Genomic DNA, 60,948 nt, shown 5'->3' on the forward strand with positions numbered 1-60,948 from the left:
TGACTTCCCTGACAGTGCTTGCCTGCAGCCGCTGGCCCACATCCTGCTCCAGCTCCGTTACCATCTGGTCCAGCAGGTTGTTGTCATGGAGATTCCATCGGGCTCGGAGTTCAGCTGTGGCATCAGTTAGGTGAGCCATAAAGGCTTTCTCTATCTTCTTCAGCAGCTTGGACACCCAGATTGGGTCAGGGTCCAGAGTTCCCCTGTGGGCTATGGATGTGTTCGTCTCCCTGGTTTCTGAGCTGGCCTTGATGCAGGCTTGCTTGCCGCCCCTTACGTCCAATCCCGGCTCCGGCATGTGAGCACTTTGACGCTCACTAACCCTTGAGTTGCTCTCCTCAAAATGGCAAGGGGACTCTGTGGGTTCCTCTCTCCCATCTAGGGGCCACAGTCCCCCATCAGTTCCTACTTCATCTGTTGGCACTCTGGTGTCTTCTGGAGAACCTGCTCCATCTGGAGAGTTAGCTGCAAGCACTCCCTGGCTGCAGACCCTAGTCCCTTCTTCTGGAAGCCCTTCTCCGAGGACACTGTTTTCCTGTAGGCTTCCTCTTGCTCTCCCTTCTGTTTCTTCTAACTGTGCATCCCCTTCTGGCACCATGTTTTCGACTGACTGTTCTGGGGCACTGCCCCACGTCTGCTTCCTGCCTCCTTTGCCTGCCTCTTCCCCGCTGGTGGTACAAGCCCTCATCTGGGAGCCGGATGAGACTGTGGAAGGACTCACTATCTCTCGGTACCCCTGGTTCCTGGAATCAGGCCTTTGAGAGGGGATTTTCAAAGGCAAATCTATCTTCTCGGAAGCCAGGGTATTATCCATGACACAGGGCACGCTGCCCTCACCTGAGCCTCCAGAGCCACTGCTCACGTCCACGCCAGAGGAGGAGGTGGGCGTGAAGTCCTCAGTCCCCAGCAGAGCCTGGTGTGAGGTGAGCCTCCTGAGGCTGAAATCCAGCTGGCCCTGCCCAAGCTCACTCCCAGGCCACAGGGTCTGGGAGATGTTGAGCATCTCCTGGTACTTAGGGGACTCTTCAAGCCTCCGTTTGCCATCCAGAGGCCCCAGATCCTCATCAAAAAAATGGAGCTTGGCAAGGCAGGCAATGAGGGCCCCAGCCGAGCAGCTGAGTCTCTGGGCTACTGTGCTAGAGACTTCTGGTAGACTGCTGGGCCGGCCTGGCTTGGAGCCCAGCAGGGCCTTCATGATCTGTGTAGAGGCTGAGACCCTGGTGGGGAGTGCACACAGGCTCACACCACGCCCCACTGTGGTCCCTTCTCCTGTTCCAGCTTCTGCAGGAGCCTTGAGCCTTTCAACTGATGTTGCATCTGAATGCATATCACCTCCCAGTTTGCAGCACACAGAACCAGGTCCTGCAGGGACTCCTGCTGGCTCTGGGTGCTCATCAGTAACCCCTTCTAGCATCTGCTGTCTGGCCTGAGTCAGTTCCCCAAAGACCTTCAAAGAACAGCCATCACCCAGGTCCTCCTTGGGACCTTCTGGGCCCTCACTGGGCACCTCTATGGTCTCATCCGCCACCTCATATGTCATGAGTGCTGGCTTTTCTGGGATGTTGCCTAGCCACTCACGAACCACAGCATCTGGAGAGGAGTAAGGCAGAGCACTGGGCGTCACACCACCATCCCCTTCCTGTTCCTCAAGGCTTCCCCTGATGCCAAGGGGCATCCCCTGAAGAGTCCTCCTGGGCCCAGTGTAGCCATCGGCTCGACCGTGGTCACTGTGGGTGCTATTACTGCTTGCAGGCTCCCTCCTAGAACATATTTGATCCTGGGGTGGAGTTGGGCAGAAACAATTGTCCCCCAAGCAGGCCTCAGAGATGGAGGCCTGTGTCTGACTGTTGGGGACTGGGAGGGTAGAAGTCGGTGCAACCTGTAAGCAGCCGAAATCTTGGTAGGTTCTTGGATCTTCTGCCTCAGGCCATCTGTCCAGTACCACAGAGGATGAGAAAGGCTCAGGGGTGCTCCCTGCCTTGTCCCACAGGTAACCAACCTCTCCTCTGTGGACAAGTGTAGGAGTTGATGAGCGAGCCTGGCACTTGCTGTCCTCTGCTGGCTCTGCAGAGCGAGTGCTGGGATGATAAAAGCTGGACATACAGTCTGAGTCACTCACGGCGATGCTGGTGGCTTTGCTGGTGGCTTTGCTGGTGGCTTTGCTGGTGGCTTGTGGTTCCTGAAAATCAAGAGAGCTGGAGAATGGGGGTCTCAGACACTCGGAGGCCTGATTCCCAGCCCTGAGTGAGTTTGAAGGAAATTGTGGTGCCGGGCTTCCTGGGCAGGCTCGTTCTCTTTCCAGAGGCATTGTCATTTGCAAGGCTGTGTCCCCTGAGGACTGAGTGTCCCTGCAACAGTGACACTGCCTGGCATGGCCTTTCTGGGCCACTTGGTAAGGGATAGAGACACTAGGCAAGCACACAATACCAGCTGGCCTCTTCTGCTTTCTCTGCCTCCGCTGGGCTGGGGCACGGGCAGGAGCTGGGAGAGCATCTCTCTGTGTGTCCTGAGAGCCAGAATGGCGTGGAACCAGGGGCAGTCTCAGTACAGGATCACCCCCGACCTCCTGGCAGCTGGCGCTCTGTCTGTCCTTCTTTGTCTGAAGACCCGTGTGGTTCAAAGATAAGTGCCTCTGGGTGGGAATACAGGGGTTATCACCTCCAGTGGCTTGCCCCTGGGAAGCCATGACCCTTGCCTGGCTTGAGCCTCTGTGGAGCTGACCACCACCCTCACAAGACTCCTCACGAGACTCGGCACTGGCTGATGTATCAGAAAGGGCCTTGTCTATACTTTGGGTCTGAAGTCTCAAGCCACAGGGTCCGGTGTCCTCTAGGCAGGGGTCCTCACCAGATTCCAGCTCAGTCTCACTTCGGGAAGAAGCTGAGGAGACTGGATGCAAGGTGTCACTGCCTGTTTCAACTTCAGGAGTCCAAGGACAACAGGAGCCTGGCTGGACACTTCCAGGGTGCCTGGGAGTTGAGACTGGGCTGGCATTAGCCTTGTCATGTCCTTTCCTATCATTGGTTCCCTGTCTCCAGCATCTAGAGAGCTTAGCCAGACCCCATCTCCTACGAGGAGTTGGCCCCGTGCCCTCAGGGGCCGTCAGGGGATTCCTCCATATGTCATAGCTGGGCCGTGACTGCTGGCCCACATCAAAGGCTCCCTGGCATCCTCCATCATGGGGACCCAGTCCCTGTGCCCCAGGCTCTAAGACGCCCCAAGGGTAGCCCTCCTGTCTGCAACAGAGCCTGTCAGCCTCTCTCGGGTCCCGATCCTCTCCAGTGGCTGCTGTGAAGACACTGGCATGCCCCACCCTCTGGGACCACCTCAGGGTGTCCTCGCCCAGTAACTGGAAGCGGACTTTCATCTCCACAGACAGACTGCCGTCTTCATTCATGCAGACCTTCTTCTCCACATCATCAGCAGCCACCAAGGAACCAGGTGGGGCAGGTGTGTCCTGAGGGCACCTGTCCAAAGCAGGACCTGCCCAGGCTTGATGACCGGATGCTGGATGGTCACTGAGACCAGACCTCTCTGACATCAAGGAAAACTGCCGCAGCTTGCCGCCAGACCTGCCCCTTGAGTGTATGACACTCTGCTTGGCGTTTGGTCCCCAGCAGCCTGTCACACGGTGGAGCAAGAGAAAGAGAGAACAAGGCAGTGAGCTACTGGAGAGAACAGCAGCAGAAAGACAAGGGAGGAGCCATTCCTAGAAGGACCCTTGAGTAACACAGAAAGAAAGAACTGAGGCTGAATCCCACCCAAAGCCACCAATTCCCCGATACTTCTGGGTCTGAAACTGACTAGCATCGCTTCATTGTGCGGCCACGCACACAGCACTCACTGTGCACCGAGTTGCTACAAGAAGCTTCTTGCATAGAACATTTGCTGCGTAGTCACGCTGGCTGAATAGGCACCAGCACAACCAGGGTGTGGAGAGAGTGTGGCATGGCAGGTGGAGCCACACAGTGGGAATTCATTAATCTGGGACAGGAGGCAAACTCAGCCTGCTGCCTGTGATCTGACCATAAGCTGTAAACTGATATGGGGACCCCTGGTGACCCGTCTCCCTCACAATGGCCAGGCTCTTGGGCTGAAGAAAGATTTCTAGAAGAGATCTAAACATACAGCATCAGTTCCTAAGAGTCTAGCCTGCACCCCAGGTAGAAAACTAGCGTGGGTGCCTCATGGGATAGAAAGTAGCCTTAGAGAAGAATTGAGTTCCGACTGTTCCTCATCTCGTCTCCTGAGCTATGTGTGGCGGGATGCACAGCAGGACAGACCTCATGAACACATCTGGACAGGAGAAAGCATCAAGCAAGTCTGACAGCTCTTCCGGCATGGGCCTGACCATTGTCTTTGTATCACAGTTGCAGGTACTGTTGTTGGCCACTTTCTTAGTGGAGTCGCATGAAGAAGAGGCATTTGTTTAATCTCCAAACTCTTCAGTAGCTTAGCTGTAATTTTATTCTGCATTTGTGCACTGTGTCATTAAAATACCATATATTTTAATAGTGAAGGAAGCCCGGATGCTGGCCCAGTGTGGGCTTTTTGATGGATCTATCTATGTGTCTGGATAGATGGTCCATGGTTGTGGCATGTTTTAATCATTGTAACCTGCTGTAGAACACCACTGATGCCCAAGGCGGCCATGTCTCTGAAGGATTTAAATGTTCCACTCAACAGAGCTCAGAATCTCTATGATGACATGTCCACTGGGGATCGTAATGGTTCCTGTAGACCCACAAAATCTTAAACTCAAATTTCTCTGTGTTAAAATCTATGCTGTGCTCAGGTGCCCCCAGCAATGCTTTGCTCAGTTAAAGCAGATAGAAAGAGAAAGAAGCAAGAGAGACGCAGCATAGCTGGAATAGCAAGGAACTGGGCCAAAGCACCTTTCCCGTGGGGCTGGAACTGATAAGTACCAATCTTGTGGAGCCACTGTCCCATATGAAAGAAACTGGGAAGCCCCAAAACCCACTCACCACGTTCACTCCTTGCGGTCACACCAGATACCATTCTGGTCCTGTTCCCTCTGTCATTTTCCGTCTCCAGACGTCTGAAGGCCTCGTTCCCAGCACATACCAGCAGGGAGGGGCCGTTCAGGAGTGTCTGCAGAGAGTCCACCTGGAGGAAGTTAGCACAGAGTTGGGAGCCTGGCCTCAGAGCCCCGCTGCTCCAGAAGGCCCAGGAAGGAAGCTCCATCTCCTCGACCCTTCTTGACTCTTGCAGGTACCGCTCTGGATTCCCACATCCCGTGCCTTTATGATTAGCCAGGGGCTGAGAACCCATGGCCTTCAAGATTTCTTTCTCTGTTCCCACCAGCTGAGAGTCTATGGCTATAGGTTACTCTAGATAGAAAAGATGTTGGGACCGTTAAGCTGCTTCCCTGAGCACATCCACCTTTTAGAACATGTTTTGTGAAGAGCTTGCAGCAGAGCATTCAAAGTCTCCGTTTGGAGATCTGATTCTTAGCCTTTTCGTTTGCCCAGGTGGAGTCCTCTCCAGATTTTGACAGCTTTCCAGCATAATTCAAACCAGTTGCCTCCACCTGAGTAAAATGAATGAGGGCAGAGCACAGCTCTCCCAGGGAGCCCCTTTAGCCTCAATTTCTACTCTTTCCTTAGACCCGCCAGCAGGACATGTTTCTGCCTACTCCTACTGCCTACTCCTGGCTCAGGGCCATCCTCCAGTAGATAGGACTTTATTTCTTAGAATATTTCCCTGACCCCAGAGGTCCTGTCCACCTAAAGGCTCATGTTAGAGTTGGCATGAGTGGCAGTGTACAATATCAGGGGCCCTATAGAGCATGTTCTTCTGAATAATTTCAAATTAGAAGGGTGTGTTCAGGAACAAAGAGATACCCCACCACTGCCAAACACCATGAAACTATTAGAATGACCAGACCACAGAGCAATGACGGCATCAAATGCAAGAAGGCAGGACATCAGGACCTGTCACTCGTGGTCTGTTGGGAAGAAAAGTGGCTTCGCCAATCAGGAAGCCAGTTTCTTGCAGAACCAAGCATGTGAGGCAGCACTCGTGCTCCTTAGGATTTATCCAGAGGACACAGACCCTCCCCCAACCACACACAGCTGTGTTATACAACATGTCAGCCAGCCCAGCTCATTTAAAGGCCCTTTTGTTCTTTTCACCCTGAGGTAGATTTCTTCTATGAGTAGATCTCTATTCCATCTCCCAACCAGTGGTGAGGAGGCAGTGAAGCACCAGAGACTCTTGCCTTACAGACCTGCTCAGGGACCACGAAGGGCGTGGAGGGATGTTCAGCAGATTTTGGATTTGAAATGGAATAGAACTTGTTTTGGTTAAAGATGGTCCTCGTTACAGAAAGAACAATGGCTATGCAGTGGGCCACTCTCATAGGCATTCCACCTGAGAGTGGGGGACTCGGAAGGACCAGGGTTGGAAGGCTTCTGGCAAGGAACTCTAGATAAGCAGCTCTCACAGTCTTCCTGACAACTGGCTAGTGGGTGAAGACATACTCGTCATTGGTAAGTGGATTATCACATGGTCAGATTGTCCCCATCAGTGAATGTCAGGTTCTCTCTCACCAGCTACCCCAAGCCCACTCAGTCAGCTCATAAGCAGGAGCAGCAAAGGCAGTAGCATGAACTAGCAATACCAATACCACTCCTTCAGGCCCAGCTGGCCTGTGTCTTCTCAGAGGATGCTCCTGGGCAGACTAACACTGGACTAATGCTTGCAATTTGCATACCAGCAGGGATTCAACGGAACAGCTGGTGAGAAGCTAATCAAACTGAACCTCTCTGTTACTGCTGCTGTTCTGTAATGAGGGTATCTCTGTTGAAGCAGTTTGAATTCACTGGAATGGAATAGACTTTGTTTTGGTTAATGATGGTCCTTGTCCATCCTCTTTTCAGGATGACCATTGTAGACTTACAGAATACCTATTTATCACTGAGATAAGCCAGGAAGGTGGCTGACTTCAGAGCAGAAGATACGAGATATTGGGCTATCACCGAGAATCTACTGTGTATCTGGGTACGGTGGTGTACACTTTCAATCTAAGCGCTCAAGAGGCAGAGAAAGGTTCCTATCTATGAGTTCCACATCCTGGAACACACAAGTTCCAGGCCAGCCAGGATACATAGTGAGACCCTATTCCAAAACAAACAATAAGAAATCACTTTCTAGCCATACACTTTATCACCCACATAGTGTGGAATAGTGGGATGGATATTCTCTGGAAGATTCCATGTGGGAACCAGCTGGGAGGCACCCCTTTATGAGGATGTTACCCTATAGGATGTGATATGCATTTCCAAGGCAAGCGATGTGAGCTGCTGCCTTTGTGTGAACAGACAACTGGGGACGAGAGTCATTCATTCTCAGCAGAAGACAGACAGCGCGGAGATGGTGTGGTGAAAGTAAATATGACCTTTTTGCTTTTGTTTTGTTTCTTGAGACTAACCTAGAATTCTCAAGGTGTAGCCCAGGCTGGTCTTAAATGCATAATTCTCTTGCCTCCAGCTGCCGTGTGCTGGGATTACAGACACACAACACCACACCAGGTTAGCAAATACAGTTCTGACTATAGGAGGGCCCAGGGCTAAGCAGACACTGGCCCAGATTGTGGGGGATGAAATTAGATACGCCCAGCTCAGTTTCCCCCAAATGCCCACCTTTGACAAGAGACTCATGACCTATGGGACCTAGACAGGTAACAGTTGTACCCAGTAGCCTTTGCAGGTAGGGTTGGGTGAGGGCTGCATTCTTCCTCAGTTGGGTGCTCTTGATCAAGACAGAGAAGGAACATGTTTGGTAGACACCACCTCATCCTGTTTCTGGCTGGTGTTGCTCATGGTGTCACCATAAGCGTGAGAATCGGGTGAGGCAGCTGCGGTACCTATGACAGACTTAGTCCTTCCAGTGGCCCTGAGATATAGCTGTGCTTGTTGAGCACTGCTTCTCAAGCTTGGCTGTCAGCCCCATCAATGTGTTCTTGAACCCAATATTCACAGTGCTACCTGCAGGACGTGGTGAGCCATCTCTGTAGACTCAGCCCCGATCTCATTCTTTCTAGACCTGGCCACTAATGCCTTGCATTAAATCTCTTGGTGCTCAAGGTACCTTGGGTGATCCATTTTCTGCACTAAACTCAGATGGAAATGGCCTGTTGAAAGGACTGTACAACAAATGAGGAACATGTGCAAAACTCAGGGCCTGCTGTGTGCTAAGTACTTAGTAAATAGGGTTATGAGTAGGTGGCCGTGTGTGTGTGTGTGTGTGTGTGTGTGTGTGTGTGTGTGTGTGTGTGTGTGTGTGTATGAAGGCGTGACGCTCGTGCATGTGCAAGCTTGCATGTGTATACTTGTGTATGTGCATATGTGCTTATGTGTACCTGACTCAGGCTCTCATGCTGGCACAGCAAGCACTTGATCAACTGAGCCATTTCCCCAGGTCTGATGGTTGATGTTTGCTTAGCAGATTTGACCTCATGTCTCCACACTGTTCCTTCACCTTTAGTTAGCAGTGGACAATCAAGGCTGCCTTACTCGTCTGTCTATGTATTTTGACCCAGGGTCCAAAGGAAACACTTGCCCCACAGCCTACCTTCTTCCCATGGATCGTGTACACCTGCTTGACGGGAAAGCGCAGAAGCTCAGAGGCTTTGCGGAGGAAGGCTGCCAGGTTCCTGGTATTCTTGTGACTGAGAACCACTGTCTGCTGGCATCCAGGATCTCCGTTCTTTACCAGGGTCAGCCTTCTTGGGGCCATAGGATTTTTCCAGGAATAGGATGTTTCTGGAGCTTTGTGCCCACCTTGGGAAACCTGTGACCGCCCAGCAGGGGGGCTTTTTCTTTGAAGCCGGCCTGACTCTCTGGGAGTTTTAGGGGGCTTTCTATCAGAGCAGAGGTAGCAAGCCCCATCTTGCAACTGCTCCAGGGCACTGAGGCCATGCAAGCCCCGGGGTGTGGTGACAGAACGCACCCCAAAGGAAAGAGGCATGCGCTGAGACAGCTCATCCATTAGGGCGCTGAAGGTCTTGAAAGTGCGCTGGTGAACAGCCAGGCGAACCCCAGCAAACTGGGGGTCTCCTCGCTTGAGGAAGGTTATCTTCTTGGCTGGTGTCACCTCAGTAACAGAGGGAGTGTGAGCCACAGAGGGCAGGAGACACTGCCGGTGGCTTGGTGCAGGGTGGCTTGGTGCAGGGTGGCTTGGTGCAGCGTGGCTTGGGGCAGGAGCATCCCTCGTGTCTCCTGGGGTGCTGTTCATGATGTGGAGGCCCAGACAGCTATAACAGACAAAGGAAGAGAGGCTCAGATAGTAACTCACAGATTAGGACTACCTAGTGCCCTCCCTTCTTTATGGAGGTGCTTCCTGACACCCCAAATTAGCTCCATTCTGCTATATAAAGACAGTTTGATCCATCTGGGTTAAAAGGTAAAGATTTAGGACTGGGGAGATGTGAGTACCCACCCCACCTCCATCACTTTCTATCTACGTGACCCAGGAAGATGATGACTTAGAATGTCCGTAGAATTCGGCTTAGTCAGTCTGGATAGTGGTTATAGTAAGCAAATGAATTTATACATCTGAATTGCTTGACAGAGGGCAAGGGTCGAAAGTCTTTATTCTCTTCTCTAGCTGTTTTTCTTGCCTTCTTCTGCCAAGCTGGCCTCCCCAGAATGTCCTTATGCTTTCTCTTCTAAAAAATATAGGTAGAGAATAAGGATGGACATTCGGAGTTAGGAGGCTAGACATGGAGTCAGAGCTCTGGGCAGGAGGATTCCCTCTCCTGTGGTTTCCCCATGTGCCCGGGAGATCCCTGTCTCTCTGAACTCTGTTCCTCCAGCTGCCAGTCAGGTGGAAGGCGGGAATTCAAGCACGGATCCCAAACCCTCTAGGGACAGGGGATCAGACAAAGAGACTCGAAACCCTTGCCTATATAATGGAAAGCAGGACACATCACTTCATATCCTGTGTCTTCCTTACTAGACTAGTGTTTGATTTGGTATTAAAAATAAGTTTGGGGCTCAGCAAGGTGACTCTGTGGACAGAGAGTCTGCCGTGCCTAATGAGATGAGCTGAATTTGATCTCTGGGACCCACATGGTGCATAAAAACCTACTATTGTAAGCTCTTTGCTGACCTCCGTGGGTCACACACACACACACACACACACACACACACACACACACACACACACACAAACTAAAACGAAATGTTTAAAAAAAAAACAACTCCCTAAAAGCTATCCCTAACACCCTCTAAAGTCTTTTCAAGATGCTCGTGAGTGGATATCTTGGCTTGCTGCCACCAGCAGGGGAGACAGAGGCACAGACCTGTTCCCCACTGACCATTTCCACTCCCACTATCCATGGTGTGCAGTCCTGCTACCTCCTGTAGGACTCTTGCAAAACCTTCCATGTACCTCTCCTGTCCCAGGTACTCCTGTTTGTGGCAGCCAGGTTGCTCTGAAACCTGTCTTTTTCTTATGTTCCTAAGCCTTCCTGGGTTCCCTAGCATCTGCAGGGGGAAAAAAATGAAACAAACAAACAGACAAACAAACAAACAAAAACCCATGTGTCCCTTGTCTCTGCCTCTTCTCACAGAAATATTCTAAGGTTCTCCTGTCAGGTGGCCTTGCCCTCCTGTCCCCCACTGTGGCTGTCCTCTTTGTTGAGCCCTCTCTAATCCCCCTTTGTGGGAGCAACCACCATTGTTAGCATAGCTCCTCCCTCCTGGACCATGCCTTTCTCAGCCCATTCCACCTGGGAAGCAGAACTTGCACTCTCCAGGGCTCCAGACTTGTGCCTGGAAAATGACGTGGATGAATAACCCTGACCCTCATAGAGCTTCCTGCTGGGGAACCCTGACCCTGGTAGAGCTTCCTGCTTGGAGCTAGACCTGTCAGTTATCTAGGACCTGAGTCAATGGGGTTAGAGGATGATTTTTCACTCAGGAGTGCTCAGAGACATGATAGACACTCCTGATATCATGAGTGGCTCCCAAAGCCACCCATCCCCGTTGTCACTGCTCCTTATTTAGCCCCATTTGTTGGACAGAGAGGGACTTGTCTTTCTTTTTTAAAACCATGGGGCACAGAAGAGCCTTGTAATCTTCTCATCTCTGGACAGATGTATAATTAGCTCATGCAACCTCCTTCCTCCCCTCTAATCCCTTACAAGCTGCTCCCTTTAGCTCTCCAGACAATGCTACTACAGCTCCAGACAGTTATCCCCCGCACCCCCCTGTACCTATCCATAGGGGTCTATGTCTCTCTTGGTGTTTATTTTAACTTACAGCTACAGCCTTTGCTGACAAACCCAGGGATAAAGGAAGTGCCTTAGTGTCCCCAACAACTCCGTGCTCATGAGCATTATCATGTCTCTAGTACCAGCAAGTCCCTAGAATTGCCATGTCTACCGCAGTCGTCATGTCTACTATACCACACAATGTCACTATGCCCCAGAGGTTCACTCTATCCCAAATATGATCATGCCTTCAGTCGGCATGTTCTCTGGCGTCACTATGTCCCACAGCATCTCTGTGTCCTCCGATATAACCATGTCCCTGATACCATCACATCCCCAGCACCACTGTGTCCCTTGTTATCACCGTGTCCCCAGTGCCATCTTGTCTTCAGCACTGGTATCGCCCAATATCACCATGTCTTCTAGCATCCCCAGTAGATAGGACTCCTGCCCCTGGAACCCTGCTTGTGCACAGGAGGCCAGAGGAGACAATAGTGTCCTAGGAAAGGCAGAGGTCTCAGGCAAAGACTGCCCTGGCTCCTGCAGGCCCCAGGCAGAAGTGCAGCATCACAACCCAAGGGCCTGACAGCTCCATGATTCTGACATTCTTCTAGAATATAACTGTTCTTTAAACTAGAATTTCTGATCATTAAATAGGCTTCGTGACCTGCAGGATCCTAAGTCCCAAATCAGAGCCGGCAACTCCCAACAATTCTAGTAAATGTCCTGCACTGGTGTGTGACAGTGTTATGCAGGGTATGGCATAGACACACCTAGCAGCGCACATCTCCTCACACCATCCACACACAGGGACCCAATATGCCATTCACACACAGACACACTCAAACATACTTTTATGGACAAGCACACACATTACACATGTGTGCCCATATGCATACCTTAGAAGGAATCTCAGCTCCAGGAGAAGGAGCTGGAGGAGCAGACCTGTCCAGCTGGGGTCTATGAAGGGGACACCGTGGAAGGTATCACTGGAAGAGGTTTCACCAATCCTTGTCAACACAGTGAGGGAAGGTGCAAACGAGTGGAACTTACAGCCACACGAACAAAACAAGGAAGAGTCTCTGAAGAAATATTTTGAGTCCTTCAAGTCTCTCTGGTGTCACCTGGCTGTTTGTTCAGTCATAGTCATCAGAGATAACTGAACATCCTCTGTTCTAGTCTGTAAATTGGGTTACGGGAACACAAAGACTAAAATGCTGTGGCATCCATCTACAAGGCCTGCACACTCTTGTGTGTCCAGTAGACACACTATGATGAGTGGCTGTATAGCTTTTTTAGTCTTTGTGCTTCCCTAACCCAGTGTATAGCCCAAGACAGCAGATGTTGCGATATCCCAGGTGAATACAAGAATGAATGAATGAATGAATGAATGAATGAATGAATGAGTGACTGGGAGAAAACAGCAAGTTGTTTTGAATGGGAAGGACTCAAATGGTCCTTGAAAATGGACTGTTTAGTAACAAGAGCCGGAAACTCTTGCTTGATGAGTATGAGCTGGGGTAGATATCATGGGATGCAAGCCTTACATATGGTGTTGGCCAAGAGGAGGAGGGGAAGAGGGAGGAGGAAGGAGGAAGAGGAGGAGGAGGAAGAGGGAGGAGGAAGGAGGAGGGAGGAGGAGGAAGAGGAGGAGGAAGAGGAGGAGGAGGAGGAGGAAGAGGAGGAGGAGGAGGAGAGGAAGAGGAGGAGGAGGAAGAGAAGGAGGAGGAGGAGGAAGAGGAGGAGGAGGAGGAGGAAGAGGGGGAGGAGGGGGAGGAGGAGGAGGAGGAGGAGGAGGAGGAGGAGGAGGGGGAGGAGGAGGAGGAGGAGGAGGAGGAGGAGGAGGAGGAGGAGGAGGAGGAGGAGGAGGAGGAGGAAGAGGAGGAGGAGGAGGAGGAGGAGGAGGAGGAAGAGGAAGAGGAGGGGGAAGAGGAGGAAGAGGAGGAAGAGAGGAGAAGGAGGAGGAGGAAGAAGAGGAGGAGGGGAGAAGGAGGAGGAAGAGGAGGAGGAGAGGGGGGGGAAGAGGAAGGAGAGGGGGAGATAGAGGAGGAGGAGATGGGAGGAAGAGGAGGAGGAGGAGGAGGAAGGAGGAGGAGAAGAGGAGGAGGAGGAGGGAGAGGAGGAGGAGGAGACACCCACGTTTCAATGGACACAGAAGCTAGAGCTAGCTAGGAAAGAGCTTAGGCTGCAAGGTGGGTTAAAGCCCCTGTTAGATCTCCCAGGTAACTCATGCGCGCAGGTGTAAGTCCGTCTCCTACAGGCAGATCTGCACAGGTGAGGCAAAGGATCAGACACCGGCCAACACAGCATGGTGCGTCTTAATTTCCCATCCTTTCTTGGTCTTTATCCTCCCTGTAGCAGGAGCCTTGAGAAGTGTTGCCCTTTTTCATTAGCCAAGCTGAAGTTGGTCCAGCCAGGATACCCTATACCTGAACTATCTACATCACAGAGAAGGCCACTTTCCTGACATTTATGTTCACATGAAGGTCCAGGGGTGATGGATGGTAAAATTGTGGTTCCCGGTATCCTTGTTCTCCCAGTTAGTGGTCACATAGGTGTAACTAGTATGGAGCCCCTCCAGGAAAATGGCAGGGTCCCACAGGCAATGCGGAGTCCAGTTAATTATGGGGTGTAGGGGGCTCTTCCTCAGTTTTGTAAGCTCCTGGAGGCCCAAGGGGGTGGAGAGAGAGCCACCCGGGAGTCAGTGTCTTGCTGGAAATCTATAGTGAATGATCTTGGCAGCACAGTCTGTGTGGCCCCACCATCAGTGATGAAGTATTCCAGAGAAACCCAGGGCCAGAAGACACTGAGTCTGCCTGGAGGGGTGGGGTCAGGAAGGATGGAGAGGGCGGAAGGGTGCGGGGATTTCAGGGGAAGTGGACAGAAAGCAGAGGCTTCCAGTTTCGGGGGTGGGGTGGAGAGGAGAGGTGGATTGGAGAAAAACAGATTAAGGGAGAAAAAATAGAAACCACAGGAAATACTCAAAAAGGTAACAGGCCAATGGAGGAATTCCTGGTGGGAGGAAACAGTTTAGCTGGCTAGAGACGTGGACATGGGCTTAGCTCAGGGAGGGGCTGGAGGCCAGCGAACAACAAACAAGATAGATGGATTCAGGAACAGAGTAAATAGGACAAGGGAAATCATCAGGCAGAAACAAGAGACAGTGACCTCACTGCCAGAACTAAAGGGGGCAGACAGGAGAGAGGGACATTCTGGAGACCTTGAACAGCTGATGGGTTTACACACAGATGCTGGAAGCTGTAGGTAACAGGGCATTTGGCTCCCAGAGGCAGCAAGAGCTGTCACTCAGCAGGGAACTAAGTCCTTCTTGGGGTCCCCATTGCTTCAAGAGTCTAAAAAGGCGATAAGGGGCCATTTGATCATTTTAGCACAGCTTTCCAGTGTCTCAGCTCCACTATAGTTACAAGGAGATCGATATAATTTCATGATCCTCTAGGAAAGAAAGGGATAGAATTCTTGATGAGCTAGGATGTTGTGTTAACAACAAGCTGCATCCAAATTTCAGAGATTTTGAAATGTGTGTGTGGAATGTCTTTGTGTTGAAGGCTGACAGTGACCAAGTGCAGTGAACACATATCCCCTATGGAAGGTAGAACAGCGCAGCTCCTAACAAAGCAGTGTGGCGGAGGATCACTGAATCAACTGAAGAAACTGGCACAGAACCCAGAAATCCCACTTGTGTTATACCCAAAGCAACTGGAAGCAGGATCTAAAAGAGGTGTGTACAGCAATGTCCATAGAGGTCTATTCACCGGAGACAGAAACTGGAAACCCCCCACTGCCCACTCACAGATGGGTGGATAAGCACCACATGCTCTGTCCACAGAACGGAATTATTAGTGATCCTTGAAATTGCCATTCTGACACATTCTGTGACCTACATGAGCCCGGAGGAAGCTGTGCTAAGTGAAATAAGCCAGTCACGGTCAGATGAGAGCTGTGCGAGTCCACTTATAGCAGTGCCTGTGTGACTCCACTTATAACAGTGCTAGAAACAGAGGGTAGAATGAGGCCTACAGCCCTGGAGGAGATAAGGAATGAGGAGTTGAGATTTAATGGTATGAAGTTTCAGGTTGGAAAGCTAATAGGTTTCCACTGATGATGGTAGAAATGGCTTGCACAAGAACATAAATGGGCTTTATTCCACTGAACCAAGTAAGCACTTAAGAAGGTTCAATGGTAACTTTTCACTTTTGAATATTTTATAACAATTAAAAATTATAAAATGCAGGGCTGGAGAGATGGCTCAGCAGCTAAGAACACTGACTACTCTTCCAGAGGTTCTGAGTTCAAATTCCAGCAATCACATGGTGGCTCACAACCATTTATAATGGGATCTGATGCCTTCTTCTGGTGTGTCTGAATTGAATTTTTAAAAAAAAGAGATGCTCTACAGGTGGTGATGTCACATATCTATGATCCTAGAGCTTGGGAGACTATGAATTCAAGGCCATTTTGAGATACCAAGAAAGTCCCTGTACTTAAATAGCTAAAAATAAGTGGGACTTGTAGGATGGCCTAGTATGTAAGTGCTTGCCCTACAAGCTGAGTTCAATCCCTAGAACTCACAGTAGGAGAAAATTAACTCCCAAAAGTTGTCCTCTGACCTCAATACACGTTCTGTGGTAAACATGTGCTTCTATGCACTAATAACAAATACAACTTGAAAAACTTAAGTGGGCTTTTGGCTGGAGGGATGGCTCAGTGGTTAAGAGTACTTTGCTTTCCCAGAGGACTAGAGTGCAATTTAAAGCACCCACATCAGACACCTTACAGCTGCCTGTAACTTTAACTCCAGGGCATCTTTGGTTCCCCTCTGGCCTCTGAGGGCACCCAGACACAGATACATACACATAAATTAAATAAATCTTTAAAACAAAGGAATTGGATTAGGACTAGGATGAACTGCCTTTTAAGAAAGGCCACTCATGGGTTGGGGATTTAGCTCAGTGGTAGAGCGCTTGCCTAGCAAGTACAAGGCCCTGGGTTCGGTCCTCAGCTCCAAAAAAACAAAACAAAACAAAAACAAAAAAACCAAAAAAGAAAGGCCACTCATGCAGGATATCTCTCAAAGCCAAGCCAGTGAGAGTTCAGGGGAAGAAGACCAGGTCTATGTGGCAGAATGGGTGTTCCCCGACCGAGTTTTTAGCTCCTGGCAAAGTGACTGCATGAGAGCAGACATGGCATTCACAAACAGGAGCAACTGGTCACAAATGCTGATTGGCTCTTGTGCATCAGACATTGGCCAATCAGAAATGAGACACAGGGTGGAGGAACAGACACCTTTATCACCCAGGGAGGAAGAGAAAACTCCTGTACCTGGTCATCACCTTTGACACCTGAGGGACCTGCTGCTTCCTGACTCAGTTTGGCTCTGCCAGGAGCTTGGCTAGCAGCTGTTTGGTGCTTCTACGTTTCTATGACCTCAACCATAAGATGGGTGCTGAACTAAACGCCACTGGAGTATGCAGGAATTGTCTGGGAAAAGACCTGCACACAGTCTCCCTGAACCAGTCTGGAGAAATACCAAAGACAATAGTCCTGCATTTTCTTCTCAACTTCTGTCACAAGGATAGGGGAGCGTGTGTATTAAAACCCAACAACTTCCTTTGTTTCCTACAGATATTGCAGAGTTCAGCGTTCTGGCCCTCCAATTCCCACCTACAGATCCAGATCCCAAATCAGAGAAGGGAGCAGAGAGCAGAGGGGACAGTAGAGAAAGCTCGGGGCTGGCCAGGGGACCCAGTGGTGTATGATTTAGCCAGGAACGTGCTTAGTCTCCTTTTTCATCTCCAGCCACTAGGAAGAGGCTCCCAACTGTTGAGAAAGGAACATTCATGACAACTAAGGAAAGGACACCTAGGACAGGAAAAAGCCTGATACTGGCACAGGAAGGAGAATCCCTGGAAACTGCAGAAAAGCAAAACAAAGACCAGTGTCGGAACATCTTCCTGCCCTCCAGCCCGCCAGACTTGCCAATATTCTCTAGACAGCTTATCTGTGGGGGAAGCCGGCCACAGGCATGGCAGCTACTTAGGGGCTTAAAAGACAAGTGAGATGCACAGTCTGGTGTGAGCTCTTCAAAGGCAGGAAGTGAGACTGTGTGTGTCTGTGCCCTGGACTTGGCATACTGAAGTGTCTGACAAATGTGCATGGCGTAAATGATGCCAAGGGACCTGTACAGTGGGGAGTGCTGAGGTGAGGGGTGCAACCAGCAGAGAAAGCAGGGAGAGTAGAGATGGCATCTGATTATGGCCCACTGTGTGTATGAACAGCTGAAGAAAGAAATATCCTATAGCTGCCAGGATTGAGGGAGGCATGGAAGGTTGGGATGTCCATGACCATAGTGAGCATGTGCATACGCATGCACGTGTGCATGCACACATGCACACACATGCCCATGAGCTGTTCATAGCTGAGAAAGCAAGCCAAGGGCCTATGGGTCAGTGAATAGTTACAAGATGGAGCCGAGGGCATCATGACGAAAGCATCAATAGTAAGGAATAGGGGGAAGTTGGAGAGAACTGAATGGGTGGATTGGGGGGCAGTTAGCCCTGAGATAAGGGGCAGAACTGAACATTAACAACATCCATGGAAGTAGGGAGGCAGCTCAGGAAAGTATTTGCCTTGCAAGCATGAGGTTTAATTCTCAGAACCTATGCAAAAAGAAGAGACAGAGAGAGAGAGAGAGGAGAGAGAGAGACAGAGAGACAGAGAGGAGAGAGAGACAGAGAGAGACAGAGAGACAGAGACAGAGACAGAGAGACAGAGAGAGACAGAGAGACAGAGACACAGACAGAGACAGAGACAGAGACAGAGACAGAGAGACACAGATAGGGAGACAGAGAGTGTGCCAGTCTGGTATAATGTATAATGGTGTTCACTTGTAATTCCAGCACTGGAGAGGTAGAGACAGGGAGATCCTTGGGGCTCGCTGGCCAACCTAGTCTACTTGGTGAGTCTTGAGTGAGAGACACTGTCTCAAAAACCAAAGACAGATAAATGGGGACTGAGGAAAGGCTCTTGAGGTTGTCCTTTAGTCTCCACACACATACAAAGGCTTACAAAGACATTGTACATACACACAGAAGTAGGTAATGGACACACACTCCAGTGTGCACACACAGAACTTGGCAGGGCTTTAAAAGACATCAGAGTAGTCATCAAAACTCAGCAAAGCAGCATTGAGCACTGAAGCTTTCTTGAGCCTGGGCAGCTGCACCAGGAACCAACAACAGAGACCCCATCTATGACTTAGCACACACAGAAGTCTAGAAACAGGCTATGAACCTGGTGTTGAAACCTCTCCAGCCTGAAGGATAAGGAGAGATGGCCGGAGAACAATGCCAGGCCAGAGAATCAGCCCTAGGTGATGTTCCGGGCTATAGCATCTCCCAGTCACTCTCAGAAACATACAGGGCAGGGAAAGCCAGGAGTGAGGAGACAGCCGCCTCAGGCAAGCAACACATAAGGAGGCTGGAGGGGTCAGTCACTCATTACGAACAAGAGAAAGTAGGGAACAGGACAGCAAAAGTCGGTAATGCCCAGACTGATAAGGGCCTTTTTCAGAAAGTGACAGGGATTAGAGATCTCATGGCCACCATGTCTCAGGGACTATGGTCAGCAGGCACCTACGTCAAGAAGGAGCTATTGGCAGATCTGAGTCTCGTGCTCAGCATTCTTACTACTGGCATGAAACACTCAACCACCAACTCTGATAGAATCCCAGGAGGCTCTGAGAGGCATGGATGTGTCTGTTTCCTTGTGCCACAGGGCTTGGTCATATGTCCCAAATCACTGAGTTAAATGCATATTTGTCATGCAGAAAATAAAATACAGCTTTCAAAAGACAGTAGGTTGAGGCTAGGCAAGATGGCTCAGCCAAGGTGTTTGCCACACAATCGTAGGGACATGAGTTTGATCTCCAGAACCTGTACTAAGTCAGGTATGGTGGCACGGGCTTGTTATCTCAAAGAAACTGGAGAATCCCTGAGGCTTGGTGGCCAACCAGCCTATCAATTTGGTGAGTCCTTGGTTCCCATAAAAGAGCCTGTCTCAAAAATCAAGATGGGCCAGTGAGATGGCTCAGCAGGTCTTGTAGCTAAACCTGATGACTTGAGTTTGATCCCTGGACCTCACATTATACAGAGAGCTGTCTCTTTTAAGTTATCCTCTGACCTCCATATGTGTGCCATAGCATATATTCATACACTCATGTACACACACACATATGCATGTGTGCACATGTATACATACACATATAATAATCATGTATACACTAGACAAAAACAGTTCAAAACAATCGGGGCAAAAGAGCCATGATTGTAAGGCCTTAGCAGAAGCCATTAGTTAGCAACTAGGAGGTAGCTTCAGGTATTATGCAGCAGGAACTCAAGAACCCCAGGCTCAGGAAGCTTCCGGAGAGAGAGGTAATGCAGCTGGTGAGAGAGGCCAGCCTCCATGTCATAGGAGGCCCCAAGGCTGTTGAAGGTGTGGACTGCTAGACTCTACCTGCAAACATTGGGCTTTTATGTTTGGGGTAAGGCCCAAGCACTGGGATGCTACAATCTTTCAGTCTTTGCACTTTTCAGACAGAGCTAGAACTCACCGGGGTCATTCACTGGGCATAGCTGGGTGGCAATCATACGTTGCTCCATCATGACATTAGTTCCAGGGGCATCTGAGGCTCTAAAAGGGGGGCCAGCCCCCTGTCAGAACTTGGGAAGGAGCTTCAGCAGGGTAAGGTTGAAACCTGCCATCACCTCACTGAAATGAACTTGTTTGATGTGATGGCGGTGATAGCTGATCTGGGGGAGGTGGGCAGCCAACCACAGCTGGGCACCATGATAGCTTTGGAGCAAAGCATGGTGTTGCAAAATGGGGCTGGGAGCAAGACGCAGGTGCGGGTCTGTGCACACTTAGGCCTGTTATTTCAGCCTGTCCTGCTGTTCCTATGAGGCGAGGAGGCTGGGAAAACCCCTCAAACAGAAGAAACTAGTGGCTTGGCAAAGTGCCATGTTTTCCCCTGTGCCCTGCCTGGTCTTAAGTGGCAGAGGCTATGCCCGAGGCAGCTCTCAGATGGTAACACAGCTTCTTCCCTAGCCTGCTTCTGCACATTGTGGACAGCCATCCTGGTGTGTAACCAAGGACCATGGACCCCAATAGGTTCTGCACCCTGGGGACAATAATTTGACATCCAAACAGGAAGGGGGACCAGCCCGGAGCACTTGGAACGGTTCCATGGCGGCATAGCAAGTAACTCTGACACTGCTGTGGCCTCGGAGCAGAGAGCCTCATTTCCTCAAGAATGTTTTTGTCATTTTGTCATCATGCTTCTCACCGTGGTCGAGGTCGCCCTTGAGGCCACTAGAGGCCAAGTCCCGGTGAGGAAGGAAAGAGACAGAGGTGGGGCAGAGCCCAGGAGGAGACCAGGGTGAGGCCTGGGAGAGTCCAGTCTTCAGAGTCCCACCGTCAGTCTACCGAGTGACCCAAAGCAACCTGTAGCCTCCACAGGCAGCAGACACTGGGAAATATTCACCGTCCCTGCTTAGGGTCAGCTTGAAGTGGGTAATACTCTATGACACTTTGTTGGGGGTCGAGATAGCTCATCTAAAACATCTATTTCAGCCTCTTCTTACCTGGAAATGTGTGGAAGCAGTTTTCTGTCTTATATGGATACAGAAAAGGAAGGAGAAATAGTCTCTGTACCTGACATTTGCTGGGCAATTGCCCAACCATCAAGGCTCAGCCCCATCCCAGTATGAGGGTGGGTGGCATAATGTTTCCCAGGGGATAAGGTGTGACAGGAGGCACCTCTCACGTGCCAGTGCACTGACAATCACTGCTCCTCTCCAGTTAGACTCACTAGTCAGTAGCTACTCAGCCCCGTTAATGGATTTATACAGATGCTTCCACATATGTGTCCCTCCTCCATGTCCTTGTCTTCCTTATTCTCTCGGTGGCTTGTTTCTGCCTCTCTCGTCCCTAAGCTGGTCGATCCTGTACAGCTGTGGGCACATCTGGTTTAGGAGCGTCAGGAGGGATCCAAGAGTCCCCGGTACGTAGTGCAGTGCAGCACATTGTTGGTGCTTAGAAAGTGCTATTGAGTGAACGTATGAGCAAAAGGATAAACAGTCACTGGGCACAAGGGTCATGGGGTTTTCGGTCTGTGCTTGACCTGATACCCAATTCCTAGGGTGACTGTGAGGAGGTCAGATGGCCCTGACAGTATTTGAGGTCTGTGAGATTGATAGGCCCACCAGTCAGATCACTTCCTCCTGCCCACTTCTTGGGCTGGGACTGGGGTGGTTACTGCAAGGTAACCCAGTGCTGAGTGTCCCAAAGCTTCAATGGTCACTCTGGCAGCAAGAGTCAGCATCAAAGGTTAACTATCTGAATATCGTTTAGGGAGGAGACACAAGCAGAACGCTCAATGCTCTGAGTCCAAGCTGTCGCCTCCAGGGATGTGCCTAGGAGACACTGCCCGTGGGAAGCTTTGGCTACATACCTGTCTGGCAGGAGAGGAAATGACACCATTGGATCAGGAACCCCAGAGCTAAAGAATCCAAGGAACTTGAGCAGACAAAAGCTGTCAAGGACAAGGCTGTGGCTGGGCTCAAAAGGGAGCAGCAAAGACACTCTCCTTTCTTTCTGATCCCCTCCTGGTGTCTCCTATTGTTTAACTGCTATCAGAAGTAAGACAGAAAAAGAGCTAGAGAGATGATCCACAGAAGCTATGTCCCTAGCTCAAAGGACCAAAGGACATAGGGGTAAGTAGGCATTTAATAACCCCCAATGGTTTTTTTTTTTTTGTTTTGTTTTTTTGTTTTTTTTTTTTTTGCTATAACAAAATATCTGAAGCGGGGCACTTACCAAAAAAAAAATGTCTAACTCAACTGTTTTGGAACCTGGAAGTCTAAGATCAATTGTCCCCATTGGTTTAGCCTTAGGAGAGGGCCTTTGGTGCTTGGCTGCATCCTTTCTTAGCAGGTGGACTGGCATCATGGTGGGAGTGCATGAGAAAGGGAGTGGAAGCTATAGGCTTTCACAGAGGATCAGATCTTTTATAACAGTGTGCTCTTGAGGAAACTCAAGAGATCCCACGAGAAGTACATTGACCTCTCCCAATGGCAATACTTCCAGTGACCCAACTAGACAAGGCCACACCCGTCAAATGTTCTACCCACTTATTAATGTTATCCCATTGGTGTCCAGGTTTCCAACACACAGTGAGAAGCAAGGAGCCTGTGTGCCTCCCCTGATCTCTTCCCCTTTTGGTATAAAGCCACTAGGATTCATTCATATAGATTCTACCCGGTAACCTCCTTCTAGTCACTTCCCAAAGTCCCTCCACAACTAAATGACATTTTTACTCTCTTAGTGCCTCACAAGGGGGATTATACTTTGACACATGAAGCCTTAGGGGACACCCTGAAACCAAACTGCAATCATGTCACTCCAGGCTGATCTCTGGTCTTCTTCACCCAACTATGTCATCTTGTTTCTCCTAGTCACCTGTTGAATCCACTGCTTCTGTACTTTCTGGTTTTGTAGCTCTGAGGAGTCCACCATTGCAACCCCATGGTTGTAGACCTAATGCATTCGGTATTCTACTGCTGTTGGCTGTTTTGGGGTTGTATTGGCTTTGAGATCCAGTCTCCCTATGTACTCCAGATTGGCTTCAAACTCTTAATCCTCTTGCCTTTCAGGTGCTGGGCATATAGGCATGAGCCTCCATACCTGACCAAAATATCATCTTGAATGCTTGCCAAGTTCTGGACACCATCCGAAAGGTTGGAGAACTTCTCAAGGGAAGTGAGGTTCCTTGTTGCCCAGTGCTGCAGGTGCCATGATTTGAGAAATGAAAACCTTTGCTTTTAGCAACACCAGGAACTTCAGTCCTCTCTGCCCTTTGCTTTCCTTCCCTTGGGCTCAGTGCTGTTGAGATCAAGGAAGCAGGGAATAGAAATGATGGATGCCTATGGGGACGGGGAAGGACATGGGGCCTATGGGGAAGGCAGTAGGCAGGCAACTTTCCAATGGGTCTGGAATTAAAGTGAAATAATTATCACTTACCCCGAGAGCATGGGCAGTAAAGACTTGGGGTGAGATGTAACCTCAGCAGGAGTCAGCAGATACTGAAGATCCCTGGTCAGATCACAACCTTGATGGGTAAAAGCTGTGTGGAAGGGGGTTCTCCTTGTTCTGTTTGCTTCGTGTCCTCCATCCAGGAGGCTGCCAGCCTGGATCCCAAGGAGCACCAGGTGGAGTCAGAGTCAGTTCTAACCTGCTGTGGGCATTGGTCTCACTCCAACCTACCTAATCCCAGCTAAGAGGCAGACAGACCTCGAGCCCTGGGCAGTGGCTCAGACAACCTGTTCTGTCTTCTTCCCCCATTTACGTACAAGCTCTCTCTTGACCATTTGCCCTCAGCAAGATCCAGAAAGTGCTGAATGTGTGAGTAAGTTGCCTCACCTCCTTGGGCCTGTGATTTCTCTTCTTTACAATGAGTTATTGAGACTCAGAGATGCTATGACTCTATGACAGGAGCTGGGGGCTCCAAAATACCTGTCTTGTCTACCTGGAACAAGTAGTCTATATCTTTTCCATCATGAAGATGTTTACTTGAGAAGGAACAGGAGAAACAGATTTAAGCCTGGTCCTTTAACATCTCATCACTGCCCCTCAGCAGGGGCAATAATTTACATCCCTGGGCATGAATATGTCCTCTATAAAATGGACAGACACATAGACACATGCCCTAGAGGCTCTGTGTTCGTGATGGAACCCTTCCTGCACAATCATAGCAGTTACACCTCCTTCTCCCTCATTCCCTTCAGTCCTGTCTTAGGGGTGGTGTGTGTGGCTCAAGGAGCCTGCTTCACAGTGCCCCCTGGATGAAAGGCCTGGGCCACAGGAAAGCCTGTTGTTTCCACAGCTCGGGGCTTCCTCCCTTTGTCTCAGAGTTATAAACAAGCCCATTCCCAAAGCCACAGCTGATGATCCAGCTGCAAGCTGTTGTTAGGCAACACAGCAATAGAAAGTTCTCTTAGATAGGACGAGTTCAGCCTTGAGGCAGCCTGATGCTGGCTGGACAAGGGTCAAACTATCCACATAATCCCTTGACACAGCACATAAAGCCAGACCGGCCTTGGACCTCACTAATCTGAGACTGAGACACCGAGTATTCTGCAAGGAATGCTATTTATAGGATGTAAGGCGCTATCACCCATTGTCTAGCTGACCCAAAAGCAACTTGTCTAAATTGAGTCTTTGGGGGAAAATAACGTGAAGGATGGATAGCAGAGAGGTCAGGCCTGGGCTGGTAAAGGGCAGTCCAGCCTTCCTGGTTGCCGCAAAGGCCCTCCTTTTCTAGCAGAACCGTATACCCACAGTCCTCCAGGCTCAGCCTCATAGCCTCAGAGTGGCAGAGCACACCTATCCCAGACTCTCGTTGGTAGTCAGGCTGCATTCAGCTGTTGTTGACTGAACAACAAGCCAATTGAGCAACAGAGTTCATGATGCCTACTGTGTGGCTGTAATAAGCCCTACTGGCTCCTTTAAGCCCCTTTGACAGGCTATTTTTCACGTGGGAGAATAGGTTCCATAATAAAAGCTGGGCATGGGGCTTGGGTGGGAGGATGGCTTGGAGGAGAAAGTGCTTCCCACGCAAGCATGAGGACCTGAGTCCTCTAATGAAAAAAGTTCTGGGAGGCAGAGACAAGAAGATCCTTGGGCATCCATGGCTACCTAGTCTTGCTGAATCAGTGAGCTCCAGCTTCAGCTAGGACACTCAGTATCAACTTAGTATCAACTCACATATACATACACGCACACCCATCCACACACACAAGCATGCACATAAACCAGGTGAGTAGTGGCACATGACTATAATCTCAGTACTCAGAAGGCTGAGGCAGGGGTATCACAAGTTCAAGGACATCCTGGGTTACATGGGTCTCTCTCTCTCTCTCTCTCTCTCTCTCTCTCTCTCTCTCTCTCTCTCTCTCCTTCCCTCCCTCCCACTCTTTTCTCTCTTTTTCCCTCTCACTCCTTCTCTCCCTTCTCTTTATACATGTACATAGTATTATATAAATTATACACACACACACACACACACACAAATTTTAAGATGCCCCCATTTACGGTCAAATAACCTGCTGGAGATGGATTCTACATTCTTGTCAGTTACAGCTCAGTTGATCTTTACTACCAAGAAAGAGTTAATGTAGCAACTTGTGGCAACTTTTCTCCTACATAAGAGTTGATTTCCCTAAATTGGTGGAGGAGAGGAAAGGAAGGGAGGAAGTAGGAAGAGAGAGAGGAAAACCGCCTTAGGCTCCAGATCAAAGATGCTCTGAGATCCAAAAGGAAGCAGGGACTCAGAGGGTGGGGGGTTTTTGTGACTGCATCCTCTTGATAAGGAGCTGTATCTTGAGATGGCCTCTTCCTCCTGCAGACAGACCCCAGCTGGGTCCCCTTTGCCACCAGAACAGGCAATGGCACCAGCCCCAGGACCTAGTAGGTCCCAGAGGCAGCCCCAGGTGGAGGAAACATTTCTCAAGCCAGGGCATGAAAGAGCAATAGGAAATACCCTTGTTTACGCGTTGCCAGGCTGGATGTGTTGTTAGCTTGAGGTCCAGTTCACATCGCTGACGTGTATGAATGTGTGATATTAACTGAGGTCATCCACCCATGCCAGCAAGGGCACAGTTAATTCCATGCCATGTGTGCGCAGGCACTTATGAGTCCCATCCAGGCCCTGAGCCAATTTAGTTAGCTTTGCTGATGAAACATAGGAAACGACTTCCTAGGCAGCTGGGGACCTGAATCAGAGATTCTGTTTTGAAGCAAGAAAAAAAAAAGTTAAAGACTTTCAAAAATTCACACTTTGGCTCCCGTGTGTGTGTGTGTGTGTGTGTGTGTGTGTGTGTGTGTGTGTGTGTGTGTGTGTGTGTGTGTGTGTGTGTGTGTACCCTTATGTCTATGTGTGAGTGGGTGGTAGCTAGAAGGGCAGTAGGCAGAAGTTGTCTTCCTGGACTTCCTGGATTACTCTCTGCCTTATTTCCTGAAAGAGTCTCTCACTGCAGTAGAGTTCTCTGAGGCAGCCAGCCTAGCTGCCCAGGGAGCCCCAGAGATCTTCCTGTCCCCTTCTCCCCAGAGCTGGAATCACAGTTGCACCCTTACCACCCTCACCTTTGTTTTTGCTCTTCTTCTTGTTTTTGTTCTGTGGTTGCTAGGGACCCAAACTCCGGCCTGGACACTTACATAGCAAACACTGGGACAACTGAGCCATCTTCCCAGTCCCTTACCTTCTCGGTTTTTCTTTCTCATAAAATTTCTAGTTAAAGTGAGGGTCTGGGGGCTGAAGAGACGACTCAGGGATTAAGAGCACTGACTTTTCTTCCCAGGGGCCCTGGGTTCAGTTCCTGCCACCCAGAAGTTGGCTCACAGACACCTGTAATACTAGATCCAGGGAGTCTGATGGCCTCTCTTGAATTTCACCCCTCTGACTTCCTTTCTGGGTTTCCTTAGACACTACACATAGGTAGTGCACAGACATACATGCAGGAAGAAAACATGCATACACTATATCTATGTCTGTCTGTCTACCAGTAAAACTCTTTTTCTTTCTTTTCTTTCAGAGCTGGGGACCGAACCCAGGGCCTTGCTCTTGCTAGGCAAATGCTCTACCACTGAGCTAAATCCCCAACCCCCCTGTCTTCTATCTATCTAGATGGAGATAGATAAAGATAAGGATATGGACACGGACATGGATACGGATATATAGTGGAGTCATTGGACCCTGAGCTCAGTACCAGCAACAGAAGGCTATTCTTAAGCCCATTGGATCTAAGGCTGCTGGAGGTCCTGCCCCACTCCCTGACAGCCACTGTGTTGCTCCTGCTAGGGCTCCCACACACCCTAAACCTTGTATTCGTGACACTATCATCATGAGAAAGTTCTGGTCGCCAAGAAAGAGAATGAGAAGTGGCTAGAGATAAGGAGAGCTAGGAAGAGAGGGGATGCTCAGGGGTAGAGCAGGGATTCAGCAGATGCTGCCTAATATGTTATTTTCACAGTGTCCCCAGTGGTCGGGAATCTAATTACATCTTTTCTATGATATACTCAATAAAACAAGAAATAGGGAGCTGGGGAGATGCTTTAGTCAGTAAATTGCTCGCTGTATGAGCGTGCGGATCTGAGTTAAATACTGGCTCCCATGTGAAAATACCAGGAGTGGTGGCCAGTGCTAAGCTCAGCACTGGCAAGGCAGAGACTTGGATCACTGGGGTTCTCTGGCCAGCCAGCCTGGCTGAATTGACAAACTCCATGTTCAGTGAGAGACTGTCTCAAAATACAAGGTGCAGAGCAACTGAGGAAAGACAGCCCATGTTGACCTCTGGTCTTTACACAAATGTGTACATATGCATGCTTTTGACTATGGTAATTCTTTACGGGTTATTTAATTGTCTTATATATTTTAATTTTCCATGGGATAACATAGACTAATGTCTGGGCTAACCGCTCTCCCAATGCTTATTCTAGAGAAGTAAAACTTCGACTTCCCCGACAACCGCTGCACAGATGTTCATTGCAGTTTTAAAAAACCAGGAGGAGATCCAGGAGCTGGCTCAGCAGGTAAAGGTGCCTGCCATGAACATCTGGCAGCCAGAGTTAGGTCTCTTGAATGCATGTGAAGTTGGATAAAGAGAATCAACTCCACAAAACTGTCCTCTGGCCTCCACGTGTACACCATGGATGTGCACCCCCACACACATTGTGCACACAAACATGTATTCAAATACATAAATACATTTTGTTTGTTTTTGAATAAGATCTCATCCTGTAGCCCTGGAATTTTCCATGTGGTTCAGACTCACAGTGATCTTTCTGACAGTTAGGATCATAGGCCACCCCCTGGAAACAGCCAGATCCTCCAGAGGATGACTCTGAAAGCAAGGACAGGAGGTCCATGCAGAGCAATACAAGTCAGCAAGGGAAAAGAGCACGCCACACACTGATGTCCCTCACACAGACTCTGGAAGTCTCCTGTGGTCGCCAGGAACTAAGGCAACCTCAAAGGGAAGGGAGAGGGTTGGGCATGGCCCCTGAAGGGCACCTAGAGGCTTCCTGGGGTGATATGGTGACATCAGTGTCCCTAGCTTCACTGGATCAAGGAAGCATTCTGGCTGTGATACCACAAGCGGTGTGCTGCGGTGTGACCATGGTGGAGAGCTGGGTGCAACCATGAGCAGTTCGTCTGGGTTTTGTGTTATACCTGTATAAAGAAACAGCAATTATGTGAAATAAAAGCCACAATTCTTTAAAAGCAGAGTTTTAACAAAAACTCAAAAGATGACAGAGATCAAAATTATCCATTCTCTCCTGGTTTGCAAATTCACCAAAATCCCATATATGACCATCCATTAAGCATTTTCAGTTAATAAAACATTTCACCATTTTTTTTCCAGATGGCATGCACCAAGGAGTTTTTGGAATGGTTTCTAGAAAACCTCTTTTAAAGATTGCCTGCCCTCCTCCCCTTGCGTCTTGCTCCTTCCAAATACCTAGAAAATACACAGAACAGCTGAGACTCCAACTATCATTTTGTAACCACAAGGGAATCCAGTCTTAAAGATAAAGGACACAAGGAATTCCAATGCCAATGGCCTTAGAGATAACGTAGTGGTCTCGGACTGCCCCAGAACCACTGAGAGTTGATTTTACATGACATGCCTAGGGTTAGCCAGTCCTAATAGGTAATTATTTCTCTCTGCCCAAGTCCCCTTACCAGGCCCCGAGCATCTCCAGCCCCCACAGAGGGGTTAGTAATTGGTTGATTGAGTTTTAGGTGTGACTAAAAGTTAAGCAGTGAGTTTGAAGGACTGAAATGGCGAAGAAAGCCTGTGTTTATTCAACATAGATGCCCGTAGCTCAAGCAGATCAAAACTGGCTGGGAAGCCAGAAGTGGAGGGAAGTAAGACAGAACAGCATCCACACCAGATAAGGTTAGGAGAAGAAAATATTCCAAAAGTTTCTTAGAAAACTTTTTGGAGGGAAAGATAAGCAAAGGAGATGTTAGCTGCTTTTCTACAGAATTATCTCACGGGGGCCTCTTAGTGGCATTTTGGTAAGTAATAGTTTATTGTTTGTATTTATGTATTCAGGGGCAGGTACACACGAGAAGAGTGTATGTGCACTTGTGACGTGTGTGCATACCGAGGCCAGAGAATAATTGCAAGTGTTGTTCTTCAGGAATCTGTCACCTTAATTTTGAGACAGGATCTCTCACTGGGACCTGGGACTCTGATCAATCTACTGGCTGACCAGCGAGGCTCGGGGATCCTCCTGTCTCTGCTCAGCAGTACTGGGATTACAAGTAGATGCCACCACACTTGTCGTGTCTTGTTTTGGTTTGTTTTTGTTAACATGGGTTTGGGGGATCAAATTCAGGTCCTTGTTTGCAAGGCAAGCACTATACTAAATCGTCTCCCCAGCTTAGATAACTGAGTTTAAATTTTCAATTGAAAATATAAAATGGTGGCTGTTTGGTAGTGAGAGGTGTCATTAAAATGCTCAACTATCTTTGGGTTGGTTTGCACAGAATTCTCTGTATGTGTAGGAACCTTGAAGTAGCTTCTTCCAGCAAAAGGAAAGAAACAAACAGGGGCTTTCAGGAAGCAGAGCAGACCATGGCAAAACCACTGAATTTCAAAATGAAAAACAGCTCTCAGAAGGGCAGGAGAGGGGTTTGTCTCTTCTTAGATGCATGAAGGCTTTGGATCACACAAGCTGGGATACATTTTGATTTCTACCTCTTTGAGAGGCCTGGTGCACAGTCATGCTGCAGCACAGCCCTTCTTTCTGCTGCCCAGGATGGCCAGGATTCCACAAGTTACCTGAAGATTTGAGTCCAGTCACATAAGGAAGAGGGCATTGGTGGTCAAGAGGAAGATGAAAAGGGGAAGAAGAGGGGAATACAGATGAGAGGAAGAGAATAGGGGACAAAGGAGAAGAGAAGGAAGAGGAAAAGGAGAGGAGGAAGAGGGAGAGAGGAAAAGATGAAAAAGAAAGAAAGGAGAAGAGAGAAGGAGGAAGATGGCCCTGTCCTTTTCTCCTCTTTCACCAGGTACCGAAGATCCTTGGACGAGTTGGAATGAGGCCATGCCTGCCTGTATCATGAAAGAAGCTTCCAAGACAAGGTCCTGGTGCAGCCAACAACCTGATGTGGGAGCTAAAAAACTGTCTCTTCCTTGCCTGGGGCTTCACCAGCTCACCTTGCTTGGGCAGGTGATTGGTGCATAGCAAGCCATCCGAGCCGCAGCCATCCAAGCCATCCAAGCCATCCAGCGTTGATAGATCCATGGAAATTCAGGGGATGGAAGCAACCGGAATGTACGAGAAACTGATTCATAAGGCCAGAGCAATAAAACTGGGTGCAGCCTGTATTGTGCTGGCAGAGTGGCCAGGGGTGGGTGGAGCGAGATTGGGAGGTAGAAGGGAACAGAACTTTCCAATGTCTGTCAACAGGGGGGCATGTCGCCAGGGAGTGGCTTGGGATGTGAAAAGGCTTTTTCAGGTCCCTGAGAGCATGCATCCCAATTTTGCTTTGGGGGAAGTGTGCTCTGCTTCCTGTCCCTTTTATCTTGATGGGCCCAAGTTCCATCCAAGGAGCATGCAACCATCGCTATAGTTTACTGGGGAGTCCTGAGGCAAGGAAGCCTACAGAGAGCTCAGCAACCGGAGAGCCCACTTGGCTTGAGCTGTTTAACACATGCGCCTTTGTTAACAACACACCTAGCAGCTTAGGACCTCACCTACATCAAACTGTACACACACTCCTCTCCACACAGCTGTTGGGACACTCTGGCTTCTAGCCCGCCAGCAACCTTGAGTGACTCCTCATTTGTGGCCAGACACATCCTGAAAGTAGAGGTCATGAGACAATCCCCCAACACACACTGGTTTTGGGTCCATGTGCAGCAAAGCAAAATGTGTTCTCTGAGTGAACTTTAAGGGAGAATCCCCCATTTACCATCTTATGCCTATGTATGATTGGGCGTGCATATGATTAAAATCAGATGCATTATGGGAAAGGATATTCACAGTAAATAAAGGCTTGTATAACCCAAGCTTGTCAATCAAAAGAAAATCACCCACAATCTGCCCAAGCAACTTAACTCCTCTTCTTGGACCCATGAAAGGAAGCCCTGGACAATGACCGTGGTTCTTGAGCTGACGCTGGCTCTGGGCCCTCTGCTCTCTTGCAGTGTATCTAAGCTGTGCTTCCACTTTGTCTTGGAAAAAAAACCTCCCTGCTACATTGGTATTTGTATGTGCTTCTTCAGTTCCATATAGAAGAAGCTAAGAACCTGGAGAGCCCACGTTCAGATAGAGACCATTGTTAATATTCTTTCATTCTAATCTCCCCAGGATGGTGAGGCCTCAGGGACCTTGGGCCACAGTCTAGTATTTTGGTTCTTCTCCAAAGAATCTCCAGGGAGGAGCTGGATCAGTCAGGCTTAAGGAAACCATCGTGGAGGACACTGCTAAGTTGTTCTGCCATTTGAAGGCACAGATATGCCACGGGACACATAACTACAGGAAACTGTGACAGCTGAGATTGACCATCCAAGGGATACCACAGCACCAATAGATGGATCTCTGCATTGCTTAAGGAATATCCCATTGACCTTTGGATTCCACGCTCCCTGGCCCCCTTTGCTGCATCTGAAGTGGTCTGTGAAGATGGCACCTGGACTCACAGTCAAACAGGGTTTGTTAGCTGACTTGTCCGTTTCTAGTCCTAGGGATTTAGACAAGTGGCTATGGTGTAGGAATAGTTCTGCTTCTTGGAAAGTGTAGCAAACAATAAGGTGGTGATGCACAGAAGCCTACTGGAAGCCATTGGGTATAGGTCTTCCATCTTTTATAGGTATTCCATTGTTATTGTTTATAACATAAACATTGATGTTTTAGTCATCATTCTAGGATGTGAAAAGACACCATGAGCAAGGCAACTCTTACAAAATAGAACATCTAACTGGGGGCTTGATAACGGTTTTAGAAACCTCCATTGGTGTGGTAGAGAGCATGGCGGCAGGCAGACATGGTGCTGCAGAAGTAGGTGTAAGTTCTACGTCCTGATCTACAAGCAGGGAAAGAAGAGGGACTGGGTCTTCATGGGCTTTTAAAATCTTAAAACTGACCCCCAGTGACACACTTCCTCCAACAAGGTCACGCCTCCTAATCCTTCTCAAATAGTGCCACTCCCTAAGACGAAGCATTCAAATAGCTGAGCCCATTCTTGTTCATGGGAGCCCTTCTTATTCAAACCTCCACAATCTTCCCAAGGAACAGCCTTAGCCTGGGAGATTATTCCAACAGAGGGAGGCTGACCCTGAGTCTCCCCTTGCAGGGTAGTAAACATCCATCAACCATCCCCATGCATAGGCAGTTCCCAGGAGTTGCAAAGAACAGCACAGTGGCGTGGTTCTTTCTTCAGAAAACCCTGCAAAATTTGTTCCACTGTCCATGGACTCGCCATGATGGCCGGTTCCTCCCTTTGCTTCCCTGCTCATTGCCCTCCCTCTACAGAGCTATATGATAAAGACAGCTAAGAAGTTGTGGCCCTCTGAGCTTCTCCTCACTTGGCTGCCCAGAACCTGCCTGTATATAGCTGAGAGTTTGTGACTCTTGCTATACTCTGTGTGACTGCGTGGTTTGTGGATGTGCCATCTCTAGTCCCTGCCCCTGCCTCCTCACAGGGCTGCCTGTTCCTGTGCCCCTTAGGACCCTCTGATTCATTCACTGTGGAGTCACAAGGTCCTGAGGGAAGAAAACTGAAATCAGATCAGCTACATGCCTGGTCTTCTCAAACTACCAGCTATATACAGTCCGTTTTGGGCTGGGAAGATGACTTAGTGGGTAAAGTCCTCGCCCAGTAAGCATGACATGAATTCCATTCCTGGAACTTTAAATAAAACTGTGGAAGGCTGACTATTGTAATGTATACTCATAATCCCAGCCCTGGGGATGTAGAGACCGGAGGACCCAGGGGCTGAGCAGCCAGCCTAACCTACTTGGAAAGTCAAGTATAGCTAGCCAGACAGTGCTGGGTCTAAGAGATAGAATGCCTGTGGTGACACAGAAACACTCCTGGGCTTCCCCAGGTTCAGGACTCCACCAGAGAAACACCATAGCCAGTAAGTTCAGTAGGCTGTGTCCTACCCTGACCCACAGGGATTGGCCTGCCTCTCCAGCAAGACTACTTTACTGTGAGTTGCTGGTCTTGGCTGCCAGGGGGCTCAGCATTCTCATGAAAAGCAGCTTGTGAGAATCTGCCAAGTCCTTCACTGGCTGTGCTTCCTGAGCCGAGAAGAGCTTGAGATATATGGAATGATCCTGGAAATGCTGCGGAGGGCTGGAGGGCAGGTGGACAGGTGATCACCTCCCTCAGTCAGCCCTGCACCACTTTGTGCTTCCACAGAAGTCTTTTGGAGAGTCCTGTGGCTCATGGGTCTCTTTCCACCTAGGGACTGAATATGGAATAGCCCAAGCCACCATGCTATTACATTCCCCATATTTCAGGTCATGTGACAGAGACCTATCCAAATGAGAAGAGTCTAAGAAAACTTTTTCACCCATTAAAGGGATGCTAATACAGCACTCATCTCATCTTGCTTTTGGATGTTGTCCTGTTTGTGCGATGCTTGGTGTAGCTGCGGCCACAGTGTGACCATGAGGAAAGTCGAGATCTTAGAGTGGTTATCATCAAGTGAGTTAATCAACCATACTCTGGAATTTCTGTTCAACGAGCCAAGAAGTTTCATCTCCTTAAATCGGCCTTTAGCATGGATCCCTTTATCTCGAGTCCAGGAGCACCCTAACTGGTAAGTGTGGCCTCCAATGCAGCTTTGACCTAAAGGGTCGGCATGACCATGAGCAGTCACAGAGGGTGCAGCATCATTTTGCATTGCCCACATCCATAGTGACTACCTGTGCTGTGACTGAAGCTGGCACATGGGATGGCCCATCGGGCATCCTGTCATAGTACAGATGAGGAAATGGAGGATTAGGGAAGCTACGGAATGGGACTTGGTAGCTCTCTCTGTTTCACAATGGGCTTTTATGTAGAACACTTGACTTAATCTTTATAAAAATAACCCAGGATCCTCAGTTTATAAGTCAGGTGAAGCTTAAGGAGTTGTAGAGCTGGTTAATTTGACATGTCAAGATGGTTATTTGACACTTCACAGGTCACAGAGTGCTTTGGAAATGTGTGTAGCTATTCCCTAGAGAGAATCATCTGATCGAAAGGACAGAGGTGTGTACGTGAGGGAGGCTCGGCTGGCTTAGCTAAGTATCCGTGCACCCAGATCAGTCCTCAGGCTTCCCAGCCTCAGTAACTCCCCTTGGTGACAGGCTTTTTAAAGGCACAAATTAACATATAGCCCAGTCTTCCTGGGTCAGAAGTTCTAGGTCAGTAGCTGTCAACCTCCTGAACGCTATGACCCTTTAATACAGTTCCTTTCAACCCTCAGATTGAAAACCCCTGCTTTACGGTGAATGCAGTGCATGGAGCCCAGTGAGCTGCCTTGGACTCCAACCTCCAGTTGACAACGATGTAAACTCGAATTTGAGAAGCCTGGCTTTGCACTCAACTGTTTTCTCCTAACTAGACATTTCTCACCAGGTAAACTGCAGGTCAAGACTGAGTACTTCTCAGTACTGCAAACATGGAAGGGCAAACAAAGAGCGTGTCCAGCCACAAAGGAAAACAGAAAGGCCAGTCACACTGCCCAGCCTAAACTGTTTGATTCCCGAAGCAGGGAACCATTCTAAAGGAAGTGTCTTTGATCTAAAAATGAGGGCAGTCCTGTGCATGGCCACTTATGCGTTATTGCAACACAAACATCCGACAGAAGGGACCTAAAGGAGGAAAGATGTCCTTGACTCGTACTTCTGAGAGACGTTTTGTCCATCATGGCCATGGTGGAGGAGGCCTGACCTAGGAGTAGGCTGGTCCATGGCGGTAGGGGTGTGTGCTGGAAGCAGTACACACAGCACTTGCCCAGGAAGCTGACAAGGCACCAGAGGTGGGCCACACTGTGACCTTTAAAAGGCTCATCCCTAGTGACCTACTTCCATCATCTAGATCCTTCCTCCTGAAGGTGCCATGGCCTTCAAAACGTAGCCACAAACTGGAGAGTCTGTGGGGACACTGCCAATCTAGACCATGTGAATGTTCTCAGCTCACAGTGAGGTAGTCAGTATCCATCACATCCATAGCAGTCATAGAGCACCCAGAAACTGGGTCACGGTATCAGCATGGAAAGATACAGGTTGGTGTAGTGGAGAGAGATGTCGACAGTCACCTGCTCTGTGCCAGCAGAGTGACCCTATCTCAGCTTCCTAGTGGAACCCTCATTCCCTAGGGCCTTAGGGAATGTAAGCTTCTAAAAGATGAAAGGGCTCACCAAAGGCCCCTACAGCTGTTGAGGAAAAGACTAATTTGCTCTCCTCCAGGTTCTGAGTTCTTTGAGCAACCTCACCTGTGTTCCTCAGACTATCAGGAAATCAGGTTCTGCAGAGAAGCCCACAGAGCAGTACTGACATCCGGTCTGCAACCTTGGCGATGGCTGGCCCCTGACCAGGGCTCTTTGCCCTTATTGCTTCTGCAGCCTTCTACTTACCTCTTTTTTTTTTTTTTTCCGGAGCTGGGGACCGAACCCAGGGCCTTGCGCTTCCTAGGCAAGCGCTCTACCACTGAGCTAAATCCCCAACCCCCTTCTACTTACCTCTTGACTCATCTGTCTCTCACTTGGGTGGCCAGGGACTTCCCACTCATTGTCCCTGCCTCACAGCCTAGCCAAGCTCTGAATGCAGCTGGTGCCCAGCTAATGTCCACATGAGACGTTTTCAGAGACATTGGGTGAAGGCCCTTATCTTTTGGGAATGGTGACATAAAAAAGGATCAATATTCTCTCCAGGACATGGCTGACCAAGTGAACCCCAGATCTGAGGCAGGTGAAAGCCCTTTTGGTTGCAGACTGGTTGAGCTGTATCAGCTCAGAATCTCCTGCGCCCCGCAGGGTGCTTGCTCAAGAACTCCTGCTGACAGACTGATTTACTGACTAATTTATGTGACATACTTATGGAGTGACACAGGTCTCCTGGAAGGAGTTCAGAGGAAAACAGCCATGATGATTAAAGGATTGGAAAGTGGGTTTTTCAGGGAAAGGTTCTAAGGACTGGGCCATGGGGATAGAAGCTGCGGTGGTCTCCTTCAGGCTATCCCTCATTCTCTACCATGTAGACCAAAGCCCAGAGAACAGAGCACTTCCCAGCAGTGTCCCACATGTGACTGGTAGGCCACAGATCCCCTGACATCCTCTTAAACATACACACACATGAGCACACCAACACATGCATGAACATGTCATATCCGTGCCCACACGATTGCCTGGATGCACACCCACATGTAAACCTTTCTCTCCCTCCTTCTCTCTCTCTGTCTGTCTGTCTCATCTGTCTGTCTGTCCCTCTCTGTCTCTGTCTCTCTCTGTCACACACACACACACACACACACACACACACACACACACACACACACACACAGGTGCTGAGAATGACAGATAGCTCTTGTCTCCTGGGTTAAGAAAGCTAGCAGGCCTGTCTGAGGTCATTCTGATTTGTAAGAGGATTTTTAGAAGTCTCTATCCCTAAGAGGGTAAATACAGAACCAATCGTACTCCTTCAGGAAGTGGGGGTGGAGTCCCCATTTTCTGTCTGCATGTATTTATGGGCATACACCTTCCTGACGGTTAGCTGCAATCTTCTTCAAGGGTTCGGCCATAGTTTTGTCATGATGAGGCAGTGGCTTATGCCTCTCACCTTTTCCTCAGCACTATGTAACAGTTGTGGAGGGCGGGGACTTCCCCTCCATGGAGGGAGCTTTGAGTGCTCAGTGAGAGGGCTGTGGGGTGTGGCCCCACCGTGAGAGAGTCAAGCTCAGGTTCAGGAATAGCGATGACCATGTGGAGCTGGTCTGAGGAACCCAGACTCAGCATGAACCCTGGCTCAGTGGCCTTGTGACCTTCACAGCACTGCCCCACCCTTGGCTTCTGCCATCACTGAACCAAGCAGGCCCAGAGGAGTGGCACCATCCCCACCCTCTCAAGGAGTCCTTGGTTGTGAAGAATCCTCAGTTTGACTCTGGGGTCCTTCTAGTACCTGATCTCTCTGCACCTTGGTTATTTCTTGTAGGAATGAACAAAAGATTCAAACCCTGAGGCCAGTCTAGAAGATTCCATAAAATCATACCCAGAGTCCTCTAAGCTCTTTTTTTCCTTTCTTTTTTTGCCAGCCTAGGGCATTGTGTATGCTAGACAAGCCCTCTACTACTGAGCCCCAGCTCCAGCTCCCCCAGACCCTGTTTCGGCACTCTCTATTCACACAGGTTCTCTTTGAGGTCTAGATCTTCTGAGAAGTAAACTGGACCCATTTCTGGGTAGCAGCCCTGCCTGGACATCCTCACTTCTGCAGGGCCAGCTGACACCCCTCCTTCCACGGTGGGACCCCAGTGTCCTGGGAAGGAATTTTCCTCTTGCTGGCTCCAGCAACTGCATCATTCCCCCTGCAGGTCCAGGTGGGAGGACCGGACAGGCTGCAGCACTGACACCCATAAATCAACTGGCAGGAACCTGAAACTCAGCTGCTGTAACAGCACCACCGTGTTTCAACATGATCTGCTCTCAGCTCAGCAGGGAGCAGGGAGGCAGTGGAGCCTCCTGTAGCCATCAGCATCTGCAGCAGAAAAGCCTCTCCATTTTCTAGGACTTCCCAGAGTCAGTCTTCCTACTCACCACCCCCTCAGTGGCTCACCTCACAGGTAGCCACCCACTCACCGTCCTCCAGGGAGCACTTGGGCATGGCTCTGCTCGCTGAGCCCAGGAAGCAGCTAATCAAGGTCAGGCTGAGGTGGACGCTGACCTTCTCCCACTGGCCTTTTGATGGGCCCTCTGGATGTCTCCGGATGGTCTTCTGTGGCTTTTAGAACTCTCTGCCCAGCCGCTCGCCCTCTCACATGGAGACTCACCACCTCAGCAGCTTCCAGCAGAGCTGGATTATGAGGAGCCCAAGAGGATTAGAGGGGATCACCATCTGCAGAGAGAATAATTAGCTTTGTGCAGTTACACAAATGGCTTCTGGCCCTCGGCCTGAGAGGATGTTTGTGAGGACAACAGAGCATTGCTGTGTGTTTAGGAGGAACCTTCAAAGCCCCAGGGGTCCCCATTTGATTTCAGCCCTTGCAGTGCCACAACCTGGTGATGCACAAGCTGGAGCACTAAGTGGAAAGGGGGGGGGTTATGGTCCACTGGCCCAAGGGGAGCTGGCAAAGAAACGGGAGGCAGTATATGGGATGGTGTGATGGGAGATCTTGATTATTGACTTAATGCAGTGTAGAATCATCGTAGAAACAACCTCTGGGCATGTTCGTGAGAGAGTTTCGAGGGAGTCTATTAAGATAGGAAATCCCACCCTAAATGTGGGTGGCACTATTCCATGGGCTGGGGCTCTGGGCTGCTTCAAGCTCCTTCCCATAAGCCTTCTTTACTATGATAGACAGTATATTCAAGCTGAGCCCAAATCAACCCTTCCTTCCTTGATTGCTTTTCTCAGGTCTTGAGGGAGCTCTCACCTGCTCCTCCCTCCACCAGCTGACATCTGGCTTCCCCACTGAGGGCTCCCATTACTCACTTCAAACTGAGTCAGCCATATTGGTTGTCTGTTGACCACACCCATGGAGAATGACAGAAGCATGGAACAATCAAATCCACTTTCTCTAAAGATGAAACAACCTCTGTTTTGCAAAAAAAAAAAAAAAAAAAGTCCCAGTCTAGGTCCAGGGTTGCTTGGAGGAAGGGGGTGAACTGTGACCTGTGCCTCTTCACTCTGCTCAGCGGAGAGAGCCACTTGTGAGAATTCCTGGTGATGTTGCCTTCAAGAGACAGAAGCTGAGCTTCCATGTGTTCACCCAGGTGGGCCATTTCAACAAGGAAATCAAGGAGGGTTTCCTTCTGGGTGACAGGTACATCATGTTATCCCTGTGATCAAGTGAGCATGGATGTGGGCCACAGGGAGAGGGGTCACTCATAATGTACCAGGTGAGTTACCTGAGGCATTTTGCTAAGTTACAACAAAGATGGTCAGATCTCAGGCTTTAGACCTGGTTCTCCAGAACATGGGCAACAGGAAGGATGCTCAGGCTGCGTCTGCTTGCTTCGTGTCTACTGAACTGCAGAATGTGCAAGGTTGCTGGTATCTAAGAAATGCTATTCCACTACGGATCTGCATAAGCACACAAAGGCCAGAGGAGTGCTCACTGGGGACTGGGTGTATGTGATGCCATTGGCCTCATAAGTAGAGCAAGGAGGGACCAGTTGCATGATTGGTGATAGGGCCATGGATAACCCCCAACATCTCCACTGAACAGAGTACAATATGAGTCCTGGTTGTGAGACTTGGTTCTGGCCAGAACCTAGAGAGTCACCAGGACAGTCACAAAGCCACTGTACACAGAGAAAAACAAAACCACTGAAGCCAACCAAGTGTGTTAGTTTGAATATGGCCTATGAGAAGTGACACCATTAGGAGGTATGGCCTTGTTGGAATAGGTGTGGTCTTGGAGAAAGTGAGTCACTATGGGAGTGGGCATGGAGGTCCTATTCTTAAAGTCCACCCAGTTCGGAAGAGATCCTCCTCCTGGCTGCCTGCCGAAGAGAATCTCCTTCTGCCTGCCTTCAGATCAAGATGTAGAACTCTTGGCTCCTCCAGCACCAAATCTGGGTGCACGCTGCCATGCTTCTCACCATGATGATAATGGACTGAATCTCTGAAACTATAACCCAGCTCCAATTAAATGTTTGCCTTTTAAGAGTTGTTGTGGTCATGGTGTTTCTTCACAGCAATGGAAACCAAACTAAGACCCAAGCAAGCCTGCAAACAGGGGCTCTGAAACATATGGCAAATAATGTATACAAATATAGAGAGTTGACAGTTTAGGAGGTAGGGCAAACAGGAGGAAGTAGGGCAATGGGGAGTGTGTCCTTAATATTCTGTCCTAGCATCCCCTCACCCCACTGCCCTTCTCTGGCTCCTGTAAAGTGAGCATCTTTGCTAAGTCCTGTGTTTGCCACCATGATGCCATGTTTCAGTATTGGCCCAGAATCCACAGAGCTGAGTGACCATTGGCTAACACCTGTGAAACCACGAATCAGAAGTGGGGGACAAGAAGGGGACACAAAATCAGCAAATACAAATTCACCCTAGATTAAATCAGTCTTCTTTGATGGTCCCATAAGACTCAATGAGCACTCAACAGTGAAGACGCAGCAGAAGCTACAGATAATACTTGGTTTTTGCAATGGCGGACCCTCCTGTTTCCTGAATCTTCCTTCCAGTTCCCTTCAAACACTCTTCTTTTCAAGATGTGGGTAAGAGCTGCCTTCTCTACAGGAGGCACAGCAACTGCTTGGCTCCAAACCCTGGATCCTCCCCCTTGACGTCATCCCAACCATCCCACAAAGAGCCAACAACCATACACTATATGTCTGCTCTACACCAAAGTACTCCAAGAGCAGATATGTGCTCAGTTCTGGGGTTTGGATGTCCAAAGTCAAGTGTCCACATGACCAGTTCTTTCTAGGGCATGCATCCCTTGTTGGCTTTCAGATATCTGTGTCCTCACATGGTCTTTCTGCCTATTGTCCCCTTCCAATAGGGACTCATACTTCCATTTCCTGAGATTGGGAGTTCAAGATCGAGGTGTCCACACTGGATGAGGGTCCATCCTAAAGCTCTCATTTACCTGCATTGTATCTTTAAAGACTCTATGTGCAAGCATATTTGCATCCTGAAGAACTAAGGACTTCAACACAGGAAGGAGGGGCAAAGGGACACAGCTTAGTGCATGGCATGCACGAGTAGGCACACACAGGCTATGCTCTCTAGCACCTGCATCTTCTCTCCTGGCATTTGCCAGAAGTTGTACTTCCCCAAATGACTGTGGCTCCACTGCACAAATCACTGCTCATTTCTAATGTGGCCAAGCATTTCTTACATGCCCAGTGGCTGTTCTGAGTGAGCAGGTGGATGAAGAAAGGAAGTACTAAAGGTGACTCTCCCAGAGATGCCTCTCTGGGCTGCTTGTCTCCCTTCCCAGCTACGAGACCAGATTGACATAGTCCCCTGGGATGATGCTTCTTGTCCTTCCCTGGAACCAGCTAGGCTCCCAGTTGCTCCATAAGCTTCAAGCTCTGGCAGGTTGAATTGATGTTGAGATGTGTGCAAGTGGGATAGACCCACATCAGCACCACCCTCTGCCCTGGTTCCACTGCATCAAGGAGCAGATTTCCCAGCCTCCTGTAGTCCTAAAAAAAAACTCTCCACAGATGACTGGCAGACTGTCACTTTCTCATGGTCCTTACAGGAAGTGGGCCATGCAGCTCACATGGGTGACAGGAGAGACGTCCTGAACTTCCTTGCCTCCGCTTCCTGGTTCTGGCAAATCACTTTGCTTTCTGTGAGCAAGAGCCCCTCCTCTTTGCTTGGCCCACCTCCTGATGACCTCTTTTGACCCACCTGAAGCCTCAGAAAAGCAAGCCTGCAGTGCTGAGGGTTGACTGCAGCTGCTGGGAACTCTAAACCCAGACACCAACACCTGAAACCAGACATACGGGGTATTGCTTCCTGTCTCTCATCTAGGACAGGCTTGTCTCAGGCAGCCAACGGAGATGCAGTAGACTTGATGTCCTTAGGGAACCCAGGGTGGGATTCTCAGTCTTGTACTTACAGCATGATTCCTGTTGCTAGACAGTCATCTCTGCACCCCTGGTGGGAAGACAACAAAGGAAGCAAAATGGTTTGTGCAAACTCTAGCAAGCCTCCCCTAAGCCAGCCTTGCTCCCACCGTCTACAGCCTGGCTGAAGCCTTACCGTGTATCTGTTCCAATGAGAAAGAGGGAGAAAGAAAAGGCCAAGAGTATGCACTGGCTTTGTATCTTGTTCCTAAACCCTTTCCTCACCTTCCCCTGTTCACAGTGAGCTGGCTGCAGATGTCAAAGACCTACTAAGTGCCACTTAGCAGTACCTTGCTTGGAGTTTGATTAAATGCCTACATACCATGGCTCAGCCAAATCTACATAACTGATAACATGCATATATTTGTGTGGGGACTCAGGAGGAATGGTCAGCATGAAAAATTGTTTAGAGATCTCCAGTAAGAAGCTCGGCCCCCAGCACAGCAAGATGTAAAACATGGCCATCTTTAAATTCCCCTGGCTAGGTAGTCAGCAGGGAAAAGGGTCAGGGTGCATTTTAGAGGCAGTGAGAAAAGATAAAGATTCTTTCCCTCACCCTCCACCACCAAGTATCTTAGTTAGCTTTCTATTGCTATGATAAAACACTGACAAGGCAACTTAGTGAAAAACAGGTTTGTTTGGCTTATAGGTCACAGTCCATAGTAGAGAGAAGCCAAGGCAGAAAGTCAAAGCAGGAACCTGGAAGGCAGGAGCTAAACCAGAGACAATGGAGAAATCGTGCTCACTGCCCTTTCTCAGCTTGCCCCTTTTTTTTTTGTTGGGTTTTTTTGGTTTGGTTTTTATACATTCCAGAACCATTTGCTCCGTGATGGCACCACCTATAGTGGACTAGGGCCTCCTGCATCAACCATTAATCAAGAAAATGCCCCGCAGACTTGCCTATTAGCCAATCTGATGAAAACATTTTTCTCAAGGGTCCCAGGTGACCCCTAGCTTATGTCAAGCTGACAGAACAAACCAGCACAAGAAAGAACATCTCAGGCCCTCCCACTGGGGCTGTGGACATGTGGCTGAGAAGGGGAGAGCCATAGTTGTTCCTTAAGTTCTCAGGTGCTACCAGGACAGGGGAGATCAGTCCTCACTTCTAGCATTTAGTGTTTAGGCACAGCAACCAAGGCACCCCTGCCTAGCTGCCCCCTGGGTCCTCAAAGCAAAGTCATGATATTGAAAGCATAGAATTATGGAACCCACTGGGTGGGGGTAGGGGTTGATTGGGTTAGATCCTGAAGGAATGAGGTATGTATGTGAAGCTTGGTATGGAGATAAGTCTGACCTGTAGAAGGACAGGAAGACCTAGACTGCAATTAACAGGATGTGTCGAATGAAGGGGTGCGTGTGCGTGTGTGTGATGCACATACTCGTTCATGCACATGATGGAGAATAGGTTGATAGCTGAGGCTGACAATAAGGGGGCATCCCTGAACTGCACAAGGATGATCTATAGCAAGGGACTTCTGAAGGACCAGTATGAAAGGAACTAGAAGGAGCCCAGGGACCCCATGACATAACAAAGCCAGCCTTCTTTGCCAGGATTCCAGGAACTGAGGAAGTACCAGTGAGGTCTCCTAGCAACTGGGAGGAGTCAGGGCCATGGCACTCCTAACACCCCAGGGAGTGAAGGAAGTCTTCCAGTTTCAGGTGAAGATCTGGGTTCTTAGAGACGTTTGCTCTCGTGGATATGGTGGGGAGGTATACCAGTGAAGCTCGTGGATGCTGTCTCCTTGAGTGGCACTTTTAACATGTCTGCACATCACTTCTGAGGGCACAATGGATGCTTGAGGCTGGAATTCCAGAGTCATAGGCTGTTTTGAGCCCACAGGAAAATCTAGACTATGGAGCAGCCTAGGGATAGGGGAGGAAAGAGGAGACAGTGCCTGCTTCCTTGGACTCCAACAGCCCTTTGATCTGTGAGGAAGGACAAAAGGACTCTTGCTGATGGGAGCTGCAGGGAGGATCTGCATTGCTCAGAGGAATGTGGTAAACAGAAACTTCTGGGAGCCAAGAACAGCTCTAGGTTCCCTGTCATGGGGTTTGCCATTGCTCTCCGGTGGTCCTCCACTTAGGGCCTCCTACCCTGGGGAGCGGGACTCCTGTGTATGGCAGGCCTCTACAGCTCCCCGTTTCTCATCATTGAATTGGCTCTTGCTTCTCCTTTGATACAACCCATCTAGAAAGACTACAGAACACCGAGGGCAAAGCTTAACCTATCAGTCTTCTCTCAGCCCACAAGAGTGCCCGAGCTTCCACCAAGTTGAACATCACCTTATTAAACCTCTTCTTCATCAGCCATTTACACCCTGGCATGAACGCGTCAGGTTAGCCAGTTGAAAGTAGTCTCAAAGGGAAATTGACTTCTTTTAGGGAACAGAAGGGAGGAATCCTAATTCGAAACCCGAGGCTTGTTGGAGGTACACAAACCCGGGGCTGCTCTGGACAGCATGAGAGCTCTTGAAGAAAGGAATGTTAGTAAAAGGAGTAAATGGTGTTAGGGAGAGAGCTAAATTGGTTAAGCGCTTGCCACACAAGCACAAGGACCTGACTGAGTCTGATCCCCAGAGTGTATTCCATAGGCACCCATGGGTGGTGCTGGAGCTTTATAATCCCAAAACATGGGAGGTAAGAGGCAGTGAACATGACAAGTTCCAAGCTAGTGAGAGACCCATCCAACCCAAGAGGTCTATGAGTGATGACTGATACCTGAGGCTTCCTTCATACTCCCCCACACAGGAGCATACCCACACGCGTGTACCAACCACACACGTGAGCACACATACACATGTGTACCAATACACTCGGGAGTGCACCCAAAAGAACAAGTCCCCGGAAAAGGGGAGGTACATCTGTCTAGAAACCAAAGCCTGATTCTTCCTTGGTATCCTCACATGGCTGGTTGGTTATTCTCAGGATGTAAGTGTGACCCCGTATCAGTGTCATGTCCAGTGATGACATTGTGTCCTTTACCCTGCAGAAACCTCAGGGGCGACAGCACCTTCGGAGGCTCCTGAACTGGGAGGAGTTTGATGAGCTGAGGGATGCCCGCCGGAGCATACTGCTGGACACCCTCTATGACAGTGTCATCTTTGCTGTGGGCAAAGGCTTCCCATGGGTCGAGGTGGTCCAGGTGGTCAAGTTCACAGAAGAGCTGCTCAGGGAAACCAAAGGTAAAGAATGGCACTGAAGGCACACGGGCGCTCTCAGGAGCCAGGGACCTCTTCAGAAACAGCACAGCCCTGGGCTCTGCTCCCCATCCCTGATCTCCAAGGCTGCACTTGTCTTGTAGCACTCCACACTGCCCCAGATGCTCAGGGCATTAGCTTTCCTTTGCTTACATAAACCAAGTGTATCAGCCCCCTCCCGGAACCTTTCACGGACTTCTCCTCTGTGTCCTGGGACAGCAGGTTGTCCCCACAATGGTTGTGCTCCTCAAAGGGTGTCCCTCCAGGAGTGAACTGGTCACTGCAGGACCATTAAGGAAGTACAATGGCTTAATTACTAAAAGCAAAGAGTATATTTCCCACCGTCACTCCTCGTGTGTGTCACACCAGGGCACTTTGGATTGGATTGGATTAGAAGGTTTGGTTTTTTAAATCGCTATTTGAGTTGCTGACTTAAATTTCATAGGAATATCATTCAGTGATTTGGGCTTCAGATTAGAGTAAATTTTCAACCAATTTCTGAAAGGACCCTGGATATGCTTCTGTCATTTTCATTACACATTTATTTGAAGCAAGCATTCGCAGCACTGTAAAATCAAAATATTAATTGAATCTGAAAAATGTTGAAAATATTCTATATTCTACAATATCAAATAGTCATCCAAAATTTCATTTTTATATTTAAATAAGCAAGTAGATCATCCCATTAACATGTAAATTCAATGTAATACTTAATCAGTTGTAAAATTACATCTACTGAACCATGTCTAAAATTATAATACTAATAATGGGTAAATGTTTGATTTGCATACCATTTTCTTTAGCTACGTAGTTAGAGTCCTGTTACGTTTGGAGGGCATGAAACTGGGGATGGTGACAAACACCTTCATCTCTGCCCTTGGCAGGCAGAGGTAGATGGGGTCTTTGTGAGCATGTGGCCAGCATGGTCTACACAGTATACATAGTGAGGCCCGGACCAGCCAGGGCTACAAGGTGAGACTCGGTCTCAAAATAAACTTGGTGAGGAGTCACAAGGGGAAAGCATTCCAGAAGCCATGCCTACTTGGCTGTAAGCTAGAACATTCTCACAAGCATGGAAGGCAAGTGTTATGGTCATCCCCACTGCTGGGGTGCTGTTCCCTGGACTGGCCACCCATTCGGAACTCTGGGTCTTCTGTATGATTCCTATGATTTGGTCTCTGTTGGAGTGATGGAGAACTGCTCCGTCTCAACTCTGCCCAACACTAGTTCTGATCTTGGTCTCTCTTTTCTCTCCCTTCTGGTCGCATCCAAACCATCCATCCAGGTCCACTGTTGGGCCATGATCCTGAATGGTGAAACTGCAAAAAATAAAAATTCTTAAAAGTTGGGCTGGGGGGGAATGGTTCAATTGCTAGATTGCTTGCTGCCCCAGTGTGAGGACCTGAGCTGGGGTCCTCAGCAACCTCATAAAGTCAGGGCGTTGTGGTGTCTGTCTACACCCCCAACACTGGGGGTTAGGAGTCAGCAGAGGTTTGGAGTCAGGTAGATCCCAGGGACTTAGCAAAATGTTTAAGATCCAGTTCCATGAGAGGCCTTGTCTCAAAAGATAAACAACTAAAAAGACATCCAGCATTAATCTCTGGCCTCCATACATGCACGTGTAGGTCTGCACACCACGAACACATGGACATGTGCACGCACATGCACATGCACATGCACACGCACACGCACACGCACACACACACACACACACACACACACACATCAGCTCACCACTGTCCACTTGGCTCTTAAGAGAGCTCAAATCCTGAGACACTTTCTCTTTCACAAATGCAGACTGCAGTAAAAACACCTCTCTCTATAGTAAGGAGGTGTCTGCATTTCCCCACCGTGCACAGTGCCTCTTGTGATAGGCATCACACTCCAGGGGCCAAATCCGTGAAACGCAGGAAGCTGATCAGAAGTCTCTATACCACTCACCCCTTATTGGAAACAAAGCAAAGCTGAGGTAAACAGCATCATGAATAACAGAAATAACTTGACTGACAAATACCGTGAATAACCCCGTCAATAAATTAAAGTAGTGGGGGAAAGCTTAAAGGGATGAACAGAAAAACTGCAATCCAGAAGCAGCGTTCGCTATATTAACCATGTTGAAGTTGGCTGACTTGGACAGTCACTGACCACACTTTGAAGTCTGTTGTCAAAGTGAGTAGCTGCTTTTTTCCCTACAGATGCTAACTTTTAAAATTTTTTCTATGGTTTGAGATAAACCAGACAAACACGGTCCATTCTATTATCCCCCTTCCAGCATTACGGCCTGGTATTGTTTCCTGGGCATGGAAATATCCCCTACCCACCCCCAAGCTTGGGTCGGATGGAACTGGTAATCAGAGAGTAGTGCCTCTGCACAGATAACTTTCTTCCCCGTCCCCCATAATTATGTTTGAAGCAGTCAGTTACTATGCTGGCTTCTTCAAGCGAATCTGGCCTTCATTTATTAGGAGCTCCTGGGGAAGGGGGTTCTCACCGGCAGAGAAAACACCAACGCGGACAGAGGGTGTGTTTGTAAACTCCGACTTTGTCTCCGCACACCCCGGCCAGTCACCCTGCGGGATGTTCTGTCCTGATGGATGGACTAAATGAAAAGCTAATGGTTCAGGATAAGGAGCCAGACAAGGCGTTGCTTATCTTCCCTTCATCTGCAGATGGGTTCAGGCTATGGGTCAGCACAAAGGAAGCCCAGGAAATCTCCAAGTGCCTTCTAATCCAGCTGCCATGGGCCATGACCTACCCTGGCAAGCGTGCACACAAGCACCACCTCCTACCTGCAGGAGTGGAGAAAGTGTGCACTGTCCTGACGAGGGCTCCCGAGTCTCTATCCTGCATCCCGCCCAGCCCCTCCTAGGTACATCATCACATCTACGACAGGTGTTGGCATAGGATGCAGGCAGTGGGGGCCACAGGCTGGCCTCATCCACTCTGGCTGCCGCTCTTCTTGGCAGGTGGCTTCCCTGGGGTGCTTTGTTGTGGGTAGCCTAGGCTAAGGATGGTTGCGCGGCGGATGAGGGCATTGGCAGGCAGCGTTTAAGGAGGGGCCATGTTTGCACAACAGTGATTCAGAGCCCTGCCAGGACGGCTGCCAACTCAGCTTATCTCCTTGCCCAATCGAGCCCAGCACTGGGAGGGAAAGGGCGGCCCTTTATTCAAAAGCATAAGCTGATTCCATCCTGGCAAAGGGCTCCCAGGATCTCCTGGCCTCGATTCCAGGCCAGAAGAAAGAGGTCTGTACTTGGCACCTTCTTGGACCAGCCTCCGGGAAGGCCGGACAACTCACATCCAGCTGCCTCCTGGGCCTAGGGTGAGATCATCAACCATGGGGGTCAAGTGGCAGAGTTCTTCCAGTCGGGCACATCCTGGTAGAGAAAGAATGGCAGGAAAGGGCATAGGAGGCTCAGGAGAAAAGAGGGTGCTGCAGATATGGGGCTGCTCCGGAAGCCAGGGGCAGGAAGGAGAGATGAAGGGAGCTGGGATAGCCTAGGCTACCTTCGTTTCCCTCTGCAGCCCCTGCCCTCTGATCGCCTGGAGGACTCTCCCCGGCTAACTACCTGCTTCCACCTTTTGTCACCATGACAATATGGACACATGGAGTAGGAAGACACTCCTGACCTATTGCCTGGCCACAAAATCCTGGGGCTAGGAGGAAGGCAGACTAGAGAAGCAGTTGACAGAGGCAGAGCAATGTGTATCATGGTCCCGGCATCTCTAGTTCCACCCATGCCACTCCTGATTCTCCAGGAAATGTCACCAGGCCACCAGAGGGTGGGAAGGCAGACACCTGCCTGTCCCCAGCAACCCAGACCTGGAATAAGCAATGACTCATCAGGTTACCCAGCATAGCTCTCATGGCCATGCACAACTTCTGTACCCTCACCCTACAGCACTCCAGGCCAGCGAAGCAGAGAACAGATGTCATTTCCTGCTGCTTGGGACAGACTGATCAGGGGCCTCAGGCCAGGCCAGGATGGAGACATGAGATAGAGTTTCTTTGCCAAGGTTTCCACCAAGGTCTTTGGTGGAGATGTAAAATGTTTCTTGGGACAAACTGGCAACTCTCACTTTAGACATTTCCCTGAGTGAATAGGATACCTCAGGCTGCCCTTGCAATTGCCATAGACCGTAAGAGTCAGCGACATATATCTGATTCCTTACTGTTCTGGCAGCTGCAAGTCCAAGAGGAGGTATTTGTAGTCCTTCTGTTCTTAAGACTATTCTTGTTGGCCTCCAGCACCTATCATCTCCCATGTCCTCCCATGGTCCCCATCTGTATATGTCCACTCCTTCTCATACTAGGCCTCATTTACAGACTACATGACATTTAACACCAACTGCTTTTAAAGCCTTATTCCATAAAATAAAACAAAACAAAACAGTTCAACCTTTTGGGGGTTGGAAGTTAGGTGTCCAATGCATAAATCTGAAGAAGAAAGCCAGTTGAGGTGACATGTCTATATTATGACATACACCTATAATCCCAGAATTTGGGAGGTTGAGGCAGGAGGTTTTGAGGTGGAATCCATCTTGACTTACCACAGGGGTCTACATTAAAAGAAAAAAGAAAAAGAACAGTTCAGGGTGGGTGAAGGGGAGATACTCAACCACTGTGCAAAGTGGGGTCACTGCTAACTATGTTGACAGGATTGCCACACAGACATTCTTCCATGGCCAGACCCTCTGCTTGCCACGGGAAAAGTCTAGCATTACGTATGGCATCAACCATCTTCCCTGCTTTAAAAGTGAGATGCTGAGGCCCAGAGAGATTAATCAACTTTCCTAAGAATGCACCTGGGGTAAATGGGTTCAAGATTTGAATCTAGGTCTGCGTCTGACTCAGAATCCACACCCTACCTGTTGACTTTGCATTTGGGTCAAGGACTTTGAGCACATGGGATATATCGTAGGCCTGAGAGGTAGACAGGTAGCCTGAGAGTGACCCCTTCCTCAAGTGGGATGGGAAGCTGGCACAAGGGCCAGGTACGATGCCTGGGGCTGTGCTCCTAACTGGGTCACCTGCATGAGCCTCAGGGCTAATACCAGTCACCAGTGGGAGGGGTTCAGTGGGGTCCATGTCTCGGGCCAGATTAAAAGAGCAAGCTGTGTTTGCAAGCTATGCATGCCACCTACTGAGAGATGTGCAGGTCTCCTGCAGGCCAGTCCTCCAGCTCTTGACTGTGATCTTCTCTGTTTTATTCCTGACCTTCCTCAGCCAGCCTAAGCCCCAGCATCCAGGGCAGAGCTGGTGTATACAATAGCTGATTGGCAGGCTGGGTACACAGTCATGCCCTTGACACAGGAGGATTATTTGGTTGTTTCATCTAGGACGGGGGTGGCAGTTAAAATGATTGGACTGCAGAGTTGGGGCTCCCTTAGTAAGCTGTGGTACACTGCAGAGCCTGGCTCCCGGCACCCACCGCAGCCCATTATGGCTCAGAGAACTGTCAGCTCCATGGAAATCCCCATGGTTTCTTAGAGCGGAAAGAGATCCAGGAGGTCACCCGCTCTATTCCCAACCCATCCAACAGCGCACTTTAGAATCCCATGTCCCATTTCCCACACCTGCCACCAGGTGACCACTGAGGCACCGGACGGCAGTCACTCTGTATCCAGGACTCAGGGCCTAACCTGGTACTGCACCTCAAGACACACATTCAAGATTATCTCCAGGGAGGTGCTGGTAGAGGCCCAAGGGGGAAGAAGAGGATGAACACACATGAGCACATTACTTATCACTATGGGCAGCCTGTGACAGTCACTCTCTGTGGACCTGACAAGGCAAGATTTTTATTGGCTCCATTTTCCAGATAAAAACACTGATTTCTAAAGAGGATCACCTGTGCGAGTGAGGGCATGCTGCGACCAGGTGTGAGCTGCATCCTTCTGACTCCTCAGCCTGGGCTCTCATGGGCTCACCAAGCTGTTCACTGAAGCCAGACTCTGCGCTCAGCTCCCAGTGTCAAAGCCATCCTGAGCTCAGTGTAGGGGAGCCACAGGGACTATCAACCACTAGGGGCAGAGATGAGGGAAAGTTTGTAGGTCCTCAATCTGAAAGCCAGGGCAGAGGGGAGGTTCAGCCTGGCAGCCTGAGAGGCACTCTGAAGGTCTTCCTCAGGGGTTTTGCAACTTGACAACCCAGTCCCCTGTCCCTGCAGTACCAATGGTCTCTGCAGGAAGGGGGCATTCCTCAGGGGACTACTTGCCCCAAAGAGAGAGGGAGCCAGCATCTCAGAGACCCAGGGACAGGTGACATGGAAATGGGGCCAGGCAAAGGTTCAGAAATCTCACGAGTGTCATCTAAAAATGTCGTGTGTCCTTAGCCACTAGTCAGCAGAGAAGGCACAGAGAACACTCTCAGGACAACAGCAGAATGTTGTCTTCTGTCCTATCCCTTCCTTTCCTGTACCTGTGGCCAGGTACATTCAGAGAAAATTCTAACCACAAGAAGCTCCAGGGTTCAGAGGCAAGAAGTAGAAGAAACACGTCCCTTCCCCAGGTTAGGGGTTGAAACAAACTCCAATGCTGGGTCCTGATCCCTGGGCTGAGAAGGGTCCCATCCTTTTTCTGGACCTCAGTTTATCCATCTATAGAACAAGATCCTTTGGTCCAGAGAGAAGATCTACCCCAAGGAGACTCGAAATCATTGCGTTCACTCCACCTTTTTGATGACTAAACTGAGCTCAAAGCGTATTGAAACTGCTCAGTTTCCTTGGATCAGTTTGTTTTGGGGGTCGTTGGCTCAGATTATGCATCGTTGAAGTAGAGCCCACTGCAGAACAACCTCCCTTCTTGCAACCACCTCTAAACGTCTACAAAGAGATCCTGAAACCACTTAGAGACAAGTGGCTTGGGTTGAATTCTGACTGCCAATCCTCAACTGTCCTTGAGTGAATTACTCATCCTCTCTCTGAGTTTCAATATGCCCCATGGGTCAGTGCGAGCCTGCCTGAACTGAGAGGGGCTCAGGAGCCCAAGTGACACAGATCCAGGTGGTGTGGCACTGTGGTTTTCTCCAACCCTGATGATAATGCTGCCTCGGTTGTCACCACATGGGTTTCTGGATGCCGCAGAACACAGAATGGTGCTGGATAGAGGTGACAGGCTGAGCTTCCTCTTGTAGGCCAGCCTCTGTTGCTCAGGTACTGGGAAAGTCAAGTTGTCAGGTTGTCCTGGCTTGACTCTTCTGCCTTGGATCCAAAACAAGACAACCAGACTATCTTGTCGGAGACACATAAGTCATCCGGTATCCATCCAGAAAGATCAGCCTCTCTTCACTGTTCCTATATCCTCCCCACCCTCAGGCCCGGCTCCTCTCCTGTGCTGCTATGGAGACGTCAGTGCTCTCCATCCAGCTCCTTATGCCCAAGGCTGGAGCGAGCAAGCGTCTTGTGTTGCCATCGGCAGATCCTCCCCCACACCTTTCTCCCATCATTCCTCTCCTCCTCCACTCTGCTCCTCCTCACAGGTGTGGGCCTCCAGGGGTTTGGGGACAGACTTCAGGAAGTTCCCAGTGGCCAATGCAAATGAAGGCCACTCCCTGTTATTGAAGAGCAGTGTGCAGGCCCAGCTCTGCCTGCCTCTACCAGAGACTTCTGCGACTTAATCCCTCCATGCTGAGTCACTGGGACATGAGGAGACAACTGCACACCTCACAGCAGCAAGGGACAAGGTCTACTGAGCCCAGACAGTGTCTCCGGTGGAGTTCAGAGTCAACCAGGGATTTGTCCAGTTGACCCAGGTCAAGGCTGCATTAGTGTTTTCCTGCCTTTCAAGAAAGATGTATGACAATCTCGGGAAGATTCAGGCATGGCTGGGCCTAACAGATGTCATGATGCAACCCTGAATTCTGAGTGTGGATGCTGGGGCTGCAGAGGACGGGATGGCCTTGGGGAAAGCAGTAGACATGGCCACCTACATAGAGGAGCAAGGCCCCAGTGCTGGGCCAGGCCAGGCTGCAGGCAGAACAGAGCCCCTTCTGGCAAGTTTATCGTGAGGATCCTTGAGAGGTTCTGATGGCTCATATCACTGGAACATCCTGGCCCTCACCTAGGATCACTTGTTTGGTGGTCTCTCTACTTGGCTTCTCAATCTGAAGCCCATTCAAACTCTTCTTGCTTCACTACCCCAGGGGCCCTGGGGCTACATTGTAGTGCTTTACTGGAAGATACTTAAGGATTCTATACATTCCTTCAGCCTGAGGACCCCCCCCCACCTCCTGTTCAACACCCACACACCCTTTGGCAACCCCTTCCGTACTTCTTGCAGGCTCAACTCCTGGACCTTGAGAGCATCATAGGTGTTTATACTTACATCCTCTGCTCTTGGCAATTTGCAGCCTGCACGTGACCTCAAAGAAGCCAAGGCTGCCTATTTCATACCAGTTTTCAACCACTACCACCCCCCCCAAAAGAAGAAATGAATCTGTCAAAATGCCTACAAATCTGAGCAGCCCCAGACTCACGCCCAAGTAAGGAAAGGCCCCAGCATCAGGAGGGTGATGGCCAGAAGTGATCACAGAGAGAGGGTCTGTTTTCCTGCTGGTCACCCCCCCCCGGAGCTGGGGACTGAACCCAGGGCCTTGCGTTTGCTAGGTAAGTGCTCTACCACTGAGCTAAATCCCAACCCTGCTGGTCACCTTTTATCCAGAGGCTGAGATCTCCTGGCTTTGATCCCAGATGCAAAGAAGAAATTCTAAAAGCAGCCCCCCCCCCCCCGCCCCCAACCAGTCTCAGGTGAGGGGATGAGGGAAGGCCATGTGTGGAAGGAACTATCTGCATTCTAGAAAGGTCCTGGGGATTCTAAAGTGCAGAGCTGAGAGGCAGGGGCAGTCAGGGGCTTCCACTGGGCCTAGTCTTTCCCTTCCACTAGCCAGGATGTGTCTGATGCTCAAGAAGCCCAGGAGGGAAAAAAAAATCAATGCTAAGGATCAGGGTTGTTGGTAGAACTGAGCATCAGAACATAGAGCTCGGATTTTTTATTTTATTTTATTTTGTCCCATTGAAGGTGTGTCCCCTTGACTCATTCGGACTTTTAACAAACTAATGTACAAGAGATAGGAATCTGGTTTCATTCTGCATGTGGATACCTAGACTTGTTAGCACTGTTTGCTGAAGAAGCAGTCTGTTCTCCAGTGTAATCTTTTAGACTCTCACGCTGTAGCTGCGTGGGTTTCTATCTGGGTCCTTTGTCTTTCCTGCTTCGCTGTTCCATGTGTTTGTGATGGAGTCACCATCATATATGCACGGATGGCACCAAAGTTGAAGCAACACTGACTAAGGAACACCATGGGGACTGATGGAGAGGGAGGGGAGGAAGTGGGGGAAAGGTAACAGTATGGGAGGTGCTCAAAGTGCGTTACCCACTTGAACGAAAACAGCCCAGTATATAAAAATTTTAAAGATAAAGAGGAAAGTGTGTGTGTGTGTGTGTGTGTGTGTGTGTGTGTGTGTGTGTGTGTGTGTGTGTGTGTGTGTGCAAACGCAAGATGAAAAGAGGCCAGAGAATTTGGATGATGTTAGGGTTGAATATGTAACATCTTCCAGACTTGGGTTTTGAGCACTCAGTCCTCAGCTCTGTCCCTCTTTTGTAGGCTGTGGAGCCTTTAGGAGGAGTAGATTATGTAGTCACCAGAAGAAGGCCTTTGAAGGGGATGCTTGCCTCTGGTTCCATTCTCATCTTGCTTCCTGAGTGCCACCAAATGAGATAGCTTCTGCTATATTTCCCACTGACTGTCCCATTTCACCATGCTTTTCCTACTGTGAGGGACTAAAGCGGTGAGGCCAAATAAACCTTCCAGTTGCCTCTGCCTGGCATTAGGTCACAACCACAAGAAATGCAGTGGATACAGGTGACACATCAGAGTTGCTCGGGCAAGCAGCAGCAAAAGAAGGCACAGCAAGAGGGAGCTGGGATAGTACCCAGGTAAGGGGCCAACTGATCCTCAGAGCACAAGTACTCTCCTCACAGTGCTCCGGGGGATGCAGTTGTCATCTATTGACTGTCTTTGCAATAGAGGAATCTTCTATACTCAGATACCCAGTCCTGACAAGAATAGGATAGCAAGGGACACTAGGCACTGGTAAGTCACTGTTCCCCATGTGGCAGCTGCCAAGAGCCTCTGGTTGGTGAGCCAAACCAGCACCTGCTCCAAGTGATTCCATACGCTTCAGTTCTCTCTCCATCACGGCCTGCTACTCCTGCTCACAGACGTCCTACGTCCAAGAACTCGTTTCTGCTCACCTCTAACCTGTTGCCCAGATGTTCCCAAGTGTCTGCTCCTGAAATCTAAGCATAGCTATTGAGCATGGCCCATGGGTCCCTCCCATTTTCTTGCTACCTACTTTGTCACCAACATTTGCTGCCGTCTATCCTGATTGTATTGTTCTGAGCCCAATTACCCCCAACCTGAGCCACGCTGCATTTTGCTCAGCTCTTTCTCTCCACACTGAGCTGACTTCCCTCCCTAGCTCTGCCCCTTTTAGCCAGAACAAAGCCTCTGACCAAACCCCTTCTTCTCAGATTACAGTCATCTGAGTGCTCCTCCAGACCAATCAGATTGACCTTGGAATGAGGGTAGGAGGAGCTCAGAAGGAAGCTGAAGATAGGGAGACAGGGAAGGAGAGAGAGAACAGGAGGTGGGAGTGGGGGTTGGGGGGAGAAAGGAGGGATATCAGAAGCAATGAAAGAAGAGGGAGGAAGAGAAGATGGAGGCAAACTTTTCTCATAGGTCTAGCAGAGCTCCTCCACCCCTATAGCCTCTGTGGCTCTCTGCCCTGTAGCTCCCAGGAAGCTTCAACAAGCCTTTGAAGTAAATATACACAGTCCACAACTTTACCTTCAAGTGGAAGATGTCGGTGTCCCAGCTAGGAAGGGTCAGAGCGAGCGTCTTGGGCCTCCAAGCCAGGGCCTTCCCCTAAGACAGAAGCACAGCTCTTAACACTGAGCCTGCTCTGCTCTGAACCAAGGGGCTTGCCTACTCCAAGGTCAAGCTCCAGCCTGTACCCACCTCCCTTTCTCATTCACCTCTGAAGCCTGGGCGTTAACAGTCTAGATCCGAAATGTCCCCTAAAGAGTCGAGTTTGGAATGTTCACTTCCCAGTGAGTCACGTGGACTTTTTAGGAGCTGGCTCTAACTGGCTGCAGAACTGAGCATGAATTTGAAGGTGACATCCAATATCTGTCCCAGTGCTGGGCTGTGCTCTGTTTTCTGGTCTACTCTCACTTGACTAACCTCCCCTGCACACACAACACTGTCACAGATAGAGCCTCGATGCCCTGTCTTCTCCACTGTGACAGAATGAAAATGAGCCCGAATCCAAGAAGCCCTTCTTCCCTTAAGTTGAATCTGTGAGATTTGGTCACAGCCACATAGATGTAAAAAATCCACCAGGCTCTCAGCAAAGCAGGTCCCTGCCTACTTGCTGTTTTCAAGGCAACACCACCTCCTCTCCATGTCCACACTGTGATGAGATAATGGTCAATATTCCCACACGGAGCAGCACAGCCTTTCAAGGAGCCCCGAGTAGGTGGAGAACTAAGATGGTGAGCTTTCAACACCACCTTATGGGCAGAGCCAAGGTGGGGAAGGGCAGAGTGAAGACTCCTCTAGAGCCAGAGGAATAAGGGGTGATGGACAGAGATAAGGAAGAGACACCCCAACTTAGGAGAAAGCCAGACTCCTGCATCTAGCACTTGATTTCCATGGCCACTAAAGGTATCTGCATTCTAAGCATGTGTGACCCTGCAGTGGCCTCATACAGAGAAGGGCAAGGAGTCACATGACCAAGCTCCCTGTGTTTAGCCATAGCATCTGTGAGAACTGGCTCTCCTGGTTGTATGAGGGTCATGTTCTTAAGCCACTTCTTGCTTGCTCTGCCCAAGACATACACAGCAGTCTGCCGTGCCCCTTAAGGAACCAATTACTGTGTCAGGTCCTGGCAGCCTGAATGGAGGTCTGCCTCTAACCATTGAGGCACCTAGAGGAGGGCTCAAGCCCGAAGAGGCATGGGAGAGAAACGTTCTCTCTCTGAGGAGCTTCACCGTTGGTGCTGTTTTCTGGACTCTGGGTAAGGTAAAGCCTATTTGTCCAGCTCTGTCCCCAAGTCCCCATTATCACGGTTACCTGGAAACATCTCCCTCCAGTCACCACCTTCTCCACAAACAGCAGAGATCCCTTGTTACTCCATCTTTTCCTTTCTGAGGAATTGATGTTGAAACAGTGCAAAGCACAGTTGAAGCACGTCAGAGCAGGGGCCTAAAGACAAAAGCATGAAATAGTTCTAGAGAGAAAGTAGAAAACATGCAAGTTACCACAGAAGAAATAAAAGGGAAACGAGGCGTGCTCCAGAGCTCTCGGGAGCTGGTGAGCGGTGCTGGAGAATCAGTCAGGATGCAGGCTCTGAGGTCAAACCTGGGTTCCCAGCCCAATTTACACTCTGTACTGTACTGCTCTGTACCCACAGGCTGCTCCATCACAGAGGCCGTGACAATACTGGGGAAGAAGCTCCAAGATTACCAGAAGCAGTTTAATGTCACCCACCTGCTGGCCCTCTGTGACTATTTCCACAACACTTTCATCCGACACTATAGACTCTACCAGTACGTCCTGAGCCAGGACCAGGAGGTCAACCTGACAGTTGCGCATGTGCAGATGTGCACACCACCCCAGCCCCTTCCACTGACCGATGGCAAAGACAGGGATGTGTGGAGACACGAGCAACAGGTAGCTGAACTGAGCGCGGCTGAGGCGGAGAAGCGCTCGGACGTGCTGGTGCTGAAGGAGACACTGCGCATGGAGCAGGCACAGATGCTGCAGAAGGCCTTTGGGGTTGAGGAAGCTCCAACCCAGCTGCAGCCCCGACCAACCCTGAGGAGGGAGGTGAGGCCTTGCCCCAGGATCTCTGAGACACAGCAGGCTGGGACTTACTCACAGGCCTCCTTCACCGTCTGCCTTGGTAGTGAAGGCAGAGGGCCGCATAGGCATCTAGCATTTCCCACAGACCTTGCATGCACTTCACTGCACAGCATCCCCATCCAGTAGAAACTCTTGTCCCCATTTCTGTGATGACATAATAGGGCTAGAGAACATCACTTGCCCAATGCTACCAAGCTACTGTGGAGAAGAGTTCACAGTTGGTGGAGGCATGCTGACCCTGAAGTCTTGGGTTTTTCCCATTGTCGTTGACTTGGTGACAGATACCACTGAATGTGTCATCAAAGTAACATGGCTCTCTGAGCTGATGGGGGATAGCGAAGTGCCCTTTGTCTGTAGTCAGAAACGTCATCATGGAGACCCAGGGTTTAAACTCAGGGAAGGTGTGTGAGCAGATGGTCCAGAGAAAGGGAGAGAGAGAGAGAGAGAGAGAGAGAGAGAGAGAGAGAGAGAGAGAGAGAGAGAGAGAGACAGAGAGACAGAGAGAGACAGAGACAGAGACAGAGACAGAGAGACAGAGAGACAGAGACAGAGAGAGACAGAGAGAGACAGACACAGAGACACAGAGAGACAGAGAGAGACAGAGAGAGACAGAGAGAGACAGACACAGAGACACAGAGAGACCCAGTATACACAGGCACAACAGGAGAGGTAATTTGAAGAGTTTGTTTTGAAAGGCTCCATTGTTTGTTGTTTGGTTAGTTTGGGCTTCTGATTTGTCAGCCAAAGAAGTAAGTATTCCTTTAAAGTTCAAAACTATGTATGGAAATTGCTAAAATAATAATAACCCAGCAGGTTGGATGACACTCATCCGGGGCCAAGGCTCCTGACACATGGTAAAAGGACAAGACCATGTGATCTAAGTACATGAAGACATCCAAAGCAGGCAGCCAGGCATGGAGGCGCACATGTAAGACCCTAGCACTCAGAGAGGAGAATCAGGAGTTCAAGGCTAACCATGACTCAGTCACAAAACAACAACAGACATCCAATGGGAGTCCAGGAAGCTCAGGAACAGCCTGTCCCCAGGTCCTTAAGGGACCTTGCTCTATGATACCTCAGAGTCTACAGGCTAGGCCAGGCGAAGGCTGCCGGATAGCAACTCCTGCTCCCAACACGCCCTCCACTGCTCCACCAGGCCTTTCCGATCCTCTTGATCTTCCTTAGGGCTCTCTGGCAGAGCTTAGGATCTCTGGCAGTAAGCCCAAGGGAGGCATTCAACACCTAACACCATAGGACAAGCACACTTCTTTGTGGAGTCCAATCTTCTCCTAATGCTGGGGGGATACCATTAATTTTATATTTAAGTAAAATCTAGGGAATACTCTGGGATGAACTGTACACCAGATTTTAAGTATATATTACAAACAACAGCACACCCCAAAAATATATCCTTCATCACATCCAGATAGCATGCGTAACTTCTCCTTTCACATATCTCCAGGACACTGCAGGGTCAGGAATGTGAAAGGGGTCACAGTGTGTCCTGTTAGAATGGTAAATGGGGGCTGAGCTCACATTCTTGTAGCTGGCTGGTTGGAAGGTAAGTCTACCCTCTAAAGCTCCGTCTGTCCCCTCCAATGAAGGGGCTAGGACTGTGAGATATGAGAACAATCAGGAGGTGGGAGGAGCTTACTGTGGCCACATGGATTATGGGTTACCGCTGGCTTACGGCTCCAGAAGCATGTGGGGAATGAGGGACACACATGAGGAGATGGAGATTGTTACCCTGAACTTGGCAGTGGGAAGGGAGGAAGCAGGGAACTGTAGTGAGGGAGGGAGCTGGTGGACAGGAGGTGCGTCCACAGAAGATGGCCACTACCATGAAGAGCACAGCTGACCGGAGGAGGATGGGCCTTGGCTGTCCTCCAAGTATGCTCACTGCTATATGTCTTGCAGGCTCTGGAGCGCCTGGTCAGCGAGGCCATCCACATCCAGATCGCATGCCTGCAGGAGCTTCTACAGTACGAGATCCAGGCAGCCTTTGACATCCTGGACCTGAGGCTGCAGAAGAAAACACTGAGTCTCAGTGCTCCTCAGCCCCCACTTCCCTGTATCACCGCTGGCCCGGCGGCCTTAGAGGACTCTCCTAAGGCCAGTAAGGCCAATAAAGGAAAGAAAGCCAAAGCAAAGAAGTAGGAGGCTGGTGACTACCACTCAAGAACATGCAAGAAAAGCAGTATGGAGCGTGCTCAACATAGACCAGAGGCTCCTAGTGATTAAAAGGAACAAAGTAACTCCCAGGCTCTCTGTCTTGGAAACCAATGTGTGCTTGGAGAGGGTAGCTGGTTGACTAGGCCAGACCTCTCTTTCAGTGGAACCTTAGAGGTCCCCCGAGCAAAACATACTCTGAGGTTCTCCTTCCCTGGAGGTACAGCAAGTGGTGAAGGATGCTAGGATCTTACAGAGGATGCTAGGAGAGGGTGCAGGCATGGCCAGGGACCTGCCCACAGCCAGCCAGAAACAGAGCTGAAGAAAGGGGCCTCGAGGCAGTGCTCAGGGCTCTGTCTGGACTCTTTGCCTGGAGCACTGTGCCTTCCTGCAGATAGACACTAGCTTGCAACTATTGGTTTGACGGGGGACAACGACTCAGTTACCCACCTACATGAATAGACCACCAGCCCAGTCAGATTCATCCAACTCAGCACCAGTCAAGCCAGCTGGAGAGGGCGGTGCTGC

The 60,948-nt window shown here is 49.6% G+C and overlaps 2 protein-coding genes across 2 annotated transcripts in view; one reads left to right on the forward strand and one right to left on the reverse strand.

The window, feature by feature from the left end:
- The window catches only part of Rp1l1 (RP1 like 1), a 10,481-nt gene extending 1,223 nt beyond the window's left edge, over positions 1-9,258 (reverse strand). The window contains exons 1-3 of the mRNA XM_032918084.1: positions 8,596-9,258; positions 4,986-5,127; positions 1-3,621 (exon numbers count right to left, since the gene is read on the reverse strand). The exon at positions 1-3,621 is cut by the window's left edge and continues 1,223 nt beyond it. Coding sequence (XP_032773975.1) covers positions 1-3,621; positions 4,986-5,127; positions 8,596-9,258 — 4,426 coding nt within the window. The remainder of the gene's footprint in view (positions 3,622-4,985; positions 5,128-8,595) is intronic.
- Positions 9,259-43,691: 34,433 nt separating this feature from the next.
- C12H8orf74 (chromosome 12 C8orf74 homolog) lies at positions 43,692-60,550 on the forward strand. The gene is made up of 4 exons (XM_032918384.1): positions 43,692-43,785; positions 45,116-45,308; positions 57,800-58,215; positions 60,169-60,550. Exons 1-4 carry the CDS (start codon positions 43,738-43,740, stop codon positions 60,406-60,408), a joined length of 897 nt encoding a protein of 298 aa, XP_032774275.1. The 5' UTR covers positions 43,692-43,737; the 3' UTR covers positions 60,409-60,550.
- The last annotated feature ends 398 nt before the right edge of the window (positions 60,551-60,948 follow it).

The sequence above is a fragment of the Rattus rattus genome, chromosome 12 (assembly GCF_011064425.1).
Source record: "Rattus rattus isolate New Zealand chromosome 12, Rrattus_CSIRO_v1, whole genome shotgun sequence".
NCBI lineage: Eukaryota > Metazoa > Chordata > Mammalia > Rodentia > Muridae > Rattus > Rattus rattus.

Bases quoted from the DNA above. Each gene is read 5' to 3' on its own strand.
- C12H8orf74 (XM_032918384.1), top strand. From the start codon at position 43,738: ATGGCACTCCTAACACCCCAGGGAGTGAAGGAAGTCTTCCAGTTTCAG. The intron at 43,786-45,115 runs GTGAAGATCTGG...TTTACCCTGCAG, and splicing joins AGGAAGTCTTCCAGTTTCAG to AAACCTCAGGGGCGACAGCA. The intron at 45,309-57,799 runs GTAAAGAATGGC...CTGTACCCACAG, and splicing joins GCTGCTCAGGGAAACCAAAG to GCTGCTCCATCACAGAGGCC.